We start from the raw sequence: 62,908 nt of genomic DNA, 5'->3' as shown, positions 1-62,908 counted from the left end.
AACTCAATGGAGTGAGGATCTCATCTAAAGTATGACCAATGGAAAGTTGAATTATTCAAAAGAAATACCTGTGGTAGGAAAAGTAGAGTCAAATGAAATGTCAAGAGTGTATAGTCTTAATTAGAAATCCATAGATCTGAAAGACACAGAGCAGAGCATTTGGGTGAAACAAAAGGAGGAAAATTCTACCAATGGGAGTATGCTTCTTACCCAAAAGGCTACATCAAACATTAAGAAAGGCACAAATTTCAAAGTCGGAGAACGGGTTAAAAAATAATTTCAGTTTCTTTACATAAGGTAGGCCTCTAGACCCATAAGAAATTGTAGATCTGTTGGAAGGAAAATAGACGTTAGCAAAATTTAAAAATAAAAATGACAAAGATTAGACAAAATTCCAACTCCAATCATTTCTGATTTCTCCCATGACACATACCCAAAACAATCTGTGGAAGTGAAGAAAGACTGGACACAGGCAATGTTCAAGTTTCCCAAGTGGGGAGGACAGATTCCAGAAACAATAGACCATTGGCAAGCAATAAAAATCCTAGCCGGGAGTATTTAGCAGATGGTCTACAGTTTAGAATGGAAAGCAGTGATCTTCAGGGGGGGTACGAGTCATTAAAGCAAGCCATGACAAGGTGACTTCACTTTCCATGGTGACTGGACTGACAGAGTAAAAGGATATAAGGATACAGAGAACTTGCCATTAGCAAAATTTGTGACATTCTCTCATGATATTGGAGAAAGTAGAAATATGGGCTGGATGTTAGTTAAGAGTTAAATTTATAGCTTGTTGGAATTGCCCAAAGTGTGTTGGTTGGTGTGTCCACGACAACTTGGGCAGCAGAGGAAAGTTCTCTACTTGGTTTCTGAGCTTGATCCTTGGCTTGATCTTGATCAAAATTTTTATGAATAACTTGAGTAAAGACATAGAAGTAGTAGTGTGTGGAAGCTGGTTTGTGACACGAGATTGTTAAATTTTCAGAAAATACGTGAGCAGGTTGACATCAGGTTCTGAGATTGTTAATTGGTCATGGTGGGGTACTGAGACCACAGAAAATAGTGAGCACTACAAATCAGGGCCTTTCCTTTTCCATCCTCACAAAAGAATGTTGTGAAACATTTACCACAATACCACTGAATAGAAAATAGGTACATTAGTTGGGACTCTTGATAAAAGCTAAAATTGGTTTAAGCAAACAAACAAAAGCCAGCAATTTCAAGTAACTGAAAAGTAGAGGTTAGATCTGCCTATAGGCAGAGTTGGAAGCTGGGCTCAAACAATGTCACAAAGACTCAGCCTTTCTCCTTTTATTATTCTCCATATTTTCGGCTTTCCATTTTGGCTTCATTCAGTAGTAACTCAAGGTTTCTATCATATCAGCATTGCAACGCCAGTGGAAAGAGAACTCCTCTTTCCTAACAATTTAAGCAAAAGATCCAGTCACTTTGATGAGGTGAATAGAATGCTGTGATTGTTTGGTCCTGGGTTGTTCCCATATGTGGGCACAGAGACTGTCAATGAGGGAGTAGCTGGGCAAAGAAAAATCCTAATGCAGTTACCAGGAGAAAGGGAGATGGATGCCGGGTATCTAAGGAATATGTGTCCACCAAGTGCATTTACTTGATGTGTGAAAAGGTGGAGGAATTACAATTCATCTAAAAGGCATAATGGTAGAATGATTGAATTAATGGCATAGAATGTCAAATCAGGAAATGTAAGAACTATGCCATAATTGCCTAACCACTCTTGGAGTGTTGTATTCTGTTCTTGGCACTGTACTTTACAAGGGACATTAAATATCCATGAGAAGGCTGATGAGGTTGTCCGAAAACTATGTACCTATGTGGAAGGATGTATGAAAAATGGTCGAAGAAACCAGGGAATGTTTGCTTTGGAGAAAAGAAGACAACACACAGGGTCTCTGTTTTCAAATGCTGAAAGTCCTCTTCTAACAGAGGGTGTCCTCTGTGTGACTCCAGAGCGTAGAGTCATAGGATCGGGGACAGATTTGACTCAATGTAAGAAACTACTACTCTGTAACCATGAGTGCTGCCAAACAATTGAATGGATTGACTCTTAAATCAGGGAGCAGACAAATCTGGATGACCAAATTTCTGGAAAACTATGAGTCAGCTTGGGACACTGCATAGTGGAATAGCATTTACACGGAGGTTAGACTCAAATATTAATAAGGCAAAAACCACACACAGCCAAAATCACCTTGAAAATTACTACCTATATAGAATGGTAATTATAGATCATGAGTCTGTGCATGTGATACATATGTGAAAATATATAATGCATTTAATAATGCACAATAAAGAGTTCAATCTCATAAACACAGGCGCCCCAAAGCCCTGTGAGAAGTATGTGGGGACCGAATAAAACCACCACTGATTCAAGTCTATTTCACACTCACTTTGGGGCACATATTGACTGAGTGTAATAGTGGGTACACTGGACAGAACTTCACCCTTCCCTCCCACTACTCTCCAAGGACATTTAGTTGAATCATCCTGTTGTGTAATGAAAAATTTGACTGGCCTTTGTCCCTAGTTCCCAGGAAGGAGACTGGAAATCCTCGTAATTTCCCAAGTAACGGGGGTGTTTTTGTTATTCATGAGCTCTTGGATCACACCTGAGTTTATGCTGAGAGATGCGATGACTCAGAATAGTGGCCAGTCACCAGAAAGACGATGTGATCAGACGTTGGGACTTTGAGTCAGCCTAACCTCCAGGGAAGGAAAGGGGGCTGGAGATTAGGTTAAATCACATGGCTGATGAGTCCGTCACTCTTGGCCACATAACAAAACCCCAGCAAAAAATCTAGAGCTAAGGGGAGCTTCCTGATTGGTGAACGCATTGATGTCCAGAGAGGGTGTCGGGCCCTGATTCCACTGGGCTCTGCGTTCAAGACCCTTCCACACCTATGTGTCTTTTCATTTGGCTAGTCCTAATTTGTATCCTTTGTAATAAAACTGTAGTCATAAGCATAATGCTCTCCTGAGTTTTGTGAGTTATTCTAGTAAGTTATTGAACCTGAGGGTGTTGTGGGAACCTCTGAATTTGTAGCCAGTGGTCAGAAGTGCGGAAGCCTGAGGACGGCCAAAGTGTGGCGGCCACTGAAGAAAGGGCAGAGGGCAGTCTTGCTGGGAACCATGCCCTTAAACCCGTGGAGCCTGAAACTAACTCAGAGTGATTAGTGTCAAAATTGTACAGCAGTACACCAGTTAGCGTCAGAGCAACTTTAACTTACGCACAGAATGTGATTAGACAGTACCTCTAACGAGTGTTCTAATCTCAAAAATTCTTTTTTAAAGTGAAGACCAAACAAAATTAACACTTTTATCTTCGCTCCATAGAAAAGCCGTTATTAGATCACTATATCTTACTATCTTGCTTTATGAAATTTATGTTCAAAAGATGCAAGAAAACTGGAACCTAAGAGTCGTAGCTCACGCGATTTCATGTTACCAACTCACGTTACCATAAAGCAGCTACCATCAACCATGGTGATGAAACAGCTTGTCCAGTGAGGCTGGGCCAGTCAGGGAGAGAAGGCAGAACCCCTCTTTCTACATGACCCCTCTTTCATATGACCCAGGAGACACTAATACCATGATAACAAGATGAGCACGTCCATGGCCTAATGCCTTCAGAGTTGGCAAAAAAAAAATTTTTTTTTTCTTTCAGAGAAATGTGAATCAACAATATCTACTGCCAATTTCACAGAAATTTAGGGGGAAGTGAAATCCATTTGCAAGTTCTTCCAGGGCCACAGGACAATGTGTCATTTTCCCAGTCCCTTCAGTCAGAGGCTAACAGCAGCAGCATTCATCCCAAACACAACATCTATTCAAATCCCTTAGGTGCCCCCTGAGACACTGCCCTCCTCCCTTGGCAGTGAAGGGTGGGAATGAATTCGCAGAGAGAACTGGGATCAAGGGGCAAGTGAGAAGGGGACCTCCGCAGCTGAGTGTTAAGGAAGGATTTTCTGAGTGGGGCGCTTCTCAGGAGATTGTTACCAGCAGGGTCTAAGCTGAGGATCGCCACCACATCATGGGTGCAAGTGGACAAGATGTGCAGGCCTGATAAGGGGCGTGGACACCAGATGACATCTAAGTGCCTACAGCTCTGACACTCTGGTTCTAACCCAACTGTGACTTCGAAGTAAAACCATGGAAAATAACCTCATGTAAGGAGAATTTTCGGCTGCATCCTTAGCACAGACATTTCTCAACAATAAATCCCATTAGGGATTTATTGATGTTATTTAGGGCAGTTAAGCGAGATTTTGGAATTACCCTGTTTCCCCGAAAATAAGACCTAGCCGGACAATAAGCTCTAATGTGTCTTTTGGAGCAAAAATTAATATAAGACCCAGTATTATATTAATTATATTATCATATTATATATTTTATCATATATTAAAGACTCAGTCTTATAGTAAAATAAGACCGGGTCTTATAAGAATTTTTTTCTCCAAAAGATGCATTAGAGCTGATTGTCCAGCTAGGTCTTATTTTCGGGGAAACAGGGTACTTCAATGCTGTTGAAATTCATTATCTAATGCTAATTAAAATGATCTGTTTTGCTGTCACCAAGGAAAATCTTGTTAGGGAAACTGATGAGCTGCAGCAAGCTGTCACTGAGCTGAAAGCAGAAGCATGCTTACAGCACCACACATCCTATGCCATCCACAACTAAGGGGGATGGAGAGTCGACCTAATGGGTTCCCCGGCTTGGCCTCGGGTAGGTTTCAAGGGCCAGCCAGGCATCTGAAGGGCATGTGGCTGAAGAGCAGGAGAGCTGCTTCTGACCCTGCATATCACCTTGGGGGCAGTCACCTCATCTCTTTGGGTTGGTTTAGATCAGCAATTTTCAACCTGGGATGCACATTAGAATCGCCGAGGGAACTCTGATACCCAGGCCCCACCCCAGGCCAATTGAAACAATCCTGGAGATGAGCCGAGGCATCAGTATTTTAAAGCTCCTTAGGTCATTCCAATGTGCAGGTGAGGTTGATTGCCACTGCATTTGATGGTCTCTAAGGTCCCCTCCAGCCCTGAGCCTCTCTGTCCCTCCCTATTTCCAGACTAATTCAGTGATGGGAAAGCATTGGCGTGGTTCATCACTCTCTGGCAGATACTGGTTATAATGAGTCTGACTCAACTAAATTCCACGGGAGTATCAGCTAGGGGGCAGCTGCTGTTAAATCATGGTCCATGTCTTCGTTAGTCTTGTATATGCCTCACAGGTTAGGTGCTCAGTTCTCATTTGACGAATGGTGCAGAAGCCAAAAATTCAATTTGCAATTCACCCCATCTCTCTGCTTCACTTTGAATGGCATTTTAATCATTTTGCTGCTTTTTATCACTTAACAGAGCAAGTAGAGTTATTCAAGTTAAATAATGTATTAGGTTCATTTTTAATACCAGAATAGCCCCCACATAGTAGTGGCTTAAACAAGAAAAAAGTTTATTTCCCTAACACATAAAAACTTGACTTTCCAAACATGGTCCCAGGAGCAGCACCATCCACATCACTCAGGAACCTGTTACAAATGCAGACTCTTGGGCTCACAACCATACCTACTGCAACAGAAACTTTGGGGGTGGGGCCCAAAAATCTGTTTTAATAAGCCCTGCAGGTGATTTGAGAACCCTGCCTTTATAAAAGAATTTGAGAGGCATTCTAAGGCTAGCATAGCAACTCCATGAAGTTGTCAGGGACCTAGGCTCTCTTCTGCTTCATCCCTAGGATAAAAACCTTGTCCCCATGATGCAATGTGGCTGCTGGAGCTCCAGCCATCACATCTAAGTTGAAAGGAGTAGGATGGAGAAAAGACCTGAGAAGGGCACTCACTCTCCCTTTAACATGACTTCCTAAGTACACCACTTCCTCTTATACCTAATTGGCAAAACAACTTTTTTCCGTGAAGAAGGCTGGAAATATCTGAGTTGGGAACATTCAGGGAACCCAGCTAAAAACTGGAGTTTTGTTTCTGAGGTATTAAGATAGGAAACTAGTTGTTTCTACCTTAACTAATCACCAATGATGGTAATTAGGAAAACTAAAACTCATGAATGCTTTCTGTGGGTCCAGGCACGGTGTTAAATACAGTATCTTGTATCATGACAGTATCTTGTTAACCTTCACAATTCTGTGGGGTATTAGTTTTATAGATGTAAAAATAAGGGCTTACAGAGGTTGGTTAATGTGTCTGATGTCACATAAGTAGGAAATGATGGAGAATTTCAAGCAAGGCAGTTTATCTGCAAGGGGTGCATTCTTAGCCTCAAAGCTATGCTACTCTGATAAAAGTGTTGGTGGAGGAGAAGAAAGAAGAGTAATAACTGCTATTTTACATCCGTTCCTCATTAGCAGGAATAATATGACATTGGTTTTGCATCACTTAATAAGGACGAGCTTGCCAAGCCAGTCCCTCCCCACTCCAAATGGCTGGTTTATTCTAAGACTGCATTTTAGTTCAGTAGGGACAGGTCTGCAGGGTGTCTGCACATTCAGCTCGGGCCTAATGCAAGAAGATCCAGGCTTTGTGGGGCTTGACTCTTGTACAATTTAGGATCTCCCCTTAAGAAAAAAACTAAATTACGAATAAAATATTAGGTAGCAGGCTTTGGAATGCCCAAAAAGCAAGGGGCCCTGATGCTAAAGCACCCTTGGCTTCACAGGAAATCTGCTTCCAGTCTAACGCTTCCCTCGCGGGCACTGCTTACTGATTGCATGGGGCAGTGGACACACATGGAGGTGACTGCAGTCAGGCAATCTTGGACTGTTCCATCTAGAAGGAACACTGGAGATGATGTTGAGGAGTAGTTGCCTAACTTTTTAACAGCAGAACCCCGTTACAAAAGGAAATCTTACTCAGAGTCTGAGCATGTTAAACAGATGTAGGTGGAGCTGCTCCGGTTAGAGCGTAGGCTGTTGGTCAGGAGACCCATCCATTCGGCCCCTACCTCCCGCCACGGTGCAGCTCCCAAGGCATCTCAGGGCACCCTGGGCTTTCCAGGATCCCATCTGGAAACCACCTGATCTATTCCAACGGAGGACAGAACTAAGGCCCACAAAGGTTAAATAGCGCAGTCTATGTCACACACCTGGTTACTGGCACACAGATCTTTTCACTCTGCCATAATAATCCTTCAATTCCTAGGCCAGCCCTCAAATGCCCAGTGCCAAACCGCCTGCCACTTTATCCCAGATGCAGTATTTGCTGTACTACAGAATCACGGCACAAGGCACTACCTGCTTCTATCCCACTGCAGCCCAGGTGGAGGGGGGCTGGGTACTCTTTCCACTTAAGTACTGGAGGTTTATTCCCCTGAACTGCTGGTCCTCCTCCTCCCTTTGGTTCACCCTGCAACTCTGGCCAAGGCTGGTACACCCAGGGGAAGGCGAGAGGCAGGGAATGGAACAGGTGGACAGCATTTGTACCACAGAGAGGGAAACAGTGGGAACCCTGAGGTCATGAAACATTTATAAACTGAGCATAGGAAGCTATCTTTAGTATGAAAAAAACAGATTTAAAGACACATTACATGCAGGCACTACAGATATTTTCTTTTCCATCTTAGCAGGGGAGAGGGAAAATGACTTTTCCCTCCTCTAATACATATATAATATAGTCAATGAAAAGACTATTAAAATAAGACTGCAAATTTAGATCAACACTGCTTCATGGCAATAAAAATGTAATCTTCGGCGTTGTCTCTACTTTGGACAGAAGTTGTTCACAACTTGATATGCTGTATTTTATGGCCCGCCTTCCCAGACTCGGAGCCCTAATTCATAGGATGTCAAACAAAGTTACACCCCCTAGAAAAGTCAAATAGCCTTGTTTGTGGTTTGGTAGACAATGTGCTAGTGGGTCTTTGAAGGGGGTAAGTCTTTTTTCCTTAGTTCTAGGCTTTGGATAATTTTACTTAACAGTAGTAGAGGGTTGTTTTTGTTTAATTTTTTTCTCTGTACACGACAACCCTGTGTATTGGGAATCATACAAGGCAGGAACACCTGATCTATCGGAGAATCATAAACGCCTACAAATTTTACATGGCACCTTCACACGCATTATCTCATTCGATTTTGACCCCAGCCCTCTGAAATTTCCAGGTATTATCTCTATTTTTACAGGTGAAAAACCCCCAGAAGTCTCTAAAGGTTGGGACTTACCTATATTCTTGGTCAGAGCCAGAGTCAAGCCTCAAAGCTGGATTCTCAGGAAACAGACTCCGAGCGCTTTTCAGTGAAGGACTGCTCTCAACCCGTCACATTTGTAGAAAATCTTGTTTAAAAAGTCTTTGTAAATTGAGGGAATGTGAGGCAGGTGCCTTTTTTTTTACAGGTAAAAGAACTGCGAAGCAGCATTACCTGCCCACCAAGTGGCCGCCCCCATACAGGGTCCAAGTCTCCCAAACACGTCTAAGACTCTTTCCTCTTCAGAACAATCTCTTGCAGTTAGCACTGTCTCCTGGTGCTAACCCATACTCCCATCCCTGGATGCCAAGACCACTCCACAAGGGGAAACACCCCCTTCTCTGCTGTACCTAGGCCTACTGGCCCAGGAAGTGACCTCACGTTAGCCCTTACTCCTCCCACAAGGGGCAGAAACAAACTCCCTTTCCAGCCTGTCTAGCCCTCAGCATTCTACTTGAGCTGGTAGGCTTCGAAGGAAGATGTTACATAATTCCAAGCAACTGCAAAAGATGCTGTTCCTACAAGGTTTGCATTTTAAAGAGCTGATTTGGGCTCAAGTGCTTTCATCCTCTGCTTCGCAACCTGTGGGCAGGTACCAGCTACAAATGCAATGACAGATGGCTCACGTTTAATTACTTTTCAAATGTACACAGCTGTTTGAAATTATAAAATATGTATCTAAAAGTGGTAATGAATTCACGGAAGTTTCTGTGTGATTTCTTAGCCAATACGTACTCACAAGTACAAGAGTGAGTTTGCTTTTTGGGGCAAGGGTTGCTGAAATGCTTGATGTTAAAAATCTCAAAGATCGGAACTTTATTTGATTTCCAAGTCATGGTTTTCAGAGCTGTCAGAGGCCTTTCCAGCAATCTCCAAATCTCCCATAACTCTACCTGCCCAAAGATAAGCCTGGCTTTGAGAGGGTGACCCCCGTCTGTCAGGCCCAGTTCTAGGTCCCTTACGTATATAGACTCACTTAATACAATGACCTGGTGAAGTGTGCATCATCGTTTTATAAATGAGGAAACAGAAGCAGAGAGGTTATGTAACTTGCCTAAGGATGCCCAGCTAACAGCGGGCTTCAAATCACAATGTGGTTCTGGGCTGGCGCTTCTAGTCACTATCCTATACTGCCCCAAATTTTAGCTGATTTTCAATTTTAAAAGGGGTATGATTTGAATGGAAATATATGAGGAGAATCCAGCAATAAAGAAAAGTTTTGAGCATGAAAAGCTACCACAGAAAAACAAATCAAGCTATTTAGATAAATGAAAAGATGGAATACTATGTTTTACCCACTGTAGCATGCTTTGACTCTAAGACCCACCATTATTTTATGTATCACAAAGAAAAAAAACCTGCCTATTAAAAAATGACCATGCTATCGACTATAAAAATGAATCCTTTCAGATTTAAAATATGAAAAAGTACATTTGTACAATTGATGAAACAGTAACATCCAGGCAGGCAGCACCAGGCAACAGGCTGAGATGCCAGGGGGAGGGATAGCATCTTTCACAATTTAACTCGCAGAAGCCCCGAACTCCAAATGCTCAGGTTTTGGTTCTACGCCAGATTCTGATTGGATGCTCCTTATTACCATGTTTCCCTGCAAATAAGACCTAGCCGGACCATCAGCTCTAATATGTCTTCTGAAGCAAAAATTAACATAAGACTGGGTATTATTTTACTGTAAGACCGGGTCTTATATTAATTTTTGCTCCAAAAGATGCATTAGAACTGATGGTCCGGCTAGGTCTTATTTTCAAGGAAACACAGTAGTAAGAGTACTTCACACATGAAGTAATCTTGAGGCCAAGGGAATGAATGGTATTATGGTTAGGGAGACCTGTCATGTGCACCTGATGGAGGCAGCCATGATGGATTCACCCCACCCAGATAATAAATGGGAAACATGGGAAGAGAGGAACCCCCAAAGAGGTGCCAGAGGGACCAAGAGATATATCCACCAGGTTATTACACTGTCCACAAGCAGACACAGTGGATTCTAATGCGTCTATATCTAAAACTAGACAAATATTAAGCAATATAGATGGGGCAGAATAGTTGGGCAAGAAAACTCAAGACTTGTCCATTTCCTCAAAAGCACTTTCATGCTGTTACACAGGTCTTTAAATCACTGCCTACTATTGAATGTAATAGTAGCACGTCAGTGTCATTACTGGTAGCTATAGTGGTAAGAATATGAGTTTTAAATGCAAGAGGATTTCTATCTAAAGGCAAGTCTGTTTTCAAGCATCTGGAAGCCATTTAAAATATCTAAATTATTCATTATACTTAATTACAGTCACCAAGAGCAAGATGATTCTCACGACCCTACCAGATTCCTGTCACCTTCCACTAAGCAGTCGTCACATACCAGGCACAACTAAGAACTAATCATTTCCCCCCAGGATGTAATTAAGTCCCCTAAGAACAAGACAGCAAGGCAGGGTGGGCCAACGTTTCTCATTACCACGTTTTTGCAGCTCGCTCTGTCCACTCACATTCAGCATGGGGCATGAGTCTGTTTAATTGGATAAAACATTCTGATGAAAGATTCCAAACACCACTTCTTTACGGGGATGGGAGTGGAAGTATCGGCGCTGTCTTCCAAGGCACCATTTTGAGTACAAACATGTGCTCAGCGATCAGTATCTTTTTGCGCATTCTGGAATGCAGGGCACAGCAGACATTTAGTTACTACCCATAAAACATGTACGATGCAAAGAGCATACTGTATCCCCTGGTTAAGACTCTTTATTGGGGGAAAAGGTTAGGGAATTTGGGGCACTTTGGTGGTAGTATCTTTAAATTTAGAAAAGGAAAGATGGTGTATTTTGCCAGGACTCCCTACCAAATACCACAGGCTGGGTGGCGTAAACAACAGGAATTTATCTTCTCACAGCTTCTGGAGGCTGGAAGTCCAAGATGAAGATATCAGCAGGGTTGGTTTCATTTGGATGTCTCGCTCCTTGGCTTGTAGAAACCATCTTTTCTGTCTTCACACGGTCTTTTATGTGTGTCTGTATCTCTTCTTATAAGGACACCAGTCATATTGGATGAGGACCGACCCATATGACTTCACCTTACCTTAGTTACCTTTTTAAAGGTCTTATCTCCAAATACAGTCACATTCTGAGGTACCGGGGGGGGGGGGGGGGTTAGGATTCTAACACACAAATTTGAGGGGGACACAATTCAGCCCATAACAGATAAAAGATGATTAGCACTTAGTTTCCTTCGGTTAAGCCACTCAGAGATAAGAAAAGAACTCAAGTGGCAGATTCTTATGTTTATTTATTCTTTAGTTTTATGATAGAAACAGTTTATAATTAGTGACTCAGTATTAACTGCTTTTTTAAAAAGAGACTTTGTGCTCTTTTAACCATTATTCTAAATATACACATCTCCTAAGAGTGATTACTCTGCTGTAATTAAGATGTAGGCTTTTCAAAATTTCATTAAAAATAGAAACAGAAGTGCCACCTCATATTTTAAAGAGCTTTGAGTTCAAGTATGCAAGACGCCATTTGCTCTAAGAGGCCTTATTCTATCCATTCCACAAATGGAAACGACCCCAGGCTGAAAAGGAAAACAGGTACTTTCTTCTAGGCAATGTCTGATCCCTGGAAAAGTATGGGGTTGATATAATCCGAAAACTACAAAAAGCTTGATTTTAAAATTAAAGACATTCTCAAATCCAGTAGGCTCTTCCACAGAAAATAAACCCTTCATTCAGCGAGGGGCGTTGTTTTAAGTTGGGTTAAAACCATTTAAGACTTCTGCTAAGAATAAAATGGTATAAACTGACAAGAATAAAGTCAACGGGAGAGAAGCATCAGTGGGTGAGTGATACCAACAAACATCTAGAACAGGAGAATAGAGCAGGGCTGAGAATGCCGATGACTAAAGTGCATGAAGAGGAGCAAGCTGATTTTCACGAGGATCCACAGCAAACCCCAGCGATTAGAGGTGCCAGGTACTTGGGAAAGCTGGGGTGCGGCATGGGATGGGAAATAGGGGGACTGGCTAACATTGGCTGACTACCATGCTACAGCTTTGCAGAAGGCTGACAGTTTATTTTGTGGACCCCAGAATAGAGGGTACTAAATACAAGAGAGCATGAGGGAGAGGCACTGTACCCAAAGTGGGTGGGTTAAATAAAATCTGTACACCGACTGTTAAACAGAATACTATGTCAGGTGGCTTTCTCTCTGGAGGTGGCGAAATGGCCCCAACAAAAGGCCTAGAGATGCTGACGTATGGAGGACCTCAGTGAAACAGGAGATTTCATACCTACTCACCTGTACAATGAACAGTCAATGGCAGAGAACAGGATGGGCCTGCCCCCTTTCTGACCAGTTTTAGGTACATAAGGAGAGTCAAAGATCTCCAAGAAAGCCACAATGAGAAAACAAAATAAAAAGAACAGACAACAGAAAAAAGACAAAGTAAAACAAAATAAACACAAAATATAACATCCCCAGAGACATAAGAGACATTTCATCCAAGAAACAAGAACATTTCAATTGTTCAATGGAAGGGCTGGCAGAGTGTGTAGAGGAAATATCTCACCTAGAAAAGATTAAAAAAAAAAAAAAAAGATATAGAACTGAAAAAGAAAACTACTAGAGGATCAAACCAGCACTCAGAATCTGAGTAACAGGAATTTCAAAGAGAAAGGGGTGGGTGGGAGGAGGGATCAGAGAAACAATACAAATATAGCTTGCAGAATGCAGAATGGAAGGGCTTCGTTTTTCTGACTACAACAGTTCAGTTAAGTGCCAGCACGAAGAATGATAAACGGACACACACTATACCTATCAGTTCATTAAGACTGTAAAATATAAGGTGGCTGAGGATTTTAAAAAGTCCCATGACCTTTCAGAGAAGCCCCTCTCCCCCACAAAAAAAGCCACGTACAAGAGACTGAGGATAGGGATGACGCTGGACTTTCACAGCAATTCTGCAAGCCACAGAAAATATTGACCAATACTTTCAAAATCGAGGCAAAATTATTTTCAAATTAGAATTCTATATCCAGCTAAACTAGGTACCCAGGTATGAAAAGGCAGACTAAAGACATTCTGACTTGCAAGATCTTCAGTATTTTACCTCGTAAGTATTCTTCTCAGGAAAGTACTAGATTGTGCCCCATTAAAAAGGGGTTAAATAATTCTATAATTATTATATAGGGGGTTAAATAATTCTAGTTAAATAATGATCCATTAAACTGCAACAATAAAAGGTGTTCAGCAAGAAAAAAATGTGTGGGATCCTAGAATGGGCTTTCCACAGGAGAAATGAAAGGAAGGGTAAGAATGACGATGGTGGTTGTGCCGTTCTTCAGGACATCCAAAAAGCCAGCTGGCTCCAAGACTGGTGTCTGACGAGAGCAGAAATGCTAGTTGAGCTGATGTGTTGGACAGTATGGAAATTAGTATTCAGTCAGGCTAGCACACTTTTGATTGCTCGTTTCTGAAGATCCCATTCCAAATGGCTAAAATGGTAAATGGAAGTATTTCCTCTCACATAACCAGAAGTCCAGGAAAAGGCAACTCCAGGCGTTGATTTCTTCAGCAGCTCAACATCACCCAAGTTCCAGACTCTTCCCATCTTTTGCTCAGCCATCCTCTACATACTTTCTGTCTTCTCATGGCTGCTAGATACTACAGCATCTCTAAGTGTCTCATCTGCATATACCAAAGCTGGCCGTCAGGAAAAGGACTCTCTTCCTTGTGGGTCTTTAACTTAAGAAATCTCTCTTAGAAACAAGTTTTCTTCTAAAGTTCACTGGTCAGCCTCCTTCCTAAATCCATCACTGACTGAAGGGATGGGCCACCAGGATTCATACCAGTGCTCTTTTGCACAAGACATACAAGGGAAATGTGTGCATGGCCTGGGGGAACAATGGAGGAGGCTGTTAAAATCTCAGCACATCTAGGACCCACTCGAGACACACTGGGTAAGAAACAGTGAATAGACCAGTCAGGATACCGAAGCCACAGGGCAGAGGGTGAACATAACAACATGGGAGTGTCACAGGCTAAAAAAAAAGAGCAAAATGGTACCTGCTAAGAAGAGTTTAAGCAATTCTGATGAAAATTTTGGGAAAAATTAATAATAGAAATGTAGAAAAGCAAATGAAAATAAATGAGGCAATTAATTCTAGGAAAAATAAAATGGTTTAGGAAATGGAATGACAGTTCACTATTTATTTCAGCATTTAACATTTTATGTCAATATAATCAATATAAACTCTCAACACTGATTTATCAGAATTGATGCAATTGTATTGGGAAGATGGAAAGAAAAGAAGTGGGGGAACAATGATGGTGAAAAATCTGTTATTTTCCCATAATTGGAAGTAAAAAAAAAAAAAAGTCTGTACTGATTAAAAGGAAAAAAAACACCAAAAACTACATGTTAAAGAATTTAGTGGGGAAAAAAAATGTCTATACTGATTTAAAGAAAAAAACACCAGAAACTATATATTAAAGAAGTTAGTGAGCTAAAGAATTGGAAGTAGTTGCTTCTGGAGAGGGCAAGGCAAGGGTGAGGAGGAATTCTGTACGTTGTTTTTTTACTCTCATAGATGGAACACTTTCTGAATGGGCCCTTAATACAGAAAACACAAACTCACAATGTATTAGTCAAACAAAAGTGAGCTCTGATGTTGCCTTTTCCCCATATCCCCCAGTGCCCCACCTCCACCCTTAGGTGAGGCTGGGTGGCAGGGGTCTGGGTGGCACGGGTCGGGTGGGTGGAGGGGAAATGTATGCCGAGAGAGTTGCAGGTGGATCAGCTCTTTTGCTCACTGGGAAGGAGAGGGTAGCAGGTGGAGTCCTGGTAGCTTGTTATGTTGGGAGTCATCCTGGGACCCAGTAGTCTGGTCAGGAAAAGCACAGCAATTCTCCAGCAGATGTAATTATAGTGACAGACACCAGTGGGTGTCGTGTTACAGACGCCTACTTAGAGAAAGCACCAAAGCTTGCATCGAAAATAGTCAGGGCAGAGCTACACGAGCCTAACTGATCTACCAAAACCTTCCCTGCTTTGCTAAGCCAAGCATAGTTTTAAAATTCAAACATCCTACCTGCATTTAAATTCAAACTTCTGCACTGTTCACAGATTTGCATCTCCTTCCTTCTAACTCAAACCCTGTAGACTTCAACTACTTCAGGGACCATCCCAATGAAGAAAGTCTCATCACAAGGAGCTAGGTACTTGGAGGGCCCAGATCCAAATACAGGCAGATTTTCCCAGTGACCTTGACCTTAACACTGCTACCCACTGTGATCCCCTAATTCATCTAGCCTATTTCCCCCTAATGAGCCTTAACTTATTGAAGTGGCTTTCAAACAAAATCTAACATGGAACCCAACCCATAAGGCAGCCAGGAATGTGGCTGCCCTGGGTGCAGGGTATCCATGCTCCCTGTACCCATCAAGGCCCTAAGGCTTCCTGAAGTTCCTTTTAAAACCTTTAAGTTCCACCTCACTGCTTCCACTAAAAACTCCTCTGGGCTGTTCTTTTCCATATACGGCTTCCTCTGAGGTCCTCTCAAGTCCCACCTCCTCCATGGATGACTATTGCTCACCAAGGATGCCTTCCTCTGAATTAACTCACAACCCCTTTATATGTATTTGGATGGTCCCATGGCATGACTATTAAATCTTTTACATTGTAATTTACTTACAACTCAAGATAACAGGGAAGATGGCTGGGATTTAAAAAAAAGACAAAAGAAGCATTTTTAGAAACCATTTTATAAATAAATTCTTAACAAAAAAGAAACACATACACAGAGCACCCAAATTACCAGCAAGGTGGACTCTAGCCCTTCTTTTCCACACTGGGAAAACAGATCACAAGAAGAAAAATGATTCCATCTTGTTTCCATCTATGTGGACAGTTTTTCAAGTAGCGTTTCTATTCCTTTGCTGTTGTTTTTGTTTTTTTCCAATGTGGGAATCAGGCTTTTCAGTCCAGCTTTGATTTTCTTTGCAACTTCTTGATCAGAACTCTGGAGAAGGCTGAAGAGAGAAGACAAAAATTAACAAACAAAACATTAAATTTCATAAAAATCCCTAGATCATCCGCAAGTACTACCTGCATCCATAATATATAAAAAACTCATTGACTTGTGAGACAAGTCTTATAACAATAAATACATTACTTTATCAGATGAATGATGGGGGCTAGTAGCCTACATTCTAAAACCACATAAATAAAAAATGTTTTATAATCTAGCTGGTGGGGTCACTTAAGTAAATGTAGCAGCAACTCTGTTCCATACAGAATCGGCCCTACTTTCACTTTGACTATCTTAGGACTAGCACCCTGCCTTCAAATTATTTAATACATGTATTCTATCTTCCCTTCTCCACCAAAACTCAAGAGCAGGGGCCGATGTGTTCTTTCATGGCACCACATGTACAGACCAGATGGCCGAGAAATGCTCACTGAGCGACGGAATGAGCACGAGTGAATGGCGCAGAGGGAAAGGTGGGGGCTGTGAAAGACAAGCAGTTAATGAATGGCCTTCAACTAAACTCTGCAGCTAAAACATTCAGTGAAGAAGTAAAGAGCTTCACCTTGGAGCTTAACTGCCTAGATTGGAAACCCGCCTCTGCCACTCAGTAACTGTACAACCAAGAGCATGCTATTTAAACTAAGCCTCAGTTTCCCGATCTGTAAAGTGGGATCAACAACAGAATCTCTACCTTCTACTCACAGGGTTATTTGGGGGGGCTCAAATGATCTTGTTTGTACAACACCTCGCCAAAACCTGACACTTAGTAAGCATTCAATTAGTGTGAGTCATCAAGCAAAGGAACGTCATCTCTGCTTTCTGAGAACTCGCTGCATGGAGTGCTCTGTCACCAGTGAGTGGAGCCCTGGAGGCTGGCAACAAGCAGGCCTCTTTCTCTTTAAACAGGGGTTGGGGCACAGGCACTTGACAGGGGAACACACCAAGGCTGGATTTCTGTTCTTCCCCAACTTCTTCACGACCATGTTTAAAGGCTGACCTCTGAAACACATCCTTGGCATTTTTGCAAGTGCCTGGTCCCAATAACTTCCAGCATGTCCAGGAAGAGGAGGAGAAGCTCGCAGCCCCAAGCAGCATCCCCCTGCTCACTGTGGGACACAAGCAACAAGTACTGCTTGGCGCCTATGTATAGTTGAGAAGTATGTAATGTGCCCTTTTAATAGACAGATGTGTGACTCATTAGGTGTTTTTATTTTATATACTTTGGCTAAGCAGATAGTCACATAATGCATAATAGTAATAAAAGTTAATATTTATCGAACACATGTAATAGACATAATGCTAAGTATTTTATATGCATCATCTCATTTAGTTTTCATAACATAGGATTATTATTTATCTCATTTTATGACCAACAAAATTAAGACTCAGAAAAGCTGAATGATTTGCCCAAGGATACATAGTGAATTGGGACTGAAACCCAGGCAGTCTGTCTAGAACCCGTACTTTAAAATGCTAGAGAATTCTGCTTCCCTCAGTTATTTTGCAGACTGCACACAAGGCTGATTGGTTTTTTACCCAGTGCTTTTTCACTTACTGTTAAAAAAGATTTCAAAAAAAAATTTTACACTGGTTTGAAGTACAATATAAACCAACAGAGAATTTTACCAAATAAGTCAGAACATCACAATATTCTAAAAACCTAACAGAAGCTATTACAGTATCAATCATTAGGTTATCTATAGTTCAACTTCCCTTCAGAATCCAAAATATTTCATGTGTTCCTGTTCCAATTCTAAGTAGTATTCCCTAATAAACCTATAGCATCCTTATGTTTGAAATCCACCCAAAGGGAGCTCTGATCGATGAGAATCTGTATAAATTAATTTTACGGCATTGGTGAAATTTTCAGTTAATTAAGTATAATGAAAGAATGTGTCAGTAGGTGTTAACACTCCAAATTCCTGGTAAAGAAATTTATATCAAGAAAGTTCATGTTTAAGCTAATGGATTCTGGCTGCTCACCATCAACTGGAAAATTAACTAATTTTAACGGGAAATGAACAAAATGATCTGTGTCACCCATATGTTTGGAGATACTAATAGACCTGAAAAAAAAAAAAAAACGCTCATATGAATGCGTATGTTCCTGAGTACACGTGTACCGACTCAAATTCTGTATCGAACAGACACTCATCACATTTACAAATACAGATGAAGTTGCATAGCATTTGCATGTGAAATACTATGGGAAATTCAAACTAAGATTGATATCTGTCTTCCAAACCTAGGTAACAACAGTGGAAAAAAATCAACAGTGATTGTTTCAAAACAACACACAAACCTATTTTTAAATGAATGTTCTTAATAGAAGGGTTTCATCTGGGAATAGAATACACGAAAAGTTCAATGACCTTTAATTATATACTCAACATACTATGTTCAGAGAACAATATGCAAGTTAAGCAGATGCTTCACTTCACAAATCATCAGTTTTCTATCCATTTTAACGAGAAAATAAACAATTAGCATGAAGACTTCAGAAGCAAATGCTTCTCAAATCCTTTCAAAATAGTTGAAAACAATGAATAAAAATTACATGTAAAGTGAGTCATAATTTAAAAAAACAATCACTGTCAGTTTTTGTAGGGAAAAGACTAATTCATTAAGAAGAATACAATTACATTTTGGTCAAAACCAAAAAGGTGGTGAGACAATCAAATGATACCTTTGAATGTCTTAATTTTATGATCCTTGCCCTCCAAAAGAGGGCAGACGGAGAAAACTGTGAAGCATTGACTGAAACAGTTACATTTACTTTCTAATATTTGGTATACTTGTCTAGACCATGAGTGGCTGAAAGTAATACTGGACTACTGGGAACAAATATTAGAAGGGAGAAATAAATGTGAGAAATTTCTTGCATGAACAGGCATCTGGATGCGGCCCCATGCAGAGAAAGGCACTTGTCATACATACCAAGAAAGAATAATGGCACCTCGATTTACACTGGCCCAGGACTTCAGGTTCTTCATACCAACATGCTCTACGAGTGTTTTTGCAAAACAACCTGTAAAATATACTGAACCTTAGTAAACATCACATACCAAGATTTAAACTCTCAATATCCCTCTCTACTGTCCTTAAATCTGCAAATACATTTTAATAAAAAAGCAAATAAAGAGAGTTCTCACCCAAACTCCGTAACACTAAAAATTCCAGTTCAGGTATATAATGCATTTTCAGTACGAGCTGTTTCTTTCAAATCTGATCCAAATCCTAAGCTATGTTTAGTAGCAGTTACTCAAGAGAAACAATTAATTCCTATAAGACACTCACTTGGTCATGTTTGCGTTTCTTTGTACTATTGAATGATTTAATTCTGACCTGAAAGGTATTCAGAAAGTAAATGTTTGACAGTAGCAACTCAGGTTTGACTGAAATTAAGTTTTCCCTTGTGAAAAATGCCTACTCAGAAGGTGCCATGAACATAGCTAGTGGTCAAATGACTGTTCTGGCTTACACCTGGAAATTTCTCTTTATAATACTAAATAGTTATATATCAAAAATACCATTTATTTTTTGTTGTTTTAGTATATCTGATTTTCAATGGCTTCGTATATTTTGTCTCTTCACTGTGCCATTTAAGTGTAACTAATTCTTGGACAAAGGAGAAATTCTGAAGGCTAGGATTGAGTGCAAATGGAGGTAGGGACAACCTATCTTGAAAAACGAACATCTTAAGATATATATTTCATTCAAAAATACCCAAATGTAAGGAGCCTTTAAAAGCCAAGAGGCATATGGCTATTTAGTTTTTCATGGCACATGCTAAGGAGAGACTGAGATCAGCTCGTGAGGCAGATGGTGTTTTCCAAAGGTGACTGCAACAGTATTTGCTGTCCTATGTGCTCTTCTAGAATACTGCCTGCCCAGCCCTCAGGCTAGAGATGGAATTGATGCCGTCTTTTGAATCTCGGTGGGCCTTTGTGGCTGGCCTAACCAAGAAAATATGATAAAAGTGATGTTAAATAACTCTGAGGCTAAATCACGAAAGAACCATGTGCCTACTTTGTTCTCTTAAACCCAAACCTACCACCAAACCTACCCGAGGAAGCCCAAGCAGCCTCGGGACAGGACCTGAGGCCGCTGGCGACGGCCACTGCCCGCCATTGGGAAAGTGGATACTCCAACCCCAAGCTGAGCAGCCTCTGAGCAGAGCAGAAAGAAGCTCAATCAAGCCCTGATCAAATTATTGTTGTTTTGAAAACGACTAAGTTTTGAGGTGGCTTGTTACACAGCAACGGGTAACCAAGACAGCACTCATTTGGTGCTACATGAAAATGACAAAAACATCAAACAGGCATGTTTTAGGACTGTCAGTGCATTTTAATTAAGAGGGGAAGAAAATCACTAGAAAATTCCTGGACTTTATAAAAAGTAAGCCAGACAACTTGTCTGACATAAACTCGGCTCAACTGTGCACCAACTTTTTTAATAATGAAAAAGATGAGTCAATACATCTTTTTTCCTTCAAAACTTATTATAAGAAGCTTTTTCTTTTACAAAAAATTTACAGTGAGAAATAGCTCCAAGTCTCTATTCCTAAAGGTAGACAGAATGAGAAGTGACAGCATATGGCTATACTGCTATATTGATTCCCTCACTAGCCATTAGCACTGCAATTGCCTTAAGGCGTAAATTCATAATCTGTCACTTTTTGAGATACAGTAATAGAAAGCCCCAACTGCTTTACTCAGTTGGGGAAAACCTCTCTAGTGGCTAAAATATCAGATGGAGTTTGAATTTAGTAAGAGAAGGCCTGGTCAAAGACAGGACTGAGAGGGAAATGGACGCCACTTCTCAATTAGATGTAAGATGCTGTCCTCTTGAGAACTGAGTTTCTACAGAACAGCTAGCTGCAAGGTTTATGAAAAACCAGAAAGTGCCAAGAACTGACTTGCATTTTGGCCATGTGTATTGCAACACCAAATAGGCACCACTTCAAAATTCTCTGATAAGGATAATTTTCTTCTGCGTATCCTTTCCTCAAAACTAGAGATAAATATCATGCCTTCCAATTGGGGTAATGATACTCACAAATGGGCCCCCCTAGTGTACTGCGCTCATCATCCTCAAGGAATAGAATGGCATTTTAGAAAACTGGCCAACCCCAGTCAGAACACTGAAGTAGCAGAGGAAAGGGGAGAGAGAATGAGGGAGGATGGAAAATAGAAAAAGAATTCCAGCATTCTAGGAGACAAATTTCTAGCATTTGCTAAAGCAACACTTGCAACTACTAAATCATTCCTTATAAACATTATTTCTGAACACGCAACAAACTTTCACTTGAACTTAAATGGCTGACAAAGTTCAGGATGCCACACATTACTGAAATTCCACAGAAGATACATGAAAAGGTCAAGTTTAACAACCTACCTTCTCTTCCGTTTTCTCTCATCTTTTTATCTTGCTCTATTAACCACTTCAGAACAAGATGTCCTGCAGGATGTTCTGCAATGTGAAGCTAGAAGGGGTCAAGAACACATTAACTTACAAGCTGTTTTCATCCATGCCTCAGCCTACAATCCATTCTACATCGGCCCAGAAAGATAAGGACTCAGTCAAGCTGAACGTCCCAGAAGGCTTCAGAGGTCTTTATCTGAAAGACCACTACACCCGGAGGGACCAGAGGTCTATTCCAATCCCCAGACTGAAACGAGGACGGTTATTCGAGATAACACAGCCACGGAGAAGTGGTTCACACTCGGCTTTGTGAATTCCAGTTTGAAGAGCACCTCCACAGTGCTCGTCTTCCATCACGCCGAGCACTTCTCAGATTCCAACATGCGGTTCTGAGGTTCAAGTACACCTACGGGACAGAACCTACAGTAGCAGCATTAAAACCTAATGCTGAATGTTTAAGCATGTGACTACATATGGGTGTTATCTGATAAGCACGCCGAGAAAGCAGCTTTTTAAGCTCAGTCTCACTCCTTGTTATGGCCCGTATCAGAGGATCTCTCCTTATCAAGCATGGGAGACAATGGGCTCCATCTCTTTAAAAAGAAACTTTCACTATGCCTGCATCTTCCAGAGTTGATAACACGATCTGCTCTATGATGGCAGGGGCCAGGGCTTCTCTAAGACCCACAGCCCATTTCTCTCCCCTTAGCTCATAGGTCAGAAATAATAACAGCAGCAGGCTCCCTATACACGTCTGTCCCTGAGGAGCTTAAACCCAGTGCAGGCCAAGGGCCCTGCGTGCTGGCTTCGGCCTGCCTCTTCCCTCTCCTAAGCGCTTTCCCACCCCCTCAGCATTCTCTTCTCACATAAGCTGAACTCTTTCCTTCCTCCAGGCTGATGCACATGCTCTTCCCTCTGCCCAGAATCTTCTTTCCACCATTCTTCACTGAGCTACTAATCCGTGGGGCCTCAGCTTAGCTTTCACTGCCTTAGGGAAGCCGTCCTGAGGATAGGTTGGCCCCCACTCTTATTTAATCCTATAGAATCTGTAGTTTTCCTTCACTGTACTTATCTCAATATGAAATGATCATTTAATATTTATTTAAATATTGTGTTCCCCCAAATGGTAAGCTTTTGGGGGGAGGGGCGGGCAGTATTGACCAGTGCCTGGCATGTACCAGACACACAAATCAATGAACTTAAGATGAAAGGCAGAATAACATGCGGCCCACATAACATAGGCAGGAGCTACCAGAAAGAGCAAAGACGTTTTAACAAGAGGAGGTGAGGGAGGACTTCATGGAGAAGGACTCTAGGAATCCTGAAGGATGAATGGACAAGGGCAGCACAGCACTCAAGGCTGAGAGAAGCATGTACAAAGGCAGAGAGGTAGAAAGTCCACAGCAAATTCAAAACAGAATTAAGAGCAGAGGATATGCTGGAAAGGCAGCCTGGGGCCGCTCATGCACGACAGAAAGCCACATTAAGTGGATTTTGTTTTTATGCATGGAGTCACTGCAAGTTTCTGAGACGGACAGTGTTATAACAGCATTGTGTTTTGAATTCACAAATTTCAAATGTACTGTGGGTATGCAGTGAGTTGAGATAATTATGATTAAAATTCTCTTTATAGCAATGGTCTCAATGACGAGACAGTCTTCAGTCACTACAGCCTTCCAGCCTGTCTTATAATAATGGCACATTACCTCTCCATCCTTGCCACCAGGGTGCAGTTCTGCTGATGCCAAGCTGGCGATGGCATTCATGGCAGGCTGAACGTCTTCAGTGGCAGCTCCCAGAATGTCAGAAACCAACACACATGCAGACTTATCTAGAACCACTTCTTGGACGTGTCCTTGTAAGTAGTTTAACAAAGCTGGAGAGATGGATTCTAAGAGCTCTCGGCGACGGATCTCTGTATCTTTCTTGCTGTTGGGATATGTTGAATGAGTATTAAGGCAAGATAAATGGCAAAGGAAATATGTTGATTTTATTTTCACAAAAACCTCTAAGGGCTTATAATAGTCTGTGTGACACACTATTGTTAAATTGTCTGTATCTTTCTGTTATGTACACACACAAGTGATTTGAGGGTGGACTATCTTTCATCTTTGTGTCCCCAGGATGTGACTAGTGCCTGGCACAGAACAAGCACCAGAAAAGTGAAGCTTCCCGTATATAAGAAAAACACCCCCAAATAATTAAAAAACCAAACAATAAAATATCTTACAAGACAACACATGTTCAAACTATTTTATAGACTCTACTCAATTTTGAGTAGAGTAGTAATTATGTGGCATCAGCTTTAAAAATATAGCAAAACCAAACAAACCACACACCCAAGTGCCTACTATGTGCCAGGTGCTCAGAGGCAATCTTTTGGCATGACGCTTTTATTTCCTTTTCAAGACAAAAACTACAGGCTTAAAAATGGAATTCACCTTTTTAGTGTTAGAGAGAGAGGGGAGCATGAGAGGGGGCATGCATGCTTGAGTAGATTTCTAGAAGCATGCATTACTCAACATTAATAAATCAGAGGAGAAAATAAAGGGCTCAAGCCATTCTATTATACTTGTTCTTACCTGTGTGCGTTTCCATCTCCTTTCTGCAGAACTTCAATGATTTCTCGTACTGTATGTGCAGGATCTCGGGGGCTTAGTAGGTACAATAGGACCTTCCTTCCATATTTGTCATTTAATATGTTAGGCAAGGAACTAATAATTTCCTATAAAATTATAGAAACAAGTAATGAATCCGTATGCTCAAAGGATGCTTGGAACTTGAATGGTAAAGAAGGATACATAGTTAACTATTTTCCCTAACATACTTACCGGAAAATGTGGATCCAGTGCTGAATCGTCTCATTAAAGCACAAAGAAATTTACATTCAGAACACAGAATTGAGTCTACTGTGACTAGCATTACTGAAAAATCCATTTATATAACTGACCAAGCTGAAGGACTTAAAAAATATTTGAAACAGTTATTTTCATTCATTATATAACAGGTATTTCTTAGGCCACCATTACGAGGGACATTGCTTGCTGGGGTCACTGAGCAGATACAGTTAATTTGCAGCTGCACTTAAATGTAGCATCAGTATCAGGAGAACAACCTTCTTATTAGAATTTCCTCAATGAGATGTATGTGAAGGGGGATAAAGGAACTCTGTTAAACAGAACATGTGGATCAAGGCTTTTAAAGTGGGTTTACTTATTCATGGTAAATGAAGGCTATTTCTCATTGAAAACAAAAAGGGGGGGAAGGGAAACAAATGGCAGAAAGACTCCACGGTGCAGTTACAAATAACTACAATCTATGACATTTTTCCATCAACTTACCCAAGAATAGTAACCTCCTTTTCTAATTGTATGAATTTAGGGAACAAAGGCAATGTCATCTCTATCCCAACTAAGCTCCTATGTAAATTTGCTGATGTTTTCAAAGACAGAAAAGTCACTGTTTAAAAAGTCCTTTCTTCTTAATAGAGAATATGAAACAGAAAAACATTCAGTCTGCCTCCGCCCCCACCAACAGTCCTATTTCTTGTAACAAACCTAACAGATATGCAAAGCCATGTGTGTTTGAGCACCCGAGCTTCTTCAGAACTGGCTGGGGCCATGGAAAGAATTCAGTCCCATTACCCAGGTTTACAGGTGAGGAATCCAGAAAGAGAGAGGTGACTTTGCAGAAGGATGTAGAATGTCAGTGGCAGGGCTCCGGTCTCCTGATTCCAACTTTAGTCTCTTTCAAAGAAAACGTACAATCACTCTTAAGGAAAGGGATTCTCCATGAGATGATATACTCAGATCTGCTACCGTGTTTCCCCGAAAATAAGACCTAGCTGGACAATCAGCTCTAACACGTCTTTTGGAGCAAAAATTAATATAAGACCCGGTATTATATTAATTATATCATATTAATTATATTAGTTGTATTGTATTACATTATATTATACCCAGTCTTATAGTAAAATAAGACAGCAAAGTCTTATTATACCTCACAGTGGTATACCTTTAAAATAGTTGCTTAAAACAAACAGAAACGAAAAACGGGAGCGGGAGTATGCAGTGAAGAAACATAAATGGCTACTATTTTTAAAAAAATTTTTCTTGGTGTAGGGAGGAAAAGGGGTGGCATGAAGCCAGCAACATGTTTGTTAATGTACTTACTTTCTCTGCAGGTTTCACACTTAAGGATTAGGGCAACACATATGACTCGGCAGAAATGGTTTCACCTTAACGTGAGAAGCTTAATTCCATGCACAAATACTACTCAAGAACTACTCCCCAAATTCACTGAACTTTACTGCCGTTCAGTTTGTAATTAAGGAATTTAGATCTAAACTCAATGTTCATTTGAGTGTGATATCACTTGGTTTTCCCCCATTTCACTCTCCCTCCAGCTTTCCTGCCATCAAAAACATACACCTTTGAAAAATACAAGGCAACAGTGTGAGTGCTGTTATTCTACAGAGCACTAATTCATTTCTCTTTAACCTGGGTGACACACACAGAGAGACATTTCTAGAGAGGAGAACACTAACAGGTACAGCAACATGTAGAAATAAGTGAGAGGAAGCTACGGTATAGTTGATTTTATGCTAAATTCAGTGTTTGGGCTCAATGTGTAGACTTTGGCAAATCTTTTAACCTCTGTACATACCCATTTCCTTATCTGTAAAAGGAAATAATAATACACCTGCCTGACTTGTGGGCCATTACCAGCAGTAAATCAGAAAATTCACACTGCAAACTGAAAACTGCTATAAAGTAATTATATTTATTTTCATATTAAAAACACAACTCTCAATATACAGCATTTTTAACTATGGAGATTAACAAAGATGGTGGAGTCATGAGTTTGGAATCCTCAAAAGAGAGAGAACCCCAACAATAGAGGTTGAGTTTTAAAGATTTTTGACTTAGCTGACCCTCTTACAAGAATTAACTTAGGGCTGACCCGATGGCTCAGGCGGTTGGAGCACCATGATCCTAATGCTCAGGTTGCCAGTTGGATTCCCACATCGGCCAGTGAGCTGCGCCCTCTACAGCTAAGATTGTGAACAATGGCTCTCCCTGGAGCTGGGCGGCTGTGAGCAGCTGGAGGTCAGTGTGAGCAGTTGTGAGCATTTGTGGGCTGCTGTGAGAGCTGCTGACCCACGACTGGAGACCAACTGTCGCAGCCGGGGGGAGCACAAGGCTCATAATACCAGCCTGGGCCAAGGAGCTGTGCCCTACACAACTAGACTGAGAAACAATGGCTTGAACTGGAGGGGGTGGGGGGTGAGGAGGTGGAAGGGAAAAAAAGGAAAAGAATTTAAGAGAAAAATCATAAGTTCCTTTTCTTGTCATTGCTTCTTCTTATGCTTTACTCTAAAGCAGGCATGTAAACAGAAGAAGTCAAGTATGAGAAGGAAAAAAAGACCTCCCTTCTGAAGACATGTCTGGCCAGTTCTGACCTCCTTGTGTTGGACCCTTGTCAGATTCTCTGGCACTCTTACTTTGCCAGGACTCTTATAAAAGGAAAAGTGAAGGTCAAAATGAAGGGTGCACTCTGGAAGAAGGGTTAGGGTGCACGTGCATTTTCAGTGGAGGAAAGAAATGCAGAAGGTAACACATATCACTGAGAAATGAACCTATGGTGCACACACCTCTATGGTAGGTTGTGTGTAAGGACAAAGAGAAATGTAGACTGGCCCTCACCTTAAAGAGCTAAAATACAGTAGAAGAGGCTAGAGAAACAAAAAAAAGAAGAGATGCAAATAATGGATAATAATAACAGACGTGTAGAAGGAAGGTTAGATCACTAGGTGGTGACTGCAACCTCCTCAGTATTTTGTTTTAAAAAAAACAATGATTTTTATCCAGAAGTTCACCTTTTTGGCTGCACTCAAAAAATCAGAAGATACAGTTTAGTGCACATAATTTCAGTTTTGCAAGATGAAAAAGTTGTGGAGACTGTCTGCACAACAATGTGAATATACTTAATACTACTAAACTGTATCCTTAAAAATGGTTAAGATGGTGAAATTTTATGTTATGTGTATTTTACCACAATTAAAAAACATATATATCAGAAGATCTATTGCCAAGGAGCTCGCATTCCTAGTAGGGGAAGGCTACCCCCCTGAACAGGACATGTGCTCGCTCCTTTCCTCACGGTCCACCCCCCACACCTGGCCTACCTCAACTCATTTACCTGCCTGGTCGATGAACATTTCTGAGTTTGTGAGCCCAGGGTCAGGTCATGATTAACTGTTGAATGAATGGATGATAAGGACAAACTACTAAAGTTGAGAGGATGGGAGAATAGGTCTGGGGGGAGACCACGTCTAGCTGAGAGATCAGAGAATGCTACCTGGAGACTGGACTGGAGCTTGGTCTTAAAAGAGAAAAGGAGGAGTGTTTGTTAGGCTATGATTTCAACCTGACATTTCAGGAAATCCAGTTACTCAGAACAGAATGCTTAGCAACCCTAAGCCTTCTTGGCTATTTTTAAAAGCACTGCATAATGCAACAGGTTTTGTAGTGGCTGGGTGGGATGGACACGTGACTCTATATAAACATATGTGCAGCATAGTTGGCAACCAGCGATTCTGCTAAGCAAATGCCTTTGAGAAACAAGGAGACACAAAATAATGCTCACAGAATGATTTGGGATAGCAAAAAATAGTAAGAGTTTTTAAAGTTTTAAAAATTGTAAACAATCTAAACGTCCATCTACAGAAAAATGGAAAAATAAATTGCACTATAGTCATTGTCAAACACTATTTGGCATTGAAAAATAAATGATTTAGAACAGGGGTAGGCAAACAAAGATCCATGGGTCAAATCTAACCTGCAGCCTGTTTTTGTATATCCTACAAGACAGGAAGGGTCTTTACATTTTACAGGGTTACTAAAAACAAAATAAACTGAGAATAGGCAACCAAGAGGTCATATACAGCCCACCTGAAATACTACCTGGCCCCTTTTAAAAAAGGCTTGCCGACCCCTGATGATGAATCTCACACACACAATGCCAAAAGCAAGTTGCAGGAGAAAACATCATTTACATACAATTTGTAAATATGCAAAATAGTACTACATACATCTACATATAGCAAAAGGATAAGGAAATGGGTATGAATGATAAATACAAAATTCATCACAGTGGGTATGGGGCAGGGGTGGGATATATAATCCGAATGGTACACAAAGGGCTTGAACTTGAATTGTATTTGCCAAGTTTTACTTCTTTATCAAATGGTGGGAGGTTAGGTGTCCACTATATTATTCCTCATACCTTTGTGTGTTTTAAAGACAATCTATTTTAAAGTATGCATCAATGTTTAGTCACTCTCAAACAGCAACTAGCCAGTGTATTTACTGCCTCTTCATTGGACGACTGCTATCAAAGCAGCTGCGACATACCAACAATTCCAGGGTAAAATGTATCAAATTTTATAAGTATGTTTATTTGGGAAAGTAAAGTAGGTGGGCAACAGTGTGTATCCATTTTGAAAGGTGAGGGCTCAGCTGACCAGGTTTTGATTTCAACCTGATACTTGAGGAAGTCTGGTTATATTGAACAGAATTCTTATTCTTAGCAACACCAAGCTTTCTTGGGTATTTTTAAAAAACACTGCATACTGCAGCAGATTTTCTGGTGGATGGGTGGGAAAAATACAAGAGCAATTAGCATTCCAGAATTTTATCACTAGTACATAGTTTAATGATACACAGAACCTGTTGAGCATTTGTCAGTTAGAGGCAAGAGATCAGTAGTAAATCAGGCCATTCTCAGGGAAAGCCGCCCTAAGTATGAGAAAGTCATTAGGAATGTGGGTTGAGTAGTGGTGGGAATCAAACTGATAAGCACAAAGAATTAAAACTGTTTCAACAGCAACTTTAAGTGGGATGAATCTTTGGAAAAAAGCAATCTAGCCGACAACTGCAGCAAATCCTAAAGTAAGTTTTGTTTCTCTTGAAATCCATTTGGAACAGTTATGCAAATTTCAGTTGTCCTGAAAATATTAAACAAAAGCAAACTTTGAATAGCCCAGCCTGTTTCTATTTTCATGAAACAAGTTTATTCATTAGCCAATCTATGGCCTCACATCTCTGTCACTAGAATGAAAAACAATCATTATTGATTGAAGTCAAAGGGTAATAAAGTCACAAGGAACATGTCAAAATACTCAGTCTGTCACATGAAAGTCTTGCCAACTTGTTTCTTCCCACAATCTTATCCCAAAGAAAGTCATCACAATCTTAAAATAGTCAAGAGGAAAGTTGGAAAATGACAGCAAGGGCATGAGAAATTCACACACACACTGGGACCTACAGCTGGCATCTAAGAAAACAAATCTCCTTCCCCTCCACTAGCTGATACATTTTTTCTCCTACACCCAGCTCTACTGGTCCAGATAGGCTACAGAGAGAGGCCATAGCACCACCACATGCCAACAGGTAAAGTCTCTTTCTGAACATCCACCTGCTTCTCCCTGCAAATGGTGTGAAAGTAGCTTTTGTTCCTAAGATTTCTCCAAGGACACCATCCACGTTCATCAAACAGAAAGGTTTGAGTAATTTTCAGATGAATAACCTATGTCTATACAGATTACGATTTTTAAAATATTTCCAAGCTTTGTCACTGAAACCAGAGACAAATTTCTTATCCCTGCAACTAGTTGCAATTTCTTACCCCTGCCCCTGCAACCTCTATTATATACCCAACACTACTCCCTACTTGCACACTACAAGCAAAGGAAGGGAAAAGTCCCAGATTCAGAAGTCAATAATTGCAGAATGTCAATCACTGCACAATAAAGGAAATTATTTCAGAATGCAGTTTTTACGTCGGAATAGTCTTTTCAAGAGGACAGCTCAGTTTTTCTGAAGGCAAATTTAGGGTTAAAGAAATTGCATTCAATTATTATCACCTTTTGGTCATTATACCAGACTAGAAGGAATGCTGAAATGTAAAAACGGAAGCTAGTATTTTAAGTTTAGTAGTAATTTTTAATCTGACTTTACAAAAGCTTTCATGAAAGCTCTAAGAAGTATCCCAATTGAGTTTTATCAGTTTTTCTTCTCTAGCTCAATCTAGGACGGTGTATTGATAAGGGAGATAACTGTGTGGAGATAGTTTCTCCAAAGGGAGAGAGACAAGAAGAGTCATGGATGTCCTCTGCCTGCATATGTGTTCCTGAATAACTGAAAGATTACTATGTAAACAAATTTCTGACCAACTATAAGCACTGCATTGCTAACTTTTCATTTAGTTTGTCATAGGGTCTAAAAAGACCTTGTTATCCTAATTTAACCACTCTTTTACATATTTAAAACAATATTATTAATATCCAGTTATAAGGTTATGGCTTATAAAGGAATAAAGCAAACCCTCGAAACAGACTTAACTGAGGCAACTAATAAATAACAAAATATTGTCAAAGAGCATACATCAAAGTCTTTACACATATATGTGTGCAATGAAACGTACGAACCCACAACTGATACATCAATTCAACTAAAATTCATGACTATGAGAAATACTTACTGATATGATTATCTGCTTCACAAGCTTAGTATCATCAATACAATCAAATGCTGCCAGTAAAACCAAATGGGAATATTGGCCCTGTAAGAAATGAAAGCCAGGAAGGATTAAAAAAAAAAAGCATAGCTTCTCCATTTTATTCCAACCATGGAGTCACTTTATAAAGGTTACCAACCTCAAAACTTGCCCAACATAATTTAAACAAGATGGATAAAAGCCATTCAAAGAACTTCCTCTCTTATCAGGACCTAGTTAATTATATTCTAGGTTGATTTAAAAAAAAAGACAGAAACAAAGAGAAAAGCACATTCTTCAACATCAACTAGCCAAGACTCATTTTTTTTTAACTAACCAGGATATAACACCTCTCAAAAATAGGTACCCTGTTAACAAATAGCTACTTAAAAATTAAACTAAAAAAATTCAGTAGGTTAAAAAAAACCCTAGAATATAAAACTATACATAGAGTTCCAATCACAAAAAAGAAAATATGTATAAACTCAGATACAATTATATATATACAAACTATACATAACACATGTACACAGAAAATCCTGGAAGAAAACTGTAGCGTAACAGTCATCTCTGAATTGAAGGATTACAAACGATTTTTTATTTTCTTTTATATATTGTCCAATTTCTTTAAAATAATCTTATATAATTAGAATAGAAATACTTAAAAATAAACTGGAATACATTTATATGCTAAATATAATAAGATAAAAATAATTGCTTTTAAAAAATATTAACTGCAAGAGATCATACAAATCCACATTGTGACTTTCACAATGGTCACCTCTTGAAATGACATCCATGATGCTGGTATTGTTACAAAGAGTTAAAGAACTTCTACTTTATATAAAAAGAAAAAAGAAAAAAGAAAAAAAGAAAAGAAAGAAAAATGTGTTTTCAGAGTTTGTGCTTATTCTTTTTGTAGCCTAGATAATGATATAAATATATTGTACTTAGAGGGGGCATGTGACTTTTGATAACCCTCATTCAGAGCCAGGTCTGATGAATATGATAGGTAATAATGTTTCAATTAGAAACTGGAGGAAAAAAAACAAAGGTCTAACATCTTTACTATGTAAAAACCAACAATCTACTAAAAACGGGCCAAGAACACCAAGGTCAGTTCACAGAAAAAGACAAGTACAAACGGCTTTAAGCACATGAAATAATGCTCACTAATTAAGGACAATAATTAAAATAATGAAACACCATTATCCACCTATCCTATAAGCAGAAGTGAAAACCCTTGATAATATACTAATTTAGCAAAGGTGTGGGGAAAAGCAGGCACACGTTTATGTCATTTGTGAGACTGTAAACTCCTTTGAAGGGCAATAGACAACAGCGGTAACAACTTAAAATGCATGTACCTATTTCTGATCCAACAATTCTAATTCTGGATTTATCTTATAAATATGCCTCCATATATGCACAAAGGATATGCACTGGGGTACTATTTGAAATAATAAAAAAACTAGAAACTACCCAAGTGTCCGATAGTAGGGACTGGTTAAACGAATTATGGAAGTCATATAATGAAATATAATAGTCATCTAAAAAAGTGAGGCAGACAGAGGGATATATATATTGAAATAAAATGACCCCTGAGATGAATTAAGTGACAGAAACAAAGTGCAGAAACAAAGTGACAGAGAACAATGTGCATAGTACACAACCAATGATTTCTGATTTTTTAAGTCCCACACACAGAAGCACGCCCAAACATAAAACATCCCTGGGTGAATAGAAAAGAAGTTGGGACAGAAGTTAAATGAGAAATAGACAATTCTATAATTATAATTGGAGATATTAATAGAACTAGACAATGATAAATAAAAGCGCTGGTGATCTGAACACTATCAACCACCTTGATCATTAATTGGCATTTATAGAGTACCACACCCAACAACACAAAACACATTCTTTTCAAGATACTATGATAGACCATTTGTCGGGCCATAAAATAAGTCTTTATACATTTAAAAGGACTGAAATAACAGAGTATGCCAAGAAACCCCCAATATTTAGAAATTAAACACTGTTAAATAACTCAGAAATCAAATCCATGGGTTAATTTATCTCCCCCTTTAGAAGCAACTGCTTGAGATTAAAAAAGATATTGCTTGTTAATTTCTTGTTACCATCATTGGGCCTTCTGGGAGTTAGTTTCTCAAAAAAATTGTCGTTATAACTAAACTATAAAATTAAAGCAACCTAATTTTATTACTTAAAAATGTCTTTTATTATTAATACCTTTTAAAACTTTCTAACATTCTATTCTTATTCATTTCTAATTAAAATATTCAAATTAAAATATGCAAAAAGATTTACTGATGAGTAATGAAACAAAATATTTTCATACTCTGGAATCAATTCACTAGAGAATCATTTATTTCATTGTTACAGAGAAGTTTGCTGCCTTCTAAGTGGTTTCATTCTCTCATCCTAGTCTCCAACACTACAGAAGACAACAGGTATGTACACAATTACACAGCAGCAATTTATCTGGGTAGGAATTAGTACTTATTATATTAAGTATTCACCAGATGCTAATAGTTCTCTGAAACCCCTAGAATATAAAACTATACATACACAGTTCCAATCAGAAAAAAGAAAATATGTAATTTTAGATTTTTCATAGGAAAAAGTTGTTAATATCACTAATTTTAGTTCACCAGTAAATGACAAGCTATAAAACATAATATGAAACAACTCAAAAATTAAAAAATAGCGTTACTACTACATAAGTTCTAGAAATACTGTGGAAAACTACTTAAACACCTACAAAAAATATCCTCTAATTTCATCAGGAAAGCTGTTACAGCATCTCCAAAGGATTCCAAAGAACTATAAAACTTAATTAGAATGTTCTTTGACCACATTACAAATTTATTCTAGGCAGTAATTTCCATGTCAATAACATGATTGGCAAATTCATTAAATAAGCTAGTAAATATCAGATTTTTGAAAAATATCTAATAAAAATGGAAAATTGTCACAAAATGTTAAATGAAAAAAGGAAAAATCTCATTTTGTGCAAATTTAGTAATATAAAAAGGCATGGATATGCATAGAAAAGGACTAATAAAACAATGAATAATTTTCTGGCAATGGTAATTTTCTGAATTTTTCAAATTTTCTGTAATAGACATGATTTCATTTTATTATTAAAAATAATTGAAAGAAATATGTAGTTTTCTTATACTTACATTAGCCACCTTTTCAACATAAGTCTTCATTGTTTTCACAATCACTTTCCTGTCCTTAAAAAAGAAAATTGTCTCAAGTAACTTTTAATTATAGATTAAAGGTATTTCATAGCTAAAAATTTTATATAATGTTAAATTGTCACTTGAGTGGCATTGTTTTTCATTAGTGAATATAGTTATGCAGCCAAGGAAGAAAAAATTTGCAATATATTATTAGAAGCCCTTTCAGAGCTACTGTAATCTTAGACTTGTATGTGATAATCCATTGAGACATAAATATGGAACCATAAAACTATTAGCTGCAAGGCTAACTTAGTGAAACTACCGCCTTTTACAGGGAGAATGGAGAGATTCTCTTCCAATGTCTGAACAGTCTTCAAATGCATAAGTCTAGCTTACAGATGACATTCAGCACATTATTTGTTGAATCCAAATTAAATTTGTATCAATTTAAAAAGTGGACAAAGTATAACTGTCTTTTAAAGGCAGAATTTTATTGATCACAAGAATCTTTTCTGTTAAACTTCTGTAATTAATGTGGACTTTTACCTTTTCCCTTAAAGTAGTTAACACTCACATGAGCAAATGTGTAACTGTCCACTGTCTCCTTCCTCCTCTCCCTCCCCCATTAAGATCATTAAATGAGGAATCAAGGAGCTTGACAGGTACCAAAATGTCTGTAAATAACATAAATATGGTGTTTATTTGCTTGACAAGTTCCTCCCCAAACAATGAAAACTCAAGGTTTTCATACTTGAACGAAAACTCCAGCAGAGAAGAAACACTAGGCTCAAAGAAAAGCCAATTCCTGTGAATCTCACAGGCACAACTTTGCAAAGATAAAGTTGTTTGTGCACAACAGGAAAAGAGCACAGAAGACAGCAAGTCTAAGGAATGGCAAGTCAAGCCCGGACACACTTACCTTGGGAGTGCCATGCCACAGGCAGTGCATGGCCACTCTGGCGCCATCGTGTGTGTGTGCCACGTATACGACTGCTTCGCGGATGGCTTCGATCATTTCCTGGGGAACACATAACCATGGAGGCTTTGGGTTATTATTTCTGCCTTAAAACAAAAAAAAATCTGTCTACTGGGGAGCTGTTATGTGCAGAGAATGAAAAACAGTAGAGGTAGCAAACAATTTAATTTTTCATTCTGTAGACAAGCACACGGATACAAAACATCTTTCCAGAAACATTCTTTTCCATCAAGAGTAGGAAATACTGCTGACAAGCAATTTCTATTAAAATACCTATTTTATGTCTGTACTAAAATACAGTGTCTATTCAAAAAAAGTATGTACATATATGGTATATCCTAAATGAATTTTCAAGAAAAAGAAAGCCAGGAGGTGGCTATGGTCAGAAGTTAATTACAAAGCCAGATTTGAAAAAAAAAAAAAAGAAAAAGAAAAAAAAAGGATGCTGTTCCCTAAAAGAGACATGTGTATATATAAAATGAGCAGAGAACCAAAACACTAAATTTGGCTAAAAAAGTTTCTCTTTTTTAGTTTCTCACTGGATTACTTCCAGAAAAATTATTAACAATTCACCACAAAACACTTAAATAACATTTCCCTAAGAAAAACTGATCTATTAGACTAGGCCTTCAGTATCAATGACCTTTGGGTAAAAATCCAATCATTAATTTCTTACAACATAGTTTAGTTTATTTTTAATCTTTATTATTCATTTTCAATGCATATAATTGCTAAATTGTACTTTGGAAGTCTAGCATATATGTAGATATAAATGAGTTCTGACAGCTAACAGCTGCAGGGCCCCATTTTAGTGCATTACCAATATTTAAAACTTATATTAAATAAAGAAATAAGTATAAGGTATTCTGCCAGGAAAGAGAAAGGTGGGTGCCTATTTTCATCAATAAGAGACAAGCAATTTCACCTATAACTATCTTACAACCTTTTCCCAGGATGAATCAACAACACAGCTTTCAGTTTGCATACATAAACTTATGAATCTCTTCAAAGCTACCCAGTTGGAGAGTTACACACATATTCCAATTATGCTTCCACTAACCCAAAGGTTTAAGTCTGTCTTTTGAAAATGCCCCCAGGGCCAGAAAAGATTTGTCTCATTATTTTATATTCACACTGGGTTCCCAATGCTTTTTGCTATTACTAAAATATACTTAACACTAAAAACAAAGATTTTTCCTCACTGTATATATTCAAATGATCGTTTTCACAGCTCTGAAAATATAGTCCTACCTCAATACCTCAATAAATCCACAACAGTGAGATACTGTGCTCTGCAGGAAAGGGAGAGAATTCCCCGAAAGAGAAGCAGCACTGCTACTGTCACTGAACCACAAGCTTAGGTGGGTGGCTACTCTTGGAAAATTATTTTCTATGTCAATTTTGAGAGGGTTAAAATTTCTGTGAATGTTTAGTCTGGAATATTTGTTAAGAAGTCAATATCATTATTTTATTTATCCCTCATATTACAATGAGGACAAATAGATGATGAGTTCATTGTACAATGAAGCAAGCAAAGTTCGGGGAGCTAAACAATGAATTCTCATTTGTATTCCCAGAATTGACTTGAAAGGCAGTGTAATTTACCTTCAGTCCCTGTTCCTTTTCCTTCTATCATATAGGGTCCAATTTTTCATGGTCCATTTAGCTTTACATAAGTGTCCTTTAACCTTTAAACACCAACATAATTTTGTTTTTAGTTTCGGCACAGGTGAATTCCAAACTACCTGAATGATTAACAGCCCTCTATCTGTTAGTTAATTTTCAGATTAGGTGAGCTAGAGGATACTCTGTGGATTATAATTAAAATATAAAAATTCAATGGAGTTCTCACTAACCATCAGAGAAATGCAAATAAAAACCACAATGAGATACCACCTCACCCCAGTCAAAATGGCTATCATCAATAAATCAACAAACAACAAGTGCTGGCGAGGATGTGGAGAAAAGGGAACCCTTGTGCACTGTTGGTGGGATTGCAGATTGGTGCAGCCACTATGGAAAACAGTATGGAGGTATCTCAAAAATCTGAAAATGGAACTACCTTATGATCCAACAATTCCACTCCTAGGTATCTATCCGGAGAAATCCAAAACTCTTTTAATTCAAAAAAATGTGTGCACCCCTATGTTTATTGCAGCACTATACACAATAGCCAAGACATGGAAACAACCAAAATGCCCATCGGTAGACGACTAGATTAAGAAACTGTGGTACATTTATACATTAGAGTATTACGCAGCCATAAAGAAGAAAAGAAATCTTACCATTTCCAACAACATGGATGGACCTAGAGAACATTATGTTAAGTGAAATAAGCCAGACAGAGAAAGACAAATACCATATGATCTCACTTATATGTGGAATGTAAAGAAAAGAATAAATTAATGAACTAATCAGAAACAGTTTCAGAGACATAGATGAAAAACTGAGGGTTGCTAGATGGGGGGGGGGGGGGGTGTGGAGATAAGGGGGAAGGTGAGGGGATTAGAAAGCATAGTCAGTAACCACAAGATGGCCACGGGATCATGAAAGGTCAATTTGGGGAATGTTGTAAAGATTTTGTAGGGCATCCAATGGACACTTGTCTCATTAGGGAGACCACCTCAGGGATGATGTAGATGCCTGATCACTGCACTGTACACCTGAAGCTGAAGATGAACAATAATTAATGTCAACTACAAGTGTGTGTGTGTGTATATATATATACATGTATATATATATATGTATGTATATATGTACGTGTGTGTATATATATGCGCATATACATATATACGTATATATGCATATATATATGTATGTGTATAGTTAGAAGAAGCGGAGTACAGCATTAGGAATAGAGACAGTGGAAATGCAATGGCTGCGTGTGATGTCAGAGGGATAGTGGATGGGGGAGGGGGGTTGACACAGTGTGAGGGATACAAATGATAAAGGTCTAACTATTACATTGTTTTGTGCACCAGAAACTAATAATAATAATAAAAAAATATTCAATGGAGTTGATAAAACTATGGTCAATTCTACTGTCTTCTGGCAAAAATACAAATGCAATTAGCAGAACTGCTTCATCTTCTCTAAATAAGGAAAGGAACTCCTTAAAATTTCCAAAAGACAAAGCACATCAAAGCAGTGCTTCACATTTTAATATGGCTTTTCTTCTATGTTTAGTTTAAAAACTAAAACCAAGAACTTACTGATCTTAGCTTTGGGGGTGCATAGGTAAAAAAGTCCAAGAATACTTTATGCACCAATGAGTGCTTAATCACAGCTTCCCTGAAAACAAAAAAAGGAGAAGACAACACATCAGATGCTACAGGCACTACAGTAATACAAACATAGGTAACTATGGCTGTCCTAAAGTAATCAAAACAAGTGAAATGGTTTTAGCAAATGTAATTCGTGATAAAACAGATCTTATCTTTTAGCAGTACTAAAACTAAAAAAAAAAAAACCTTCCAGATTATAAAAATATTTTAGTGCCATCTGCAACCAAAACCAGGGTACAAATTTCTCGTATTTAATCAGCAATAATGAAATAAATCATTATTCAAAATATACTCTACTCTTTTAAATAAGGACATCTGTATTTTTTACCCAACAATGGACACACGGTTGGAAATCCATACATAGACCTAATTTTTATAGCTGTTTTCTTTCTGTCAAGCACCCTCCACAATGCATCAGTTTCATAAAATAATTTTAGCAAAATTAAAACCTGAATAGATCTAACCTGCAACACCTAATTGATCCAAACTTCCTGGTGTGACATTTGGTGACTTCCGGTGCACAGTGGAGGGTTAACAATCAAGCACCAAAGACTTCACGTTCACACTGAGTGTCTAAGTAGATGGCAAAACATGTTGCCTTCATGGGCAAAGCACTGTTCTGGGTGTTTTGGAAATATTAACCCATTTAATCTTCATAAAACTCTATGAATTATGTACTATTATTGTCCCAATTTTATAGACATGGAAACTGAGGCACAGAGAGTTTAAGTTGCCGAGGTCACACAGTAACTGAGAGGTCACCAGGATTCACACCCAGGCTATGTCTTAACCATTCCACTATGGTACAAATGCCAAGGAGGCCACACTCTCGGATTTCTAAGTCTTACAATTCAACATAAATAATAGACTAGATTTGGAAAATTATCCATCTTTTCTACGCAAGGGTTACACAAACTTTCCTCTTTCAAATGCTATTTGTTAAAACAAAATGGCTTTCTTACTTTTGGGCCATTGGAGTTAGAATCTGTTTCATTTCATCCATGATAAGCTCTAGTTTTTCTGGGTGTACCTGTAATACTTTGTCCAGAGTTGGGTGATCTGCTGACTGCAACAGAAGAAAAACCAAACTCCTGTAAATTTAATCAAGTTTCTTTAGCTTCAGAACAAAGAAAATCAATTACAGTCATTTAAATAAGCAAAATAAATTTCAGATTTCCCATATAAACAAAAGCCCTGCTGTAGATACACTCATAAAATAATTCTTGATTATTGATAAATCATATTGATAATCATAAAATAATTATTGATTCTCAGTCTTAACTGAGCCAGGTTAAATAACCAACCAACACAGCTGGCCGACAAGCACTTGCCAAGTACCTGGCTCGTGCCGAATCACAAGATCAAAGAGTCAGTTCGTAATTCCTCGCTACCTTATAAGTTGTAATTATCTGTATATTCCTATAGCGACTGTTGAAACAGAAATAGGGCACTAAATTCCGCCCAGGAACGGAACCTGACTAGTAGTGGAGGCAACCTAGGAATGAATACTTACCCCTGGGGATTAGTGTGGGCTTTTGTGTCCCAAGGTCTGAAATGGATCCTGTAACTGTCCCAGTCCCATTACTGGCATTTTTCAGCTCAATCCCTGTACTATAATGGGTCTCTCTACTCCCCTTCCTTCAGCTCAATCCCTGTACTATAATGGGTCTCTCTACTCCCCTTCCTTTCTAGGTACAACCTGAAGAAGGATAATCCACACACACGTGAAGAAACACAGGAAAAGGCAGCAACAGGGCACCCGACGCACTTCAGCCAGAGATGGTTACCGCATGATCACAAAGCCTCACTAACTGCTAAGAGTCTTCTACCTGAGTCTATCTGACTATGGAAACGGGAAGTACTGAAGCATTACACAGAGCACGTGGGAAAGAGTAACAAAAGTCGTTCTAAATAGGATTTAAAGATAGTGCTCTGGGAGAAAGAAAGCATAATCACTTGCTCACTACACCAGAGACAAAATAATCCAAGAGAAAAAGGGTGAGATGGTCTCCTAGAGGACCAGCCAAAGTGAAAATACATTCTGAAAACGGGGCATCAGAAGATAAGGAACGGCACAGAGAAAAAGTAGAAACACTAGAAAAAAATGCCTTGAAATGTTACCTTGTAAAGCTGAAATGTGTTCCCATAGAGCTCCTCCGTCAACATGTTCCTCTGCTCCAAAATGGCTTTGTCATTGTAGGCGTACTCCACGATGGCTGATGCCTCTGCATGCCGGAGCATCTTCCTTACGTGGCCTTTAAAACTTCTTATTATCTCTGCAATCTGGGGTTTACTCCTAACACCAATGTGATCATGGGAAAAGATGAGTGTTACAAGGAGAAAGCTGGGTGGCAACAAAACATGACACCAACATAACTCCTAAGGCCAACTCATCATTGGGGGGGAAGGACCTACTACAGAAAAATGCTTAGGTGAAGAAAGGTCAAACTTCCTTATATTTCTACCTCAAGCTTTCTAAGTTACTCAGTAGCCAGCCTGCCTGGGTTTGAAACGGCTCTGCTTATCAGCTAAAAGACCCTGAGCAAGTTATTTAACCTCTCTGTGCCTCAGCTTCTTCATTCAGAAAATAGAAAGAATAACACTGACGTGAGGATGAAATGAGTTAAGTAAGATATACGGAGAACTGTGACTAGCACATAGTAAGTGTGCAATAAATGTCAGTTCCCATATTAAATTGTTCAGCTTGAAAAAAGTAGGGAAGGACAAAAGGATAAGGTGAAAGTCAAAGATGCACGGAAATATGAATAAAACATATTCTAAGGACGCTCTTTTAAAACAGGACTTAATCATAAGTATATAACATCCTAAAACAATCAAGCATCTGATAATTATAGTCAGGAATAGTTTTTGAAAATTCTGTCAACAGTACTTTTTTGTTGTTGGTTAGCATATTTTGGCAATTATTATACTCAGAAAGAGACATCAAGTATCAATTATACATAATTTAGGAAATCCTTCCATCTTGACATTTCTTGACCCACTGACTCTGCCTGAGTCTACTCACCTGCCCCTCCCAACCCTCTACCCTCTAAATACTAGTAACAAATTACAAGTTAATTATTTCACTTCTCTTCTCCAGGGCTTCAAGATATCTCATAAGAATGATGAGGGCAGTACCATCATTTTACATTAATTTCAATAATTGTTTTTAAAACCATACTCCCTGGAAATATTACAAACACCTGCTCAGGACTATTATTATGGTCATGGACTTTTAAGTAACATTTGCATACAATCGGTATCCGAACCTTTGAAAAACTAGTAAAAAAATATTGTATAAATACAACAACTTACCCATACATGAGAAATTTCTTAACAATATTTCTGGAATATTTAGCTTTACTTAATTCAACCAAATCATCTGAAAAACAAATACATTACATTACAATGATTCCTCAGAAACAGAGGCAAGATAAATGCACAATCCTGAGAACACAAATAACTCTCTATTTATCCCAGGCAAAGAACAAATAAAAAGTCCTGCAGAGGACACACTACTTTCCCAGGACAGAATTATTTTCCAAGACAGTCTTGGGTATTCCAAGAGAAAACAAATGACTAATTAAAAATGATTACAATTAACCTTCAATATGTAAGAAATACCTCGCAGTTCTTCAAAAGCCTGTTTTTTCTGTTCTTCATTACCATACTGAATGTAACACTGGATCACACGAGTTGAGTCATGTGCAAATGCAATCTGTAGGAAAAACAGATTTGGGCCTTTAGACCACATCTCTGAAGATTTATGTCTTTATCATAGTAGTTATGTTTTATTGCTACGTCTTTCAGAATTCCTTGTTAGAAAAAAGGTAGGGTCTTCATGGATAAAATTAAATCTAGGTTAACTGGGAGTACAAATACTTGCTTTAATTGTACAGAATGGCTTTCTCTGGTTTTGCTGCCAATAACATGGCATTGAGACAGGAATAGATTTCACCATTTTGCAAGACTCTTACCATTACTAATTAAAACAAAACCAAATCAAACCAAACCTGTTCAATGATTATACATGTTATATTTCTCATTTCTCTGAAAGTTCTTTTCGCTATACACGGAATTTTCCAACTCAAAAATTCTGCTATTCTACAATTTTTTAAAAAATATAAATAATCTCAGAATGTTTGGCTGTGGCAAGCAAAGGTAAAATGTAAGATAGATTTAAAAGTCTTATTATGTAAGTAAAAATATCTATACACACATTATAAGCGAATCCCCCCATTACTCCCATTTTCATTATGATCCCCAAACATATATCCAGTTATATTCCTAAAAATCTGTTGTATTTCAAATCTGATTCTCCAATCCATCTTCCTACCACAACTACTGAATGGATTAGATCTTCAATGAAGGACTTGATCAGTTTTCTACAGCAATAACCACAATCAACCATTCAAAATTATTTACTGTGCTATATTACCCGTCTACTTGAATAGTGCTTATTATTTGTTGCTCAGTCTGTCTTTAAAATTTTTGAATTCCAACAAACCAGAAGGTGAAGGTACACCTCCAAAGTCTGTGGATTTCAGAAGAATTTCCTTAAGGGAACTCTGTATAGACATTTCTGATAGAACTCATAAAACATTATTTTTAAATAAGGCTGTTTTGTGCCTATATTGATTACTTACTATATAACCAATGAACAGGCTTTAAATATAGTTTTCTCATTTAGACCTCAAAGCAACCTTAAGAGTGGGGCTGTTTTGATTTCCACTTTACAGAAGAGACAAGTTAAGTTTATGAGATGTTAAGGAACTTGTTATTCCTGTGGCCCTGGGGATGAAACTTAACTTAGTCTGAGTCTTAGATGTATGAAATGTGTAATAGGGATAATGACCTTAAGGGAAAGGAGACAACATATGCATTGGTTAGTGTGATTCTCAGCCAACAGTAAATAATAAATAGACTGACACGGTCCAAAAGCACACTATCTTAAGCCGCAGAGTGAGGATCTGAACACCAGACTAACTCCCAAGTCCACAGGCATGTAGTTAATAATCCAAGGGTAACTGGGAAAGAATCTTGACTGTAAAACATTTATAAATTGAGGATAACAGACTGCTAGAGATGAGGAGTTCTTTTCTAAAAAGATCTTGCTGGATTTGTACAAAAGCAGCAGCTGGGAACTTGCTAATTCAAGACATTATCCTTTAACTGCAATATAGTCTCTAGATAAACCTACCGTGTTTTCCCAAAAATAAGACCTAACCGGACAATCAGCTCTAATGCGTCTTTTGGAGCAAACGTTAATATAAGACCCGATATTATATTATATTATGTTATATTACATTACATTATATTATATAAGACCCGGTCTTATATTATAGTAAAATAAGACCGGGTCTTATGTTAATTTTTGCTCCAAAGGCACATTAGAGCTGATTCTCCGGCTAGGTCTTATTTTCGGGGAAACACGGTATGTACGTGTTTTGGCAAAGGCTGCCTCTCCAGAGTCCCCAAAACTACTGAGTCGATTGTCTTAAGTGAACAGTCATTAAGTATTTATCCAAATACACGAGTCAACAGAAGTTTATTATAAAACAGTATTAAACAGCAACAATGAGAATTACTTTAGAACTCCCTAATCTATTTTATTTTAAAGATCTTTGCATGTGTGTAAAAACATGGAAGAAAAGAAAGCAGTAGTCATGTTTGTATCACACACACACAAAAAAGCCAGCAATTTAGAACATACAAAAATACATGGAGTTCAGAGCAATACCTTGTAACATATTATTCAACTAATAAATTCAAGATAACTTAAAAGAACATCGATTTATTTTAACTAAATTATTTTTAAAATGACATAGCCAAATACTTAATGGTGTTTTTACAATTTCCAAGTAGTAAGTTCCCTCACTCTTAAATTTTTATTTAGTCAGTATCATAAAAGGTATTTGAAATTTTGGGCCAAATACATTTAAAAGAACAATTTCACTTGTCCGAATGGTCAGCTCCCTTATACTGAGAGTAAGTCAATTTCAATTGCCAAAATTGCAACTATAAGTAATGCCCTACTTACAGTTTTAATTTTTCCTTGAATCAACTTCTGCAAATCACTCATCAACTTCACTCTTTTTTCTTTGTCACAGTCTTTTCTATAAATGAGAATAAAAGAGGGAGGAAATGTACCTTACGTGAAAGGCATTATTTTAAACACGCAAAACTAAAAACCATTTCAGTGTATGCTCACCCAGTTCAGTATGATTTTCTTTTTCAAGCAGCAAACCTTTTGACATTAAAATTACTATTCCAGAGCAGCCAGAGAAAAGTAATTTTTCTCAAAGGCAGAAACTCATCTCACAAGGTATAATTTCACGCATCAATCTAAATCTTAACAGCCAGAACTTCAGAAGTAAAGAAAATAATAAAACAAGTCCAAGATACCAAATACTTAAGTATCGCAAAACCTAGCCAATAAGAAATTGTCCTTCGTTTCCTCAGAAATCTTTCAGGAAGGGTGTCAAATCCAATTGAACTCTCGTACAGTTTCATAAGCACATCTGACACCATCCGAATGGTTCCACACATTTATGCAATAGGCAGACATCCCGAGACGCATGCCTCTACTGGAGGGTTATGAGGACTCCCCAAATAACCCAAGTGCTATGTCCTTTATTTTAGGAAATCTCCCTGTTTACAACGCACACTGTTGTTACTCTGCCTTCATCTCAAAGGGACTAATAAGATGCCAGTAAGTAGCGTTACCTTCTCAACATCTCCCAAAGCTGCTTTGCCCGAACAACAATGTCATAGTTGGTTCTGTCACTAAGTTGTCTGCTTTGCTTCAGTTCTTTCTTCTTCTTTTTGAAATCATCCCATTTGGGTTTCTTGGCTGCTGAGTCTAGTCATTATAGAAATTATTTTCAATTACATGCAACATTCTAAGTGCCATAAACATGCACAAGTCAGGCACACAGGGCAATTACTGATCAGGACCTATACTCATTGGGGAAACTAGAAGGGGGGAAATACCAGGAGCCAAAAAAATGTACACAAGTGGACACTGTGGTCAGCAATTTGCCATCATCAGAAGTGTCTGGACGCTGATGGTAACCACTCTGAGCACCTTTTGTAATTGCAGAAGTCAAACGTGACTTGTATTCATCTTTTATTGTCGGTGTATATTGAGTATTACAATTTTAATACAGTTTTCCTTTCTTAAAATGTGTATACATTTTTTTGGCACCTTCTGTATTCTCTATAAATATACTTTATTTCATTTTCTGAGCAGTTTATACATTTTAAATTTGATTGAAATCAACCAATCATTCATTCAACAGCTATTTATTCTTAAGAGGATACCTATTAAGAAAAAAGGAAACTAAAAAAAATTATAAAAGCACTTCAAAAATTTTAAGCATCTTTTTCAATTGTAAAGTGAAATATGAAATACTACTTTAGAACTTTAAGTTCATTGGACTTTAGGTATAACCAGTTCTTAATGAAAAGAAGTATTAGTCCAAATCAAAACAAGAAAAACAACAATTCACTATTCTGAGCGTTGTTATATATTAAGTCATTTAACTCTTACAATAACTCTATTGTAAGGTGAGCACTATTTTTTCGCAAGGTGAGTTCTGGGGTAGACATAGAAAGGAAAAAAACCTGCAAAATCTGACATACATGTAGAATCTAAAAATGTCAAATACACTGAAGCACAGAGTAGAACAGTGGTTACCAGGGGCAGGAAGGTGAGGGACACAGAAAGATGCTGGTTGAACGGTACAAAGTTATAGCTATATAGGATGAGTAAGTCCAGAGACAATGTACAGCATTAACGACTATCCTCAATACTGTACTGAATACTAGAACCTTGCTAAGAGTTAGGTACTTTATTACCCTCCCTTTTACATGGGAAAAACAAAATCACCAACCAGCTAAGTTCCTAGTTCAAGGTCACACAACTAGGAAATGGTAGAGTCAGGATTCAAACCCAGAGAGGACTCTTGAAACTTGGTGTTCTGCTGCCTGTTACTTACGACAATGCACAATCAAAACTTCTAAGTTCTTTACTGAGGAGTTCTATGAAAGTCAAGTGTCTATTAGTATTTTTTTGTCTTCAAAATCCAAATATTTTACCACTTGAATCAAAAATCCTGATGAGGCCAAACAAAGAACAACTCAATAAAATGTGTATTATTACTAACATGAGCATTCTGCAAAGAACCCTTTGGAGAATCAGTTTCTTCTAAATATCCCCCTTTCTCTGATTAAAAATATTCATTACAAACAACTTGGAAAATGCAAAGAACAAAATTCTCCTATAATCCCCAAAACTAGATAATAATCATTAACATTTTATTTCCTTCTGGACTTTTTCCTATGCATGCTTTATATTACTCTTAAAAATTCAGACTCTACAGTCTTCACTTAAACATAATTACACTGTGAGTGTTCCTCCATGAAACTATATATTCCTTAAGACCATAATTTTTAATGGCTATACAATACCCTACGACATATTTATTCCCCTTGCTGGCTCCTTACTTATTCCTGGCCTGGTAATAGAGGATTGCAGGTCAACAGAGTGCACATCTACCATTAATATCAGAGCATCACGTAGTATATATACCTCAGAGGGTAGTAACAGAGCTCATTTAATTCTACAAACATTTGGGCACCCTTGACATTATGCCATGCTAGGTTGAAGCAGATACACCAATGTTGGGGATGTCTTGTATCCAATCCCCTCAGCTGATGCTATAAAAATATGAGAAAACAAAATCAGAGTTCCCTTTTGGGGTGTTAGGAACGTAACTCCTAGAGCAAAAGAAACCAGGCTACAGCATGGCAGGATCTTAATGTGAGAATGTGTGTGTGTCTTTAAAATGCAGGGGCCAAGAATTCCAGCAAGGAAAGGAAGATTTTTAGGATTTATTAGAAAGGGTAAGAAAGAAGAGGTAGGAAAGAGAAGCTGAAAGAGAATCTAAGGGGTGTGGGGGTGATGTAGAGGAGGAAGAGGAAGATAAAGGAGTAATAAGAAAACACTGGGGCTGGAGCATGAAAGGACCCTGCAAGACTAATGAGAAAAAATGAAAAATTTCCTTTCCTTCCTCTCTCCCAACCTCCCTGTCTTTAGGCTGCTGTCCCTCTGGTGATAAGCCCCACAGAGAGAGCAGAGACCAGGGCTAGCGAACTGGACTGAGAGGGCCCCATGACAGTGGTCTCAGTTGGCAGCAAAGGAACAGTATTAGGCTATGCCAGATGGAGAAAAAGAGGAGACACCAGAGAAATTCTCATGATGCTGCAGAGAAGGTACATGTACACCAAGCACAGGTAAGCTGGAGACCAGTGCAAGACAACGCGTAAGAGGGGCACGGTGTCCAACAGACAGCAAAGCTCTGGGTTCGAAATGACCCCTAAAACATCGGGAAGAAGAGATGGGCAGTTTATTTCAATAGGAGCCATGCCAGTACATCCCATCAGTTGGCAACTTGTCCTGAACCCATTAAAGTCGAATATGCCATGTACACACTACACCTTCCCTGGAACTGCCTACTGGATCTGAGCCATCTGTTGGGTTGACTGTATTCAAGTGGCCTACGCTCTGTAAGGAAAGGGCCTGTCTCTTGTTCACTAAGACACCCTTAGCCAAGGCAGGTATTTACCTGGACACACTGGTGATTTAAGGCCGCTTCTATGCTGATTAGTCAGGGCCTGTACCCTCACTGGTTGTTCATTTTTCCCCCATCTCCAAGCACAGTGCATGCAAAACTCAAATATTTGTTTGTTCAATAAATGATTGAATGAATAAATAAATATTAGCCTACAGAAAGCAAAGTTTTATTGGAATTCCTCTGTATGAAGCCATTACAACTTAGCTCAACTTCACAGCTAGGGTAATTCAACAAGGGCTTAGGACATAAGAAACTCGAAGCATCAAAGGACAATTCTGACCAGGAAGGATGCTTCCTGTTGTTTATTTAATCCCATTTCCTCCCCACCCCAAATGCTGCCTGTCAAGGAACAAGAATGGGAGGTCTCTAACAGATTTCTAGAGCCCTTGTGCGCAGTGGTTCTGGGGGTGACTCAGACGGGGCACAGCGTCCCCAAAAACTGTGCTGAAGGAATCAGTGCTTACCCTCACTTTTACTGTCCGGCTGAAATTTTCTCTTCTTGTGGAATTTATTTGCCTGCTGGAATTTATTCTTTGGTATTTTATCCCCTTGCTGCTTATTCTTGAACTGCTTCACACCTTTTCTCCCTGGTTTTGTGGCACCTTTCTCAAAGTTCTTAGGTGTGATTTTAAGTCCACCTTCCTTAACTTTTCTTGGGAACGTCTTTGAAGAACCAGAATCTAGTGACAATAATAAACAATTATTAGTTCAATGATCTTGAGCCTAGATCTCTTTTTCTCACTCGGTTGCACTTGTTACAGAAAATTACAGAAAAGTATGTTTAGAGAAACATACTTTATCTTACTCTCAAATATGGAGCACGGTGGGATTTTAAAAATCAAAACAAAATTTAAAAACTTTCTTTGATTATAAAATTATAATACAGGTTCATTGTAGAAAACCTACAAAGTAGAGAAATGCATAATAAATGAGATAATTATAGAGATAACCAGAGATAACCAGTTGTCAGTTTGGTGTACTTGTTTTAAGCATAAAGTAGAGATGAGGTATTATTTATATGCTTTTATATTTTACTTTAGTAACTTCATGTCATTAAAACTTTTACACATCATTTCCAATGGTTGAATAACATCATAGGAATCTAAGAATAAAATGAACACTTAAAATTTGTCTACCATATAGATAAATTAAAGATGTTAATTTTTCAAAATTTCTAGTTTTAAAAGAAAGTTTACAAAGTCTATAATAAAGTTATCTGACAAAAATCTTCCTTGGTCAACAAAGCTCGCAAATTAAATACCTAATAAATGACGTGAAAACTGCAACAACTATGCCCTAAGACTGCTGCTGGAAAAAAAAAATTACTTAGGAACCATTTAGTCATTTACACAGATCCCGACTTTTCTATTTTGCAATACTGACACCTGATGGAATAATATAGACATCACAATCAGAAGTCTTGAAGACAAAAGTATTTGGTTTACTAGTAGTATGTATTAATTAGCCACAATTTATCATGCATTTAAATAAAATGTGGTGAATTCGTGTGACTAGTATGAGACAACAGTATCATTAGCTGACATAAGGGGTCTTTCATGAGTATTACATCCCCCAATTATCCTGGCAATTTCTTAAATGTCTTAGTTTCACATGGAACACGCAAACTCATAGATGTTAACATCCACTTTTTTTCTTATTTTAATCCTAATCCTAACCCACCAATACAGACTGTAATCTGCCACATGCCCCCACATCCCACCAATCCCTCTCTTCAATTATAAGGACCAAACAAGCACATGGGAAGCATATTTGGGTACAGCTAGCTTACCACTGTTTTTATGAAATCTGTTTTTTTCTTGTGACGTCTTTGTATTTTTCCCTGTAAATTTTTTTTTCCCTTTGACTTCCATCATAGCAACTCTGGAAAACAAAAACAAAATCCAAAAGGATCACTGGATTGCTCGCATGGAATAAGACTCATTAAGTAGTCACTACCACATTTAGTACCTGAGTTCACAGATGCAGGACAAATTACCTGGGTAACCACACAAATCCAGGAGCTACACAATCACTGCTTCTAAGATTTTAAAATTGAAAATAAAATAAGCAACGCAAAAACTAAGAAAACACACACACACACCCCTTGGCTAGTGTGTGATGTATTTGGAGGCAACATTTCAGCAATAGTACTGGCAAAAAACAGACCATTATTTACATTAAATGTGATACAAGTGTCTGTGTTTGTGTTTCTTATAACGTGGGAAGGCTTCGTGATGAGAAACTGATAATATTACCATTTGATTTCTTGGTCTCTATCCAAAAAAGCCAGGAACAAACAATAGGCTGCACTTACCAAAAATTCAAATTTAATGACTGAATATTAAAGATTATCTACAAGTTCCCTATGTAATATAATGGAGCTAAAACAAAGACTAGCTTCAAATGTTTCTTATTCTTTTAGAGGCAAGCCAGTACCTTTCAGTGACCTCCAAAAGATTGTTTAGATATTTAATATTTCATTTTAAGGAATCCGCCTACCAGCTCACTTCTGGGTAAGGGACCCCATGGTGCACAGGGCAGACCATAGGTAACCCCTCACCTACCTAAGGCTCCCGAAAGCAGAATATATCAGGGGCAAAAGCCATTTGGTTATTTCTCTGCTTTCCAAAATTGTATATTCAACTCATTTCTAAATTTCTAAAGTTGACTCTCTAATGTAGATGTTAGTATTTCTGTGACAGTTTCTCAGTCTTTACTTGTTTCTCATGACGGAGACACATCTGAAGACTACGGTTAGGCACTTGGTTGAATAGCCTTCATTTGGGGTTTATCTGGTATTTTCTCACTATTAGACTGGTATTATGGATTCTGGGGGAAGAATACCAGAGCTGAAGTGCCCTTGACATCACATCATATTACGAGGAACATGAGATCAACATGAGTGCTGATACTAACCATGATCACTGGTTAATGTTTGCCAGGTTTTTCTAAAGTTACTGTGCTTCCTTTCCATACTCTATTTATTAAAAGCAAAGCATTAAGTTCATCCAAAACTAAAGGGGAGGGAAGTGAGTTCCACTTTGTAGAGAGAGGAGTATTCAAGAATTTAAAATATGTATTTAGGGGCCAGCCCAGAGTGGCTCAGGCAGTTAGAGCAGCATGCTCCTAACTCCGAAGGCTGCCGGTTCGATTCCCACATGGGCCAGTGGGCTTTCAACCACAAGGTTGCCGGTTCGACTCCCACAAGGGATGGTGGGCTGTGCCCCCTGCAACTAGCAACAGCAACTGGACCTGGAGCTGAGCTGTGCCCTCCACAACTAAGACTGAAAGGACAACAACTTGACTTGGAAGAAAAAATCCTGGAAGTACACACTGTTCCCCAATAAAGTTCTGTTCCCCTTCCCCAATAAAAATCTTTAAAAAAAAGAAAATCAAGAAATTTAAAAAATGTATTTAAAATCAGCATAACGATTAATATTTTGGGTGATATATTTTGAGATTATGCAAAATTGTGTCTCTCCCACTGATTTTAGCATTCTCCAGTGAATCTTGCCTGCAGCAGTTACTGTGGTGCTTTAATGGTGATTTTCTATTTCCTTCATTACTTCTACCTTTTATTATTTTCGATTCTTCTATAGGGAAAATTTGCTTCTTCCTCATGTATGTATTTAATCATTTATTTACATCAGTAGGATCTCACAGATATTTTACTATCGAGGTTATAATTGAATACTGTCATTATTTTGTTGCTCAAATTGTTCTCACTTTGGCCAGTGAGAAATTTTTCGTTCCTGTGTCCTTTTGACAGGCCCCATCTTTTTTTTTTAAGCATGTCCTTACTTCCTGGCACTTGTTCCAAATGAATCTTCCATTTTCCGAACAGTAGCCTTGAAATCAACAATTTATCCCCGGAACCATGGTTCCGTTTACTGAGAATGGGACTAAAACAACCAGGATCTGAGAGCTAGGTATGCTTGCTGCCACTGCTTGTGGGCCGTTTCAGGGCTAATATATGTGTGTATACTAACCTGTGTGTGCACACAAACCTGTATTTCTCTACCTATTACCTAAGTTCATACTAATGTCTCCAACTCGAATCATGCCACACGGTTCACGCTCGTTTTCCTCTCTTGCTTATGTGTAAGTTCTTTCTCTGACAGTGAGACACCTGCCTCCCAGTAGCTACAATCTGTGTCTTGTTCAATCATAGCACACGTGTACTTTCAGAATTGCTAACTTGCACCTCCATGAGATACCAATTTACCAACTATAGTACAGTGTTTATTTAGTTTGTTTTCCCCCCTCACATAATCCATTCAACAGTTTTCCGGTTACTTAGGTTAACTCTTTTCCCACTACCTTTTCGGTGAGGTTATTTTATATGTGTGTACCAGTGAGGTTCATTTTGTCACAGTCTGCGTTCCATTCCCAGCTATGTGGGTTGACTTACATTTTCATCTGCACATAGTCGAGGTCAGTTTTTGGTGTACAGGGCTGACCTGACATACGCAGAGTCATTTATCCTCCACTACAGCACCTTACTGTTGCAGAACCCAAAAAGTCCCCCGTGGAGCCCCTTTGTCATTATCCTCTCCTGGCTCCACCGGCAAACGCTGATCCCATCTGTCTAGTTTTGTGCCTTTTCAAAATTGTCATATAAATGGAATCAGGCAATATATAGCCTTTTGGGTCTTGCTTCTTTCATTTAACAAAATGCATTTGCTTGGGAACCCTGTTCCTTCTTATCCAAACATCACTTTTGTGTCTCTCAGATTTGTCTCCTCTTTGCCCCTTTCCTCTATTATCTCATTCAGGCTCTTTATCTCTTGCTCAGGTTGTTTTTTGCTGTTAGATCCAATTTCTGTGTTCCACTCTGCTGCTGCTTGATTAACTCGTCTATTAACACACCTATTTCATGTCATTTAACTGCTTAAAATCTTCAAAGCTTTGCCATGGCCTACAGGGAAAACTTTCAAACTCCGATTAGCTTTCACAGCCATTCACAATTTGGTCCTAGCTTAGCCCCAACCCACATACCACACTGGAGACAAACTTACTTCCTCACTAGACTTTTTTAGGATCCAAACTTTAAAGCGATTCTATCAATATAAATCCTACCCATCCTTCAAATCCAGCTTTGACGACAATTTCTTACAATTTCTTCTCCATACACCTCGCCTCTTTCCCAAACGACGCTCCCTCTTATTCTTATGGCACATTTTGATGGGCTTCTTATAATTTAACACCTTGGACTTGAAATGTACTGACTACCTACACACTATGTACTACAAAGCTATTGGGTTGGAAAAAAAAAGAAAAAGTGTGGTATGCTAGAGGAGACAAGCAGTAACCGAAAACAACGCATTTACGCATTATAACTGAGTATATATAGTGTCCAAGGGGCCAGAGATGAGAGCTCAACTGTGCCTTGTGAAGGGAAATAGCAGATTTCCTAGAGACAGAGGGACATGTGACTGATCTTTAACTCCTCTCAGCAGACTTACCACTGCGCTTTGAAGGTAGTAAACATGGAATACCTGACCTGTAAGTGCTGGCATTCCTCGTCTTCCTCCCTCTCTCCACTTCTCTCTAGGTGACCTCATCCAATCCAATGGCTTTCTATGCTTTCTCTATTAGGATCATCTCCTCGGGCTCCAGACCTGTGTCTAACTGCCTACCTGCCACCTCTGGTTATGTACCTAACAGGTACCATACACTTAGTAAGTCCAAAACATTATTCTTTACTTCCACTCCAAACCGCACCCAAACATCTTCATCTTTTCCCCACCCCATTCTTCCCCATCTCAGCCAATGGTACATCACGCGTGTCACTGCTCAAGGAAGAAACCTAAGATTTATCTGTGACATTTTCTTCTCTCCTCGGCTACATTCAGTCCTTCAGTAATTCTTCAATCCCCTTTAAAAATACCTCTAACCTTCCAATTTTGATCTCCACTCCCATCACTGGAATCCAAACCATCAATATTGTTTCCAAATACATAATTAATAATAATCCAAATTATATAGTTTCTAAAGACAACCAGGACCTATCACGTTTCTCTCTTGCTTATATAAGCCTTCACTGTTTTCTAAACATGGGACTAGAAATGGGAATGTTTTCCCATTGTAGAGAAAATCTGAACTTCCATACCAAGGCCTTCAAAACCCTAAAGAACCTCGAACCACCGTACCCCTAGCTTTATTTTTTACCTCCATACGCCTAGTTCACTACATTGGTCCCCTTTCTATAGCTCCCACTTGAGGAACGTAACCCAAGTCACTGCTTCCGCGCAGTTTCCCCTGGGCTTCCAGATTTCAGGGTAGCCTCTCGTCATGCTTTGGGTCTCCGCTTAAAAGTCACTACTGCAGACGCCCCTGTCCTCTATCTCAGTACCCAGTTCGCTTCCATCCCAGCGCTCATAACTTGCAACCGCACGAGCACATTCAGGTTGTAACCTGGGCACCTAGCACTGACGAGGCGTACGGCGGTTCTTTGTCAAATATACAACCGAAAGGCTGAACGCAACCAGCACAGGCCCGGATTTTAGAATGTGAAGGTAATTCGGGTGAACCCAGCACTCCCAGAGCAACGCGGCAGGAAGGTATCGGAAACCCGCCGTCATCGCCAGGCTCCCGTCAATCGCCAGACTTCCACAACAGAAAAGGCCACAGTACGTTGCCCAGCGAGTGACAGGTGTAAACACCTTCTCCACCCTCTCCGGCCGCCCCGAGAGAACTCTCCCCCTCCAGCGATCCGCCTGGTGCGAACCTCTCCCAGGAGCGGAGCCGAGCCCCGCTGCACTCACCACGCACGTGTGGCCCAGGCAGGCGCAGGTCCGGCTCCGGCCGCCGCTTCCGCTTCCTGCCCTAGCCCCGCCCCTAGGCCCTCTTTTCTTTCTTCTTCCGCAGCGGAGCTGGGGTTAAGGGGTGGGGATTAGCGAATTCGGCCTTTCGATTGGTCCGCTTCTATTCATTTTCATATAGAGGCATGAAGGGTGAGCCATACGCGGGTTTTGGCCCTTGAGCGGATCCGTCGGGCGAGGAAGTGGTAGCGGCTCCGGAAAGTGACGTTATTAACCCTGTAGTTTCCGCGCCGGGAAAGAGAGGCGGCTTCTCGCGAGGGCTAATTGTTGAAGCCGAGACTTGGTTGGCGCAGTTAATCCTGTAGCCTGAAATACTACTAAAATAGTTGAAGTTTTTTGAGTGAGTGCGTTGATTTCCATCCTCTCTGGCAGTCTAGCGTGGAGGATAAAAGGGATATCTCGGGAGTTGGTTTCAATTGTAAGCCCGGTTTTTTCCCTCTTGCTAGCTGAATGGCTTTAGGCAAGTGACTCAATTTCTCTGAGCCTTGGATACCTGATCAATAAAATGGAGATAGCTAAGTCATGCATGGAAAGCGCTTAATTCAGTGAATGATCGTGATGAGCGCTCAGTAAATCTTTGCCATTTTTGACCTCTGCCTATTCCTCTAGACTGCATTTATTCCATTTTCCTCTTCGGAGAATGAGACTGTAGTTAGGATACTATACGATGAAACTGACGCCACAGATGTGGTCGTGTCAAACAACAGAATTTATTCTTTGACATACTGAAGGCTAGAAGTCAGAATTGAAGCTGTTGTCAAGGTTGTGCACCTTCCTAAGGTTCTGGAAGAGAATCCTTTGCCCCTTCCAGTTTCTGGTAGTTTCCAGGCGTTACTCGGCTTGTGGCTGCATAACTCCAATCCCCTGCCTCTGTCTTCAAATGGACTTTTCTTCTGTGTCTTCTTATAGGGACATTTGTCATTGAATTTGGGGCCCACTGGAATAATGCAGGGTGATCTCATATAGAGGTCCTTAATTATCTCTGCAAAGATCCTTTTCCCAAGGTCACTGTCCTAGGTTCTGGGGGTTGGGACACTGACATATCTTTTGGAGGGCCACCTGGAAAGTTGAGAAATTGGGACTTGATCACAGGTGTGTCAAGCATCAGATTTCACTGTCTTCCCAATCATACTATTTCTGGCTTGAAACTGGTTATTCGCTAAACTTGAGGGCAGAGCCATGTTTATTTTCCAGGCACCTATCCCACTGCTCAGCACATAGATGTTTGGTAAGTACTTACTGTCTCCCTTAAGTATTATGTTTGCATTTCATCTCATTTAAGTCTCATGAGACTTAAGTACGTCTTTTACCCTCATTTTATGTAGCTTTGATCCAGTGAGCCTGACTCCAAACAACATGGCTGCCTCTGGACTGGTTTCTCTAATCCATTAATTCTCCAGTAAATGCTCCATAAGAGAGAATAAGAGGAACAAGAATTATTAGAAGTCCATCAGCAGTGCCTGTTAATCAAATAGTATGGTACATGCTAGTCAAAAAAAAAACAACAAAAAAAAAACTTCACAAAAACACCCTACCACACAAAACCTGCACGGGATATATTTGTATTTTCCAGGTCGCAGATAGCATCCCATATCCTCTCAGACAACCATATCGCTGTCGTAAACATACATCAAAACCCTACTGATTCATTTGCCTTTTCAGCAAGGAGAAAAAAGTTATCACATATCAAAGTCCTAGATTATTATTAATGTTATTTATCAAGTCTTTTGTGCTGAAAAAGGGGATTCAGTTGAGTGCTTTATTTGTTTGGAGTGAGTTGAAAGTACCATGTTTTTTTGTAGAATAGCAACAAAGTTTATCCTGTAATTTTGCAGTTAACCAAATTAAACCCATTAATTCTTCAAATATCTGATAATCTAAATGTTGAGCATTATGTATATTCCTAGAAGCACGAAATGTTCTTCCTAAATGATATAGCGTACAATTTAATCAGAGCAACTAGACTTGTACACATCCAAAAGGTTTATAACAACGTAATTAAGAAAACTGGCCTTGGAATCACATGAATCTGGCTTAGACTCCCAGGTCTGTAGGACCATGGACAAGACAGTTAATTTGTATAAGCGTCAGTTTCTGCACATGTAAAATGAGTGTAACAGCACTTACCTTTGGGAGCTACTCTGACTCAAAAATGGTAATTGTAAAGTTATTAGCCAATAGTAAATGTTGAGTAATTTATAGCTAGAGAGAGAGAACCAAGTTGAATCCATTAGAGATGCTTGTGGCTGAAAGTAATGGGACAGTTCAGCTAATAGTGGCTTAAGCAATCATTTTCTTCACACAAAATTCTGAAGGTAGTTGGTTGCTCTAGTTCAGTGACTCCACAATGTCATCAAAGACTCATTCTTTCTGTTGCTGTGCTCCACCATGCTCGGCGTGTTGACTTCATTCTCCCACTTGTTGCTTTCATTTTTTTTCTGTTTGTACCTTTTGACCACCTTCACCCACCCTCCAGCCCCCCACCCCACCCCCACCTCTGGAAACCACCAATCTGTTCTCTGTTTCTATTGAGTTCTGGTTTTTCAAATTCCAAATATACTTGAGATCGTATGGTATTTGTCTTTGTCTGACTTATTTCACTGTTGCTTTCTGATTGCAAGATGTATTTCTCAGTTTCAGGAATTATATCAGAGTTCAGGGCTAGGAGAATGGAGAAAGGGATGAAACCCATTTTTTTTTTTTAACCCAATAGGCCACTATTCCATCACAGAAGGAAAAGACCCAGCAAGGTTCCCCTTCTATTTCAATGCCTAGAACTAGATCGTATGGCTACCCCCAGGACTGAAAGACCATCAGATACAATGTTAACCAGGCATTTGGGTTTCACTCTTTTTTTCAGTACTCTAGTAAAATTAAAGTTCACTTGGCAAATACACTTCCATCCAGCAGTAGAGATTTAATTTGTAATTTAAACTAATCTGGTTTGAAACTTAAAATAATAATAGTATCCATGGTGGTGAGTCACCTGGGGAGTTTAAAACAAAAAAAGCAAAACCAGTAATTCTGATTTAATTAGTCTGAGTGGGGCCTGGGCAATGAGAATTTGGAAAGTTCCCCAGATCATGCTAACATGCAGCTAAAATTAAGAGCCAATTGTTTAAGGAATGGTGCTCCAGTTGTTGATTTGATTAGTTAACTCAGGATTAAACCCTGTAACCTGATCCCTGTTTTGCAGTCACGAGATTTAAAGAATTAAATGTATGATACATTTGTTTCTGTAAGTAAAATGTCTTGGACATAACTGTAATCTTGTTGCTTGAGGTCTCCTGTAGTAATTTAATATCATTAGATACTGGAAATGGTTTAAATCTGAACTATATACTTTCAAATGTATTCTGAAAAATGTTTGCTTTTTTCCCAATTCCTCATGATTTTGTGCAATATTTCTCTTTTCCATAAAAATAAAGTGTGTTAGGTATCAGCTCCCACACATCTCCCTTCTCCCAAGTCAGTTCTTTGGAGTTCTAATTAATGGATTTTTAACTAATTGCTGTTGTTTCTCTGTTTCCCAAATGCATGAGCAGGGATAAAGGACATGTTAGTGATATTAAGCCTAAGTGAGATTTTGGCAAAGATTGGGTTTTATTTTCAGAACCTATTAGAATCATAAATCCATGGAAATGGAGCAGTTGCCAACACATTTACCGTTAATAAAAATGAACTGCTTCTCAGTAGGGAGGATTATGTTTTTAAATACCATTAATTTGCTAAAACGTGTACTACACAATATAATCTAAGCATTAACTGCATATTTATAATGTTCTGGTTGCTGTCTAGTAAACACAAAATTGACCCTGTCCTAATTTACTATCTTTGGTGACATGCTTATTAGGGGCAGCAGAAAAGTCGTATGACAAAAATGAAAGTTTATCTGATGGCAGTATAAAGTATTAGCTTTAATGCAAGATTATGTCAGCGTGTGACGGAGAAATAAAAACCAAGATTAGTTAATAGCACTTAGAGCCCATGAATTATCTTGTATACAGAGAGCCCTTAAATTGCACTGTGATTTTGTAAAAATAAAACTCAAGCAGTATGTACCAGCTCTGGGTTTTAGCTAGAAGGAGAACAACTTTTGGTTTAAGTTTTTGTTTCAATGTTTTTAGGCTTGATCAGAAGTACGTATGCATTGTTCTATGCCATTTTATATAAGAAACTTGAGCATTCATTGTTTTTTGGTATCCACGGCGGGTCCTGGAAACAATCCCTCTTGGATACTGAGGAGTGACTATAGTTAACTTCTTTGTGGAGTCAAAAGTTATACGCAGATTTCTACTGCACAGGAGTTGGCGCCTCTAACCCATGCATTGTTCAAGGGCCAACTGTATTTCCTTTGGAAAGTAGTGACTGGTTTTGGCTTTTTTGTTCTCCTTGATTTATGAGTAATAGACTGATAAGTAAGCATATTAATAATTTTTTAATTATCCCTCCCGTTTTACTTTTAAAACTATAGAAAGTTAGTCAGGACTTACAGCGATGTTCCACTTCTACCTACCTACCCAGTGTTCTTCCTCCTTTTAAGGTGAAGATTAACCAACTAGCCTAAACCCAGGAGGCAGATGCCAGGATAGAATTAGGAAGCCAAGAAATTTACTGGGGAAAAGCCTGTGAAAGACGGGGAGAGAGGGAACAGGAGTAAGTGGGAAGAGCCTCACGCCATAATACGGATCTGACACTTGTGCAGGTGGAGACGGGAGGAAGAAGGATGTGGTAGAAAGATCTTGAGACTACAGTAGAGCTCTGAGAAAGTCTCGCCGAGGCCAACATAGAGCTCCAGAGCAGAGATTGCCCACTGAAGGAGGCCTCCATAGGGTAGGAATGGCCTGGCTCTAGTACCCTTCAGTGCTCAGTCACTGGCTGGGAGCAACCCAGGGAGAGCATGACCTCAGCGTAAATGCTGAGGGGGAACACGGAGCTGTGGCCATGGGAGGCTGTCAGCAGCTACCTGTGTGTCTTGCAGCAGGTTCTCTCCTGAACGGAGATCAGGGCAGTTCACTGTCATGGCCACCGGAGTCCACCCCTTGCACAGCACAGGTCTACTTTCTATCCACGTCAGGAGAGTAGCTTCTCCATCGCGCCTGTGGCTCTCTTCTAAGGAAGCGGGAGATCAGTGAGATGAACCATAATGTCCTTAGGGCTGCAGCAGACACTCATCATCTCCCTCCCACGCTGTGCATTCTATTTTCACCTCACGCTCAGCTAGGAACTTGGCAACTTTCGGTGGCTTACCCTTGGCTCGGTGACTTACACCTTCACTTGTGGGGGTTCCGAGCCCCTGGTATCTTACCCATCTAGGGCAAGGTTACTACTCGGGTCCACTGCTGGTTCCAGTGAGAGCTAAGGAGTACTGAGAGGCACCTTCGTGGATCTCCTGGGCTCTACCCTGATCCCTCCAGGGTCCCCTCATATAAAAGCAGCCGACCTTCTCCTTGTGGTAAGAGTTAATCACCCCTGCAAGATGGTGACTCCTCTTTTCACTGTTGGTCCTGGACATAATGAGTCCAAAATGTCTAGGTCGCATCCATAGTTCAGTGGAACACTTGTTTAGCCCCTGGCAAGAGTGTCCCCTTTGGCACAAGGACCTCTAACCCTGTAGAACCCAGGGCTGTGGGGTTATAAGAGGGTCATTGAGAATGACAGCAAGTGGAACCATTCCTGCTTCTACCCCTTGGTTCCCAGATCTATTCTTACAGCCTCGTATGGAGATCTCTGATTCTGATTGATTGATTTTGCAGATTATAGCCTCCAAGCTGGTGCTTCAGCAGGCCGATGCAATGCTCTGTGAGGCTGGCTGCCTCTGGATGGCGCAGTATGTGATATGACTTATAGATCCTATGACCTTCTTTGCTGTGAAGTGTGTCCCCTGTTCCGATGCTATGTTACGTCGGAGTCATGCCTACGCATCAGGCATTTCATTACCTTCTGGGCAGTGGTGCTGGCTGAGGCTCTCGGCAGGAAAGGCGAACACACCCTTGGAGTGGGACTCTATCCCTACAAGGAGAAACTGCTGGCCCTTCCAGAACGAAAGGAGTCCGATGGCATCAACTTACCAGTAGGTGGCCTGTTGGTCTCTTTGGGAACTATGTAGGGCTATATCGGGCTCAGCAACCTCAGCAATGGTTTCTGTTGCTGGCACCTTCTACTTCAGAGGAAGCAGTAGTTAGATTGGCCGTGGTAAGTGAAAGTCTATGCCATTGCGCCCATGTGTAGCTTCCATCTCTGGCATTGTGGCAACTCATTCATGTAGCCATCATGCCAGTTTTAGAGTGCCCAGTGCTGAAAGCTGACTAATGTCAACTGGTTGAGTCATTTTGCCTATTTGGTTGTTCAGTGTCCACGGTGAATGTCTTTTGATGGGTATTAACATGTGAAAATGTTCCCATCTTGTTTTCCACTCCCATATGTCCACCCCCACGCCTTTACCCTGGACCTCCTTATCGCCCATTGTCCTTTTCCTTCCAGGCCCCTGCCCGGCTGTTTGGGCCGTTAGCCAATGAGTCGGAATCTCTCTGTGTTCTCACCGTGGGCCACTTCTCCTTCCACATAAAGTGGGTGGCCATGCGCACCGCCTGCCTGTCAGGGAGATCCTGCCCCCTCCGTTGTCTTTCAGCATGAAGGAAGCTGCAGTGCTGCTGTTTAGGTTCAGTTTACAACCACAGACTGAGCCAACTCATCTGTAAACTGCTTGGGCTTTGCTTCCTCCTTCAGCTGTCTATGGCACCCTGCTATACGGCCTGAATGAGAGCTAAAGAAGGGGGGCTGGTGCTGTCATGTGGGCGATACGGAAATCTGGGCTCCCTTTGCATGCAGCTAATTCATGCCCAGCAGTCCTCCTTGGGCTCAATCCCCGATACACCATTTCCATCTTACAGTGGATTGTTGTTGGGTCCATCTGGCTTTATGAATTGACAGGCAAGACACAACTCAGCTCATAGTGGATAGTCCCAGATGGGTGTTCCTTGGTACTCTCTAGTCAAGCATTCTCGGTCAGGGCTCAGTGACATGCCAGGAGCTGTTTGCTGAGATGTGTGTCACTCTTCATTACAAATGATGCCATGACCTGGCTCCAGAACCTCAGAGCCCTGTGTCGTGATCCTCCTACTTGGGCTTTCCTGCGTCTTTCCCCACCACTGACACCTCCCACCCCACGGGGTCTGCCAGGCTGCTTTCACTACAACCTGGACCTGCTGCACAGCTCCTTCCTGACCCAGGCTCCACTCAGAGCTGGCAGCCTTCCATGTCCTTTGGTGTATGGACCAGAGCAGGATTCTTAGACGTGGAATATGTGGCCTCCAGAACCTAGGGGCCCACCAGGCATGGTACTTCTTTCTTTGTATTAGGGAATGCAAGATGTGGCAATGTGTCTTCACTTTGGAGTGGACGTCCTAACGTGCCCCGACCCTAAAAATGTGCACTTTCGTTTTCTGAGTCCTAGCTTTTAGGTTTCCTGAAAGGCTTACGGAAGTGGTCTGTCCCTGAATCTCTGGAGGGTTTGTCTTCTACCTTCTGGAACACATATTTCTTACCAAGGTCGCTAGCATGCTAGCCATGTCTTTATGCTACGGATGTAGTGGATCAGTGTGCTGCCCAGATGGCCCAGATCTTGTCAGACTATATTGAGACAGAAGGTGGGCGAGCTAACACAGCCCTGGTAAAAAACTGTAAATGAATATTGTTGTTCATTCCAAGGAATGATCCTATTTTCCACCTGTTTT

The 62,908-nt window shown here is 39.6% G+C and overlaps 1 protein-coding gene across 1 annotated transcript; it reads right to left on the bottom strand.

Annotated features, from left to right (window-relative positions):
• Nucleotides 1-16,024: 16,024 nt before the first annotated feature.
• PUM3 (pumilio RNA binding family member 3) lies at nt 16,025-50,229 on the bottom strand. The gene is made up of 17 exons (XM_033123910.1): nt 50,138-50,229; nt 48,813-49,028; nt 45,437-45,572; nt 44,751-44,826; nt 42,335-42,428; nt 42,026-42,092; nt 40,832-41,006; nt 39,673-39,776; nt 38,639-38,717; nt 35,370-35,468; nt 34,448-34,501; nt 31,227-31,307; nt 24,266-24,408; nt 23,390-23,612; nt 21,657-21,744; nt 19,197-19,287; nt 16,025-16,260 (listed from the first exon to the last, which is right to left on the bottom strand). Exons 1-17 carry the CDS (start codon nt 50,220-50,222, stop codon nt 16,128-16,130), a joined length of 1,944 nt encoding a protein of 647 aa, XP_032979801.1. The 5' UTR covers nt 50,223-50,229; the 3' UTR covers nt 16,025-16,127.
• Nucleotides 50,230-62,908: the final 12,679 nt, after the last annotated feature.

The sequence above is a fragment of the Rhinolophus ferrumequinum genome, chromosome 12 (assembly GCF_004115265.2).
Source record: "Rhinolophus ferrumequinum isolate MPI-CBG mRhiFer1 chromosome 12, mRhiFer1_v1.p, whole genome shotgun sequence".
Lineage (NCBI taxonomy): Eukaryota > Metazoa > Chordata > Mammalia > Chiroptera > Rhinolophidae > Rhinolophus > Rhinolophus ferrumequinum.
The sequence above is the reverse complement of the archived record's forward strand: the minus strand, read 5'-3'. Positions and strand labels throughout refer to the sequence as shown.

Excerpts from the sequence above, each read along its gene's own strand:
- PUM3 (XM_033123910.1), bottom strand. The coding sequence starts at position 50,222 with ATGATGGAAGTCAAAGGGAAAAAAAAATTTACAGGGAAAAATACAAAG. Across the intron at positions 24,409-31,226 it reads TGAAGCAGATAATCATATCA|GAAATTATTAGTTCCTTGCC; the intron begins GTAAGTATTTCT and ends ATAATTTTATAG. Across the intron at positions 16,261-19,196 it reads GGTGCCATTATTCTTTCTTG|CCTTCTCCAGAGTTCTGATC; the intron begins GTATGTATGACA and ends TTCTCTCTTCAG.